We start from the raw sequence: 72089 nt of genomic DNA, 5'->3' as shown, positions 1-72089 counted from the left end.
GTGCGGTGGCAAATGGGGTAATATATGGGGTTAATATCAGATATGTAATGTCACCTGGCATCAAGCCGTGGGGTTCGTGAGGTCAAGCGTCTATCAGATACCGGACATCACCAACCCAGTCAATAATAAACAAAAAATAGTCGACAAACACATTTTTATTTAAAAAAACACTCCCCAACACATTCCCTCTTTCACCAATTTATTAGAAAGAAAAACAAATCTAGGTCTGATGTAATCCAAGGGGTTCCCATGACGATCCATACCATAGTCACTGTCCCAGTCAATGAAGAACAGAATGTTCCCCATTCGCTGGGAGAGCAGTGCAGTGACCTGAGCTAACATCAATAGGTCAGCCCAGGTCACTGCAGGGCATGACAAGTGCTGCTGTCATGAGCGAGGTACATTACCTGCGGTGACGATCTCCTGCACTGCTGATAGCAGAGCTGTCACTGACTTCAATGACCGCCGCCTTCACAGCCAAGTATCGCGGGAGCTTGTGATGTCACCGCTAGTCACAGTCTCGGGTCGGCAGCGAGAGGAGATGTGACAAGCGGCGGCCATGGAGGACAGTGACAGCACTGAGGTCGGGAGGGCGGGACTTCATCACCGCAGGTAAGCCAAGCAGGGTAATGTGTGCGGAGTGCGAGGTGGGTGGAGCCAAGCGGGGTAATGTGTGCGGAGTGTGAGGTGGGTGGAGCCAAGCTGGGTAATGTGTGCGGAGTGCGAGGTGGGTGGAGCCAAGCAGGGTAATGTGGTGCGGAGTGCGAGGTGGGTGGAGCCAAGCAGGGTAATGTGTGCGGAGTGCGAGGTGGGTGAAACCTAGTGGGGTAATGTGTGCGGAGTATGAGGTGTGTAGAGCCAAGCGGGGTAATCTGTGCGGAGTGTGAGGTGGGTGGAGCCAAGCATGGTAATGTGTGCAGAGTGCGAGGTGGGTGGAGCCGAGCGGGACCATGTGTGCAGAGTGCGAGGTGGGTGGAGCCTAGTGGGGCCATGTGTGCAGGTGGCGGAGTGCAAAGTGGGTGGAGCCTAGCGGGGCCATGTGTACAGGTGGCGAAGTGCAAGGTGAGTGGAGCCGGGCCATGTGGCGCTCGGGACGTCAGTGCCGGGGACAGCATGGCTGGGGATAGGTGAGTGTGAGTGTGTGTGTGTGTGTGTACATGCCGAGTGCAGGAGGGGGCAGAGCCAAGCGGGGAAGTGTTGGCTACCTGCACACGTAACGAGGGTAAATATTGGGTTACTAACCAAAGCGCTTTGCTTGGATACCCGATGTTTACATTGGTTACCAGCTTACCGCAGGCTGCCAGTGATGGCTTCCTGCACACTGTAGCTGTAAAAAGCCCTGCTTTTGGTGATCGAACCGCTCTCGAACGTTACTCGAGCTGTCGAGCTTTTAGCAAAAAGCTCGAGTTCGAGTTTGATCTCGAGCACCCCCAAAATCACTCGAACATGAAACTGGCGAACCTCGCTCATCTCTAGTAATAACATGCTAACATGCTATGTGAGCCAACTAGCCAAGCAAAGTAACACCCTTGGGACTAGTCCCCACCCTCATTAGTATAAGATATAAGATCTTTAAAAATACTTTTTCTAATGATCTCTTTATCTATGCTGGTGTATACAGGGACGGTTAGGCAGGGGTTAGCAATATGTACCCAGGATTGCTCCTGGCTCTGAGTGCATATTGCACCTGACAGGTTCACTTTAAAAGGAACCTGTCACCAGATTTGGTGACTATAAGCTGCGGCCACCACCAGTGGGCTCTTATTTACAGGATTCTAACATGCTGTATATAAGAGCCCAGGCCACTGTGTAGAAAGTAAAAATCACTTTATAATACTCACCTAAGGGGCGGTGCGGTGCAGACTGGTCGGATGGGTGTCAGTTTCCCTTTAATCTCTGTTGGACGGGCTGCCCAACTGGTTCGACTCTGCGGGATCCTGGCTGCCCAATCGGTTCTTCTCTGCTGGATCCTGGCTGCCCAACCATTTCGGCTCTGCTGCATCCTGGCTGCCCAATCGCTTTGGCTCTGCTGTGTCCTGGCTGCCCAACCGCCTCGGCTCTGCTGCATCCTGGCTGCCCAACCGCTTTGGCTCTGCTGTGTCCTGACTGCCCAACTGCTTCAGCTCAGTTGCATCCTGGCTGCCCAACTGCTTTGGCTCTGTTGCATCCTGGCTGCCCATCTGCTTCAGCTCTGCTGCGTCCTAGCTGCCCAACCCCTTCAACTCTGCTGCATCCTGGCTGCCCAACCGCTTCGGCTCTGCTGCGTCCTGGCTGCCCAACCGCTTTGGCTCTGCTGCGTCCTGGCTGCCCAACCGGTTGAGCTCTGCTGCGTCCAGGCTGCCCAACCATTTAGCTCTGCTGGATCCTGGCTGCCCAACCAGTTCTGCTCTGCTCCATCCTGGCTGTGCGACCAGTTATGCTCCGCTGGATCCTGGCTGCCCAATCAGTTCCACTCTGCTCCATACTGGCTGCCCAACCAGTTCAGCTCTGCTTCGTCCTGGCTGTCCTACCAGTTCAGCTCTGTTTCGTCCTGGCTCCCCAACCAGTTCAGCTCTGCTCTTTCCTGGCTGCCCAACCAGTTCAGCTCTGCTGGGTCCTGGGTCTGCCTTATTAAAGTCAATAGCCACTACACAGGTCGTGCTAAAATCCTATTTTTTTAAGGCTTCACACAGAAGGCCCCGATGGAGCAATTGGTGTTTGGCGAAAACACAATGTGAACATAGCCTTACAGTGACATGTATTATCTCCTCAATAATAGCACAAATAATAATGTGACGTTGGTTAATTGGGGTTATCTGTCCAGGACTTTTGGATTTTTTTTCTTAAGGGGCTAAGAATTCACAGACAAGTAGTTGTTATCTACCTGCCTGTTCTGCGCAGCGCTGATCTGTGCCGAGCAATTACAGATGGCTACTGCTGGTAATTCTGCAGCTTCATTTGAGCTCACTGTGGAGAGGTGATGGTAACGCTTCCCATGATTACAGCAGAACAATAACAATTCTCTAATTGCTTCTATTAACCCCTTCACCCCGGGAGATTTTTCATTTTTTCCTCTCCTTCTTCCGAGAGCCGTGATATTTCTATTTTTCCATCAATTTTGACATATGGGGGCTTGTTTTTTGCGGAACGAGTTGTTCTTTTGCATGAAACCATTAGTTTTACCATATAGTCTACTGGAAAACAGGAAAAAAAATCCAAGTGCAGTGAAATTGCAAAAAAAAGTGCAATTGCACAATTGGTTTTGGGAATTTTTTATTCACCGTGTTAAATATATGGTGAGGCTGACAGGTCACTAGGACGCCTCAGGTCAGTACAAGTTCATCGATAACAAACATGTATACTTTTACTTTTATCTAAGGGGTTAAAAAAATCAGAAGTTTGTCCCTCAAAAAATTGGGCTTTTTGCGCTATTTTCCGAGACCCATAGCGATCTCATTTTTCAGGATCTGGGCTTCAGTGATGGCTTATTGTTTTGCATCTTAAGCTAGCATTTTTAGGGATACAATTTTTGCGCAGATGCTAAGTTTTGAATGCCTGTTATTGAATTTTAAATAATTTTTGCAGCAACCAAAAACCGTAATTTTGGAGTTTGGAATTTTTTTCTCGACACACTGCGTACCGATCAGATTATTTGATTTTATATTTTGATCGTTATTTCTGAACACGGCGATACCAAATATGTGTATATTTTTTATTTTTTAAATAATTTTATTTTCAGTGGGGCGAATGGGTGTGATTTGAACTTTTAGTTTTTTGTATTCTTTCATATTTTTAAAAACTTCTTTTTACTTTTTTTTATTTATTTTACTAGTCCCCCTAGGGAACTATAAGGATCAGAAATCTAATCACTTGTTCTTTTCTGTTGATCTAGGCTGCACAGCTCTGATCAGCAGAAATGCTTCTTTTCTGTCAGTTCCAGCGCTCTGTCAGGTCTCACAGAAAATACGTTATGGTAGCAACACGAGTCATCACATGACTCCGAGCTACCATGGCAACAATCATCTCCCAGTGATTGTGTCACAGGGCTCCGATGGCAGAGGGGAATGGCATGGCCATTTAAATTACGTTGTCACATTTTGACAGCATTATCTAAGTGAAAAGCAGGCGCGGGTGGATCGTGGATCCACCTGCGCCTGTTAGCCCCACATTTCTGTTGTTCAAATCAGAAGATGTGTGGGGGGGTCACCACCGATTCACCGCAGCAGCCGGTGGTAATTACCCCGACATTACCAAGGACAAACTGGGGTCGTAAAGGGGTTAATCAAAAGCAAAATGTTATTAAAGATAATTTATCTAATAGAGTAGACCTTATATGTAATGTGCAGCTTTTACATAGTGTAGATTAAGGTGTCAGATCTGCTTTAGAATAGAATGTTGTAGTTTTAAAATATTCTAATTTAAAATAAATACTACCAAGTTTGTATTAAGAATATTTTATATTTTTTCTGTTTATAATTATTGTTTATAAAACAATGTTATCGGCAGTGCTGAATGGGTGTAGATGGGGAGTGGTTATGGGTGTGACTAATTGTGAAATGGGTGTGGTTAGGGGCATGGCCTAAAATTGCCGTGGCGTGCTTAGGGCGCCGCACACTTTGTCCCTCTTTCCTTTCTTTGAAAGTTGAGAGGCATGGTACAACAACTGAGCCCCTCCACACTTATAGATCCCAGCATAGATGTACAACATCTGAGCCCCTCTACACTAATAGATCCCAGCATAGATGTACAACATATGAGCCCTTCCACACTTATAGACCCCATCATAGAAGTACATCGTCTGAACCCCTCCACACTTAGAGACTCCAGAGTATATGTACAGGTATTTCTTTTTTTCTAGGGGGGTAAATGCAATGTCCATTGAATGCAGTGCCAAAAAAAATAAGCCCATAGATGTCTGTACATAAAAGCTCCACATACTTATCTACCAAACCTCTGCTGCTCTGTCATCCAGGTGCTGGTGTTCCCCTCCGGTCACCTAGCTTTTCTTCTTACAGTGGCATCAGACGATTTCTGCAGACAATCTTCAGACACTGATTGTTGGCAACAGTTATAAGGGTGCTTTACATGCTGCGACATCGCTAGCGATTGCTAGCGATGTCGAGCGCGATAGCACCCGCCCCCGTCGTTCGTGCGATATGTGGTGATCGCTGCCACAGCAAACATTATCTCTACGGCAGCGTCACACAAACATGCCTTGTCAGCGACGTCACTGCGGCGTCGCTAAGCGGCCGCCCAATAGAAGCGGAGGCTGGGTCAAACTTGCCTAACATTAGGAATCTCTGGCTTAATACTAGCTGGTAAAACAAAGCTAGTATTAACCCATTATTACCCAGCAAGCCAACCGGCTTCAGGGCTGCTGGAACAGTTGGATACAGTGCCAGATGATGGCGCTTCTATGAATGCACCATTTTCTGGGGCGGCTGCAGACTGCAATTCGCAGCAGAGGGGCCCAGAAAGCTCAGGCCAACCTGTGCTGAAGATTCCCATCCCCAGCTGCCTAGTTGTACCTGGCTGGACACAAAAATGGGGCAAAGCCAATGTCGATTTTTTTTTTTTAATTATTTCATGAAATTCATGAAATAATTAAAAAAAGGGCTTCTTTATTTTTTTTAGTTCCCAGCCGGGTACAAATAGACAGCTGGGGGTTGGGGGCAGCCGTACCTGTCTGCTGTACCTAGCTGGCATACAAAAATATGGCAAAGCCCACGTCATTTTTTGGGGGGGCAAAAAACTCCTGTATACAGTCCTGGATGGAGTATTCTGAGCCTTGTAGTTCAGTAGCTGCTGTCTGCTCTCCTGCATACACTAGTAAATGGAGCATGCTGAGCTTTGTAGTTTTGCAGCTGCTGTCTGCTCTCCTGCATACACTATTGAATTGAGCATGCTTAGCCTCATAGTTCTGCAGCTGCTGTCTGCTCTCCTCCCATACAGAACAGACAGCAGACAGCAGCTGCAAGAACTATATGGCTCAGCATACTCCATCCAGGACTAGTAGAGAAAAAAAGGTTTATCCAGCTCACCTGCTTGAATGGAGACCATAGACTGTGGACCGTGCATGAACAAAAAGGTCGGCAGAGTCCTTGTAGCAATGATGAAGTAGGAAAAATTCCGGCAACTGGGTCCAAACAGAAGATTCTTTAAAATGTAGATTCTTTATTATTTACATGTTAAAAAGTCCATGTTAGGGTGAAACAAAGCCCAAGTCAGATGAGGGACGCATTTCGAACACGGGGTTCTTAGTCCAGTCTCTAAATTATGTACTCACAGGGACTGTTTAAAAAAGGGGGTTGGAACCCAAACATGTGATTAATTAAACAGAAAGAGCCTGTCAAACAACCAAGGTATTAACCCTATAAAGGGAAACATTTTTTTTACAAGTATTCCCACAATGTAACATAAATATGTACAAAAATACATTGTATATTGCAATATTAATAAGCAAACAATATTTTGTTTCTTTTGTTTAAAACCAGTGGGAGTTCTGGTACCCATTAGAAAATCCACTTAATTTCCCTCTGAAAAAGAATATCCTTTAAATTCCCACCTCTTTTAGGAAGTTTTATTTTTTCAATGGCATTGACTGTCATGCTGTTAAAACTACCTGCATGTATGTCACGAAGTGCTGGGAGGCACTTGATAATTTCCTAGATGTGATATTATTCACATCGTAGATATGTTCGGATATTCTTTTTCTTAGGGAACATGAAGTGCTGCCAATGTACTGCAGCTGGCAGGTAAACCACATGGTCTGACCCACAATTAATCATGGAAGTTATTTGGTACGATTTTTTATCAACATATGAAGAAAGATTCTTTACATTCAACACATTGCCACAGAGTCCACATTTTTTATGTCCACACTTATATGATCCTATGGTTGGTAACCAATTGTGGGCAGTTTTTTCTTCCTCAATAGAACTGCATCTACTAGTGTGATCACTCGGCGATAGAATGGAGCTTAGAATGGTGTTTCTTTTAGAAACAAACTTCACCCCATCGCTTAATATATGATGTAAGGTGTCATCTGTTGACAATATTGGAAGATATTTCTTAACAATTCGGATCACATCATAGTAGTTGCTGCTGTATTTTGTAGAAAAAAAACTACCAGTAATTTATCCTGAAAAGTATTTGTTTTTTTTATTATTCATTTCAAAATACTGAAATCTATTTTAAACATTTCCTTTCATCTTTGCCTTCTGAAGATTTTTTGATATTATACCCTCTGGCTAAAAACCTTCTATCAATAATGTTACACTCTGCTTCAAAACTTTCTTGGCTGCTGCAGCACCTCTTGGCACGTATATATTCGCCTGTGGGGATGTTCTCTATTACATGCTTGGGATGGCAATGTTTGGCATGCAATAGAGAGTTACCTGATATGGGTTTACAATATAAACTACAGTCAATCCTACCACTATCAATATTTCCATGAAAGGACATATCCAAAAAATTAATTTTGTCGTATCATGAAAAAAGTAACGCTAGGTTATGGGGCGTTATTGCTGATATAAGAAATAAATTCGTCTATCCTCTGTTTTGGATTTTGCCACACAATTAGTATATCATCTATGTACCGTAGGTATATAGCTAAATCCGATAAAAAGGGATTATTTTGACTGAAAATAAACTGTTCCTCCCACCAAAACATGAATACCCCCGCTAATGAAGGGGAGAACGTGCGCCCATAGAACATCCCTGCAGTTGAACATACTTTTTGTCAAGAAAAGTGAAAAAATTATTTTTCAATAGGAAAAAGGTTACTTCCAAAAGAAAATTTTGAGTTCGTTGGATAATTAGAGTATTTTTTGAGTTGGTCTTTTAAAGCCAGAATGGCAAGTGAATAAGGGATGGACATATACAATGTTTGTATGTCACATGTAAGCCAGCTATAGTTACTTTGCCACTGGATCTGTGAGACAATGTTGAGTACATGTTTACTGTCTAAGACATAACCAGGAGAAATCTTAGGGAGAAACTGCAGGTGGATGTCCAACCACTCTGACAAGTGCTCGGTAGCAGAATTCAATACCTGACACAATTGGCCTTAATGTTGGTGGGAAAAGATTTTTATAAGATTTGGGGAGGGCATGCAATAATGGAGTGAGAGAAAAAGGGTGGATTAAGAAATTCTTTTTGTTGTCATTAATTAAACCCAGATGTAATCCTTCCTCCACCAATTTCTCTAATGATTTTGTTATATTCTCAGAAGGATCAAAATCGTTCCTTCTGTAAATATCGCAATCATTTAGCATATTCAAAACCACCTTTTCATAGAGACCCAAGTCCAAAATTACCACCGCCCCCCCCCCCCCCTTATCAGCATTTTGTATGATGATATTGGGGTTATTGCGTAAAGAGATAATGGCATCTTTTTCTTTTTTTGATAAATTTTGAACAATGGGTTCTTGTCGATGAAAAAGATTAGTAAGTTCCTTTTCAACTATATTTTGGAAATGTCCCATCTGCTCACACCTTGAAGGGATTGGATAAAAACATGGATTAGGAATGTTCATGTCAGGAATCGCAAGATCTACATTATTACAATCACCATTATCAACTGAAAGCTCACGTAAGTTCTGAAGTGTCATCTGTTCTTTAAAAGACATAGGAGAAAACAATCCATCAGATTGCATATTGGGTTCTTTGTGTCTATTTTCACTGTGAAAAAAGGGTTTTTTTACCGTTAGTTTACGGTTAAATTTATTTACATCCAGTATAGTTCCAAAAAGATTAAATTTTTTAGTTGGAACGAAATTTAGACCCTTTTTTAAAACACTGATTTTATCATTACCCAAGATGCATGCTGACATGTTTATTACAGAGAAAATTTCATTATTATTTACTTCTTTTTCCCTCTGGTGTAATGTCCATGTTGATACGTGTTGTTTTCTGTGCTTGCGGCCACCCCTCCTTGTTTTTTTCGTTTTTTTTGGAAAAGAATGGAGTAGACTGTATGCAGGAGTTTTTTGCCCCCCCAAAACAATTACGTGGGCTTCGCCATGTTTTTGTATGCTAGCCAGGTACAGCAGGCAGCTACGGGCTGCCCCCAATCCCCAGCTGCCTATTTGTACCCGGCTAGGAACCAAAAATATAGGGAAGCCCTTTTTTTTTAATTACAGTGCCTACAAGTAGTATTCAACCCCCTGCAGATTTAGCAGGTTTACACATTCGGAATTAACTTGGCATTGTGACATTTGGACTGTAGATCAGCCTGGAAGTGTGAAATGCACTGCAGCAAAAAAGAATGTTATTTCTTTTTTTATTTTTTTTTAAAATTGTGAAAAGTTTATTCAGAGGGTCATTTATTATTCAACCCCTCAAACCACCAGAATTCTTTTTGGTTCCCCTAAAGTATTAAGAAGTATTTCAGGCACAAAGAACAATGAGCTTCACATGTTTGGATTAATTATCTCTTTTTCCAGCCTTTTCTGACTACTTAAGACCCTCCCCAAACTTGTGAACAGCACTCATACTTGGTCAACATGGGAAAGACAAAGGAGCATTCCAAGGCCATCAGAGATAAGATCGTGGAGGGTCACAAGGCTGGCAAGGGGTACAAAACCCTTTCCAAGGAGTTGGGCCTACCTGTCTCCACTGTTGGGAGCATCATCCGGAAGTGGAAGGCTTATGGAACTACTGTTAGCCTTCCAAGGCCTGGACAGCCTTTGAAAGTTTCCACCCGTGCCGAGGCCAGGCTTGTCCAAAGAGTCAAGGCTAACCCAAGGACAACAAGGAAGGAGCTCCGGGAAGATCTCAGGGCAGTGGGGACATTAGTGTCAGTCAATACCATAAGTAACGTACTCCACCGCAATGATCTCCATTCCAGACGAGCCCGAAAGGGTCCTTTACTTTCAAAGCATCATGTCAAGGCTCATCTACAGTTTGCTCATGATCACTTGGAGGACTCTGAGACAGACTGATTCAAGGTTCTCTGGTCTGATGAGACCAAGATCGAGATCTTTGGTGCCAACCACACACGTGACGTTTGGAGACTGGATGGCACTGCATACGACCCTAAGAATACTATCTCTACAGTCAAGCTTGGTGGTGGCAGCATCATGCTGTGGGGCTGTTTCTCGGCCAAGGGGCCTGGCCATCTGGTCCGCATCCATGGGAAGATGGATAGCACGGCCTACCTGGAGATTTTGGCCAAGAACCTCCGCTCCTCCATCAAGGATCTTAACATGGGTCGTCATTTCATCTTCCAACAAGACAACGACCCAAAGCACACAGCCAAAAAAAACCAAGGCCTGGTTCAAGAGGGAAAAAATCAAGGTGTTGCAGTGGCCTAGTCAGTCTCCTAACCTTAACCCAATTGAAAACTTGTGGAAGGAGCTCAAGATTAAAGTCCACATGAGACACCCAAAGAACCTAGATAACTTGGAGAAGATCTGCATGGAGGAGTGGGCCAAGATAACTCCAGAGACCTGTGCCGGCCTGATCAGGTCTTATAAAAGACGATTATTAGCTGTAATTGCAAACAAGGGTTATTCCACAAAATATTATACCTAGGGGTTGAATAATTATTGACCCACACTTTTATGTTAAAAATTTATTAAATTTTAACTGAGCAACATAACTTGTTGGTTTGTAAGATTTATGCATCTGTTAATAAATCCTGCTCTTGTTTGAAGTTTGCAGGCTCTAACTTATTTGCATCTTATCAAACCTGCTAAATCTGCAGGGGGTTGAATACTACTTGTAGGCACTGTATGTCATGAATTTCAACCTCCTGCTCTCTGGCCTACCTTCCAACACTCTTGCACCCCTCCAATCTATCCTAAACTCTGCAGCCCGCTTAATCCACCTCTCCCCTCGCTACTCCCCAGCCTTGCCACTCTGCCAATCCCTTCACTGGCTTCCCATCGCCCAACGACTCCAGTTCAAAACATTAACCATAACATACAAAGCCATGCACAACCTGTCTCCTCCCTACATCTGTGACCTAGTCTCCCAGTACCTACCTGCACGCAACCTTAGATCCTCACAAGATCTCCTTTTCTGCTCCTCTCTTATCTCCTCTTCCCACAATCGTGTACAAGATTTCTCCCGCGCATCCCCCATACTCTGGAATGCTCTACCTCAGCACATCAGACTCTCCACTACCATGGAAAGCTTCAAGAGGAACCTCAAGACCCACCTCTTCCAACAAGCCTACAACCTACAATAGCCCTCAGTCCAGTAGACCACTGCACAACCAGCTCTGTCCTCACCTATTGTACCATCACCCATTCCCTGTAGACTGTGAGCCCTCGCGGGCAGGGTCCTCTCTCCTCCTATACCAGTCTGTCTTGTACTGTTAATGATTGTTGTACGTATACCCTCTTTCACTTGTAAAGCGCCATGGAATAAATGGCGCTATAATAATAAATAATAATAATAATAATTTCATGAAATAATTAAAAAAAAAATGACATGGGCTTAGCCCAATTTTTGTGTCCAGAAAGGTACAGCTAGGCAGCTGGGGATTTTATTCCGCAGCGCAGGGTGCCCAAGCTTTCTGGGAACCCCTGCTGCGAATTGCAGTCCGCAGCCACCCCAGAAAATGGCGCTTTCATAGAAGCGCCATCTTCTGGTGCTGCATCCAACTCTTCCAGCTGCCCTAGTGACGGGTGGCTCGCTGGGTAATAATGGGGTTAGGGATAGCTGTATATTATCAACTGGCCCTAAGACCGAAATTCATGGTGTCACACCAACATTAGACATGGCCACCATGAATTTCTAGTACAGATAAAAAAAACACAACACACAGAAAAATATTTTTATTAGAAATAAAACACAACACAATTAGTGACTTCATCTTTATTGAAATAAAGAACCCCCTCCGCAGTAATCTTTGGTCAAGGAAGGGTCCCGCGCCGTCCAATCCGGATCCAATATCATCTGATCGGTTTTGCTGGAAGGCAAAGCGATCAGATGATGTGTCAGGTTCAAGGGCCTGAATCACATGACACAGCAGCTGATTGTATAAACGGCTTTTATACAATCAGCTGATGCATCAGTGCAAAAAAACTACATGCTTCTGTGCAGACTCCTGTTTGACAGGAGTAGCTGATAGTTTAGCCGGCCGGGCGGTAAAAAGCCGGCCTCACCGCTCAACTTTTAGTGTCAGCTGATTCCGTCAGGTGACCGCATCAGCTGATCATCGCCAGGTCTGAGAGAGAGAAAAGAGAGAGAAAAGAGAAGAGAGAGAGAGAGGGAGAGTGAAAAGAGATTTAAAAGAGAGAGAAAAGAGAAGAGAGAAGGAGAGAGAGAGGAGAGAGAGAAGAGGAGAAGAGAGGAGAGAGAGAGAGGGAGGAGAGAGAGAAGAGGTGGAAGAGAGAGAGAAGAGAGAGAGGGGAGGGAGGAGAGAGAGAGAAGAGGAGAGAAGGGTGAGAGAAAGAGAGGGGATAGAGAGGAGAGAGAGAGAAGAGAGAGAAGAGAGAGAGAAGAGAGAGAGAGGAGAGAGAGGGAGAAAGAGAGAGAAAGAGAGAGAAAGAGAGAGAGAGAGAAAGAGAGAGAAAGAGAGAGCATGAGAGAGAGAGAGAGAGAACAAGAGAGAGAGAGAAGAAGAGAGAGAAAGAGAGAGAAGAGAGAGGAGAGAGCAATGCAGCCTCATTCCGTGAACTGCTCCGATTTTAGAGGTGTGGCCCATGGCTCACAGCTGATGTCCAGCTCCTCCCCTCAGTGCATAATTAAATTAAATTATAATTATAAATAAATAATAATTATAATTTAAAATAAAAAATAAATTAAATTCTTTACCAGGGTGCCTGGGACTTGAACTCGTGAACCAATACTTCTTAGGCAGTAGCTCTACCCATTGAGCCACTGCCTCTAATAAGAAACAAAGGAAGATTTGGTTATCTTGACCTCTGCATTGCAGAGTGAAGTCTCTAGTGACTCCACGGCTCACTTCAGGTGCTGCGTGGAGAGGACACAGATCGCTTGTGTTCTACGGGGCTCCCTGTCATCTTCATGTAGCAGAGCTGACAGTGTCGTGTGGATTATTTCGGACCTAGATTGTTGTTTGGGGATTAATAAAGAGGTAAATGAGGTGTTTTTTTGTTTTTTATTCCAAATAAAGTCTTTTTCACTGTGTGTTTCTTTACTTTCACTTACAGGTTAATCATGGAAGGTGTCTCGGGGAGACGTTGTCATGATTAACCCCGTTATTACCTCGATTGCCACTGCACCAGGGCAATTCGGGATGAGCTGGGTAGTGTCCCGGGACTGCCACATCTAATGGATGCGGCAATTCCAGGCGGCTGCTGTGTGATATTGTTAGGGTGGTGGGCCTCCTCCCATAACGTGGCACTTCCCATCCTTACAATACCAGCCTCCAGCCGTGTGGATTTATCCTGGCTGGTATCAAAATTGGGGGAGCCGCATTTTTTTTTTTTAATTATCTATTTATTTATTTTACTGCACGATATAGACCCGCCTACCAGCGGTTGTGATTGGTTGCAGTGAGACAGCTGTCACTTATTGTGGGGGCGTGTCTGACTGCAACCAATCACGGTGGGCGGGGAAGGCACGGAATACCTGATTGAATAATGAAGCGGCAGCCATTTTCAAAAGAGGAAAAGCAGCCGGAGATTTATGACAGCCGTGCAGCAAGGCGCCCGTGATCGGTGAGTAGGAAAGAGAGAGGGATTGTGCTGGGGACGCAGGACGCATGCAGATACGAAACATGCTCACATACTGTGAAAAGCCACGCTTTTGGTGATCGAACCAATCTCGAATGTAATTCGAACTGCCGAACTTTAAGCAAATCGTTAGAGTCCGGCAAACGACTCGAACACCCCCCAAAATCACTTGAACATGAAATTAGCGAACCATTCGACTCGAACATCACTCAACTCTAGTAATAAGATATATACAACCCTAACTGATGGATAAGAGATTAATGGGACTTTTAGATTATTAAGGGCCTATTGGATAAAAATGTTGAATCCCTGTTATACCGCATGAACAACTTCAGGGACAGCTAGGTTTCTGATTCTGGTACTTAATAAATAAATATCAATATTGTGTGGTTTTTAAATCACTAAATTGAAAATTATGGAGTATGGCCAAATAGAGAAATACTAGAGATGAGCAAAGCCGAGTAAGTTCGGCTTGGCTTGTTCAGGTGGACTTTTTATAAAGGTAATTTTGGGATCCAGACTTGACCTGAATTTCAATTTAAAAACAGCAAAAGGTTGCCTCACTGTATTTATGAATGTTCTGCTGAACCCGCTGTGTATATAGCACTGGGTGCCTGTCCCAGGCCGCTGACCTGTGGCCATTACAGAAAAGAAAACTGGATACCTCCAGTATTTAATAAAATCCTCAATTTATTGTAAAAGCACATATTAAAATCCATGTTCAGCAGAAAGTGTCACTGAAACGTGTTTCGGGCACTAGACCCTTGTTCACTTGTTCACATGACCAGAACTTCATTGAAGTCACCGATTGGCAGTTTGGTTTCCTTCCCCATGCAGTCAGCCATAAAGTGAAATCTTCTGGGGGAGGGTGGGCTTTTTACATTTTTTTTGTTTGGTGCATACTACATCCAATCACACTGTTGTTACCCCCAGTGCGAACCAGTCAAACACTGCAAGCGGCTCACAATGGGCTGAGCACCAAGAGTACCCGAGCACCCAAACTCTGAAGCCAAACTGTCACAATTATCTCTCGGCGATGAGAGATTTGAGCCTTTTTTTCCCTACTCTGGAGCCCAACATTAAATGTACTTTGCTTTCTGTTGGTGCAGCAAGGGTTAATGCCAGTTTTTCTCTTGCTGCAAAGTTCCTTAATTGTTCCTATGGCCACTCCCTCCTCCTTAAAAAGCCCCATCAGCCACCTCTTCTTTGCAGTTGATAGAAGCGCTGCCGAGGAGAGAGGGAGTCACTTTACAGCTGCTAGTGCACATTATGCTGTTTGCTTGCTATTGTTGTAGAGATACCCTTTTTTTGTATTTTTTTTTTCCTTCTTTGGTTTTCCCCTTATCATTTGTTGTCTTATTCCTCTGTGTTTGGGTGCGGTGTGACTGAGTTTTATTTTTTTTACCCCGTTTTGTCTATTTATTGGGGTTACCGCTCTTATCCCAGTTCTCCCCTTGGGTGGTGGGAGAGGGGGTACTAGATCAGGGCTGGTTAGGAGCAGAGCCAGAGTGGCAACCCAGGCGTCCTCACCATCAGAGGTAATCCTGGGATCAGGGATCGCTAGGGTCTCCTAGCCGGGGATCAGTCCAGGTACCTTTATCCTCGTTACCTCCATACCTTCCTATGACATGAACTCTATTTTTGTTACGTCTATGTTCGGTACAGACTCCGACCACTGAACCTTGGGTTCGCTCATCCCTAACAACTACCCTTTTTTCCCAAAACTGTACCTACCTGTGATTGAGAAATGTTTTATTAAAGAAATATAGTAAATGAACAACTTTGATAATGTAGTGACAAGCAATTAACAAATTGAATTTCCCAACTGCACCTACATGCCAAAGATTTTAACGAGTAAACCATAGAGATTTGCGGCATTGATGAAGTATAACATTAAGGGGTACTTTGCACACTACGACATCGCAAGCCGTTTGCAGCGATGCCGAGCGCGATAGTCCCCGCCCCCGTCGCACATGCGATATCTTGTGATAGCTGCCGTAGCGATTATTATCGCTACGGCAGCTTCACATGCACTTACCTGCCCTGTGACGTCGCTCTGGCCAGCGAACCGTATCCTTCCTAAGGGGGTGGGTCGTGCGGCGTCACAGCGATGTCACACGGCAGGCGGCCAATAGAAGCAGAGGGGTGCAGATGAGCGGGACATAAACATCCCACCCACCTCCTTCCTTCCTCATTGCAGCCGGGATGCAGGTAAGGAGATGTTCAGGAACGAGGAACAACATCGTACCTGTCGCTGCAGCGACATTATGAAAATGCCCGACACTACACCGATCATACAATTTCGACACTTTTGCGCTCCTTAATCATAGTAAAAACAATTCAAATACTCCGATGTCGACAACGATGCCGGATGTGCGTCACTTTCGATTTGACCCCACCGACATCGCAGCTGCGATGTCGTAGTGTGCAATGTACCCCTAAGTCTCTAATATAGTCTTCATTTCTTACCATTTTTAAATAAAAGAGAGATATATGGAAATAGACACATATTGCATAAACATCTCCTGACAGAGTATCATGAGTAATTGTTTTAATTTGAAGCTCCTTAATTTGTGCCACTTACATATCTCGGAATATGCTAAGAATATAGGCAAAAAAGGACAGATTTCTAATATTCCACCTTACATCTAATTTATTAGGAAAGATGTGATAAATTAATAATGCAATTATTTCATTGAATTAGAAGCTAAGAACTTTGCTTGAGTTTTATACATCACAGTTCCTGTTCTATTTAATACATTATATTCTGTTCCTATTTCAACAGAACTTCATAAATTAATGTGGCAAAATAGTGTAAAAAGGAGTTACAGAAGGAAGAGATAAAAACTTCTACATCACTTGTACAGCCGATATTGTTTGTGAGAAATTGTGGGTCATGGAGAATGACTTTAGATGTATGTAAAGGTCAAAAAGTTCATTGTGTAACCTCATGACTGTCAGGATTATTGATTTAAAAAGTTTTAATGATGTTGAATTGTGCTGCATGATTCTTTTTTTACTTTAAGAGTGCTTGCCCTGACTGTCATGACATGAGAACCGCAACAATTATATTATCTGGTGATTCAATCAAAAAGGGCACTGCTGGTCTTAATGATAATTAATGATAATAAAGGGCCATATTGATCTTGAAGCAGGAACCCATGGAGAATGCGTATACGTGTTAAATTTTAATGCAGATGTAGTGGAGATAAAACGCTAGTCGCATAAATTATTATCAGTTTGTTTTAAACATGAACTGTAATGCCGTATACTAAACTAAACTCTAGGGTGTCATGATTCACCTTGGGCTCTGCTTACTGTAGAGCCATTGGGTTTTTTCTATTGCGCTGTTGTTCGTATTCTCCAGGTCCTTGATGGTGGGCGGGGCTTATTCTCTGCTTCGTTCCGGCAATCGTCTTGCCTTATCTCTGGGCTGTTTCTCCCGGAGCGTCGCCAGAGATAGTTCTTGCTTTGCAGTGTGCACTTCTGGTTCTTGTGAGTTTGTTCTAATGCTCGTCTTGCTTTCCTGACTCCTCTTCTCTGTCCACTGCTCTGTCTGTTTTGTCTGTGCTCCCTGACTCCCTGAACCAGCTCGTATTTTGATCCCTCAGTCCCGCTTCCTCCTTCTATGCTGACGTTCACCTTCGGCTTCTGACCCCGGCTTGCTCTCTGACTCCGGTTTTGCTCCCCTACTGTTCCTGATGTTAACTCCTGGCTACTGACCTTAGGCTTTCACATGACTACGAATCCTCTTTGCCTTTTACACTGATGTTACCTCCCAGCTCTGACTCTCGGCGTGCTGGATCAGACGCCACATTACACCTAGGAGATCCCCATCTCTCCTGTGTACCTGCAACCCCTTGTAGTAGTGTTACATAGGGTTTTCATTCATTACCTCCAGATTTGGCAATGAAGCAGCTGCAAAGCTCCATTGACGGCTACTACTAACTGTTCTTCAGGTCATGGGAAGTCTTAGGATTAGGACTCCCACAATCATACATCAATTATTGCTAAAATGAATTAAACTAAATATTTAAATTGCAAGCAGTTTGGAAACAGTGACCTCTGTTGTCAATTCTGATATAAGCTCAGTACTTTGCAATGCACAGTGACAGTGCGCTCCCTCACTGGCTGTAATGAGAAGTGATGAGCCAGGAAGATAGCACACTGTCAGTGCACATTGTAAAGAGAGAATGCAGCATGCTCAGTAGAGTAGGGAATAGCCCAACCCCTGAAATAGACATCACTGTCTGCAGCCTCTGCTCACTAATGACTTCTCAGTTGAGTATCCAAGCATGCACTGGAGGTTCTCAAGTGAAATTTCAGCAGAATAGAAGTAAGTAGAAAAACTAAAATAGTTAGATAGCTAAGAGACAGAATGGTAGGCATTTTTAATAACAATTATATTAGAAAGGTTACCGCATTATTACATTTAAGCACCACTCCCACTTTTTTTTTAATTCAGTGCTGGAATGGTGCTTTAAATATAAGTCCTCAACCCCAGTGTTATACTCACCTGTCGCCATCTTCATCTGTTTCCAGCATCACTCTGCTCGGTCTCCAATGATTTATGACCTGCCGGCAGATTCTTTGTTTCCTAAAGCGCGCCGGAGGCCACAAATCAGTAGCAGTCTTTGAAAGCCGCATTCTGACCATGTTCTGGCTCTCTTAAGAGTTGCATTGAGAACTTGTGATGTCACTTCTCACTTCCAGCCAGTCAGAAGTTGCAGTCACAAGATAGTACTGTTTGAACGGAGAGGATTCAAAAGAAGGGTGAAGCTGCAGAAGGGTAAAAATATGACCAGGGGCAGGAAACTAACATTTAAAGCACCACTCCAGGGCTGAAACCCACCCTCCACTGTAGTGGTGCTTTAAATTGATACAAATTTTGGATTAAATTAAATGTTAGTTTTGAAAAACACTCCTTTATGAAGGTGCCACAAAGAAACTCAATAGAGATGAGTGAACCTAAAGTTTGGACTTTTATTGAAAAACAGAGTTCGGATTCGGAGTTCGGGTGCTTTACGTAGGAACATGATTTGCGCGAGCATTTCTGTTCTCAAGTACACTTGGTTCTAAATCCAATGTGAGCTACTTGCAGTGTTGGATTGGCTCGCACTGGGGGTAACAACAGCATGATTGGATGTAGTGTTCACCCCCCCCCCAAAAAAAAAATAAAAATACACAGCCACCATTCCCTCAAAAGTGTTCTGTTTATGGCTGGCTGCAAATGGGCGGAGACCCGAACTACTCAATTAGTGGCTTCCATTGGGGTTCACATCAAGTTTGGGTCCCAAACCAAACTCAATTTAAAGTTCAGCCGACCAAGCCGGACAAAATTTCCATGGGTCCATTCATGTCTAACACTGAATACTTACTATGAGGTTTTCTTATAGTTTATAGATGATTAGTCTATTGTCAGGGGACCCTGCTAAAAAATAGTCATTTCTAAAGTGGAGGATCTTTTAACTAAGTAATTGTTTAAAGTATTTGAAAAAAATATAACCTATGCTTTAAACCTATAGCCTAAGTACCTCTAATCATTGTGAATGACTTTCCACCTATCTACTTTATCATTGGTGGCCATGTGTACCTAGACTGTCGGAACCTCACCTACTCTTTCCAGTAATCTATTAACATGATCCTCAATATGTTGAACTTTACTGCCATAAAATGACACAGTTAGAAAATGACATATTTGACACAGTCTGGCCTGTCCTGTATTTCTATACCCCTCTTTATTGGAAAAGACATTCTCGTGTCTTTCAAAGAATATATCTATATGCATATATAGTGCTTCCCCACCCACCGTCTGTGACAGCATCTGTAATTGGCTGCAGTCAGACTACTAATGGAGTGTTAGCACCAATAATTAAAGGATAAAATCCATACCACATTAGATTACTAGTAAATGTTAAATATAAGGTCAATAATATATGATCAATAATAGTATTATCAGAATGTGGGGATATAGGATCAATGGGACCATTCGGAAAGGGGCAGGCGTCGCATACCTGGAGGTGGCTGTGCTCTGTGGCCATAGGTGACTATATCGCTATCTAGTGCTTTACTTTGCCGATTCTGTCATTTTTATTGTGCCGATTCTGACACTCTTCTAAATTAACTTAACCTAAATTACATGTCTTTTCCCTACTGGCCGATGCTATTTAGAGCCGTCTCCCCCCTCCTCCCCTTACATTTACCTGCGTTCTTTAGGCCATCGGTTTAGTGATTTGTGGAATTCAAGTATGACGATTTTGTTGGGTGGCATCAGCTGAATCTTCTGCTGATTATATTCCATTACTGCCGCATAACTGTTGCCACAACCCTTAGCACCTGACACCTTAGCTGTGTTCATAATCATTTATTTATTTATTTATTTACACTATTTATATTTATATTTATTTTTATTCATTGTCTCTGAATTCCCTTACACTATCCTTTGCCCTATTACACTACTGTTATGATTATTATTATTATTATATGATATGCAGGTTTTTGACGCCGTTTTTTCCAGTCAACAGCCCTGTGTTTTTTATGTATACATTTTTTTATACTAATAAAGATATACTATTAAGTGACCTTCTAGTTCGGTTTTCTTTCTTTTTTTGGTTCCGTACTAATGGAGTGTGAAAATAAATAAATTAGTAAATAAAAAAATGACGTAGCGTCCACTGTATTTTGATACCCAACTCAGATAAAGCAAATGGATACAGGCTGCAGCACCAAACTGTGCACGCTATCTTGGCTGTGTATAAAAATACAAGGGACCCCATGCTGCTTTTTGTTTTTAATTATTTAAATGAATAATTAAAAAAGGCATGGAACCCCCCTCGAAATTTTATACTCAGCCAGGATAAAGCCAACACCTAGGGTCTGGTATTCTCAGGTCAGAAAGGCCCATGGTTATTGGGCCCCCCCTGCTTACAAATAGCAGCCTGCAGTCACCCAGATTTGTTGCATCCATTGGATGTGACAGTTCCAGAGCTTTCCGTTCATCCCGATTGATCTCATGTGGTGGCAATTGGGGTAATATAGGGGGTTGATGTCAACTGTATTTTGTCAAAAATTACAGCTGTCACTAAACCCTGGATTAGTAATGAGTAGGGGTCTAACAGACACCCTATTGCTAATCCTGTAAGTAAAAATAAGTAAAAACAAACACAAAAATTCTTTATTTAAAAAAAAAATTGTGTGTCTCAAATGTATTACCCCTCAAAACATCCAGGTCTGACTTATCCATACCATAACATCCCACGACGATACCGGCTCTGCTACATGCTGAAGTTGCAGCACGCTGGCAAATAAGAGAACATGACCACTTGCTGCAGCTTAAAGCCGATACTGACTGAGCTGCAGCTTTGAGAGCTGATGTCACTGAGTTTATCAGCTCAGCGAGCGGTTATATTCTCTAATATGCCTGTATGCTACAAATTCCCTACATCAATCCTGCATCTCCTGGGGAAAAAATAGTGGTTTTCATCCAGGAGATGTAGGTCTTATTGAACTCAATCAGTTCATCTTAGGTAAGGACCCTGAGTTCAATGAGTTCACAGGAGGTGAGTTTACCTGCTCTCACAGGTGGGGGACCTTGAGAACCTCCAGCTGTGTTTGCAGGTAAATTCAGTGAGGTCATCGCTGAAAGCTGTCGCACAGTCAGTGTCTGTCTGAAGCATCAGGAGGCGGTTGCATTTTCTAATGTGCCCGAACTGTGTGAGTTCAGTATGCAGCAGAGCTGGGATTGTAATGGGACTTCTCATGAATTACATCGGATCTGCAAGGGTGTTTTGGGGTTAATAAAGGGGTGAAAAAGGGATTGTGTAATTTATTTAAAATAAAGGATTTTTTCGTGGTTTGTGTTTTATTTCTTTTGACTTACAGTATAAGTAATGGGGGGTCTCATAGACAGTGATTGTTCTACTCACAGGCAGAATTGACAGCAGAAGTTATTTAGAAAAAAGTCTTCTGTCTCAGCCACTTTGCTTTGTAGTGGACCACCTCTTTAAATAAAACTTAAAGGCTGCTTTATTAAGGCTCCATAAAGCAAGCCACAAGCACAGAAAATAAATGGCCCAAAAGTGAAAGCAAAACAGAATTCACAGTTCGAACAATAATCCAGCACTAAAGTTCCAGTTTGGAGACCTCACACAGGTCTTCTTACCACCATACACAAACTACTAATAATGCACATGGACTTCTTTATATCCATCATACCATGCCCTTGGGTGGGGGATATTTCAGCAGCGAGTCCCATCCATCTCCCTGAGTGTTCAAAACCTAGTCCTGCCACGCCCTAATAGCAATCTCAATACTAAACGTGCTGGAGCTTGCTTCTGGGCATACATCACTGAGGATGAAAATCTCTTTGATACATATCTCCGTGAAGTGTCTGACTGCCATCTTACACCTGTTGGTGAGGGGTTTGTTTATCTACTGGGGCATGGACTTTTTCTAGTTACTTTCTATATCATAGGGAGTTAATGACCATCAATAATATCTTTGCCAGTGTTAGCAAATAATAAGTTTAATAATGTCGACTGGTAACATAGGGAACAAATATATATTATCACCTAAGCAGAGATGAGAAAACTGACTGGAATTACATTTAGTAATGAGTAGGGATGATCGAATACCTCAAATATTCAGCTTCGCGAATATTTTCCGAATAGTTCGCCGCTATTCGACTATTCGCGAATATTCGATGCGCAATGTAAGTCTATGGGAAACCCGAATAACAAGTATTTGGAACTATTCGGGCTTCCCATAGACTTACATTGCACATCGAATATTCGCATAGCGGCAAGTTATTTGTCAAATATTGGCAAAACCAAATATTTGAGGTATTCAATCATGCCTAGTAATGAGTTCATTATTAGACTATAATTTTTCTTCTCTTAGTGAACCAGTGAAGTGAACTAATAACCTTGGCTGAATGTACAGTTTTGTAGATAGAATTTGCATCTGTTAATATCATCCTATTTTATATTTTGTATTTTACATTGTGACTTTACTAATTGTCCTTCATATCTTATTAATGTATATAAACTAAACAAAATCAGAAACTGAGATCTCTGGTGCATGTTTGTAATGCAAATATGCTTTACAGGCTCCCTAACAGTGTTTATATACTGCAATGCAGTGATGAGCAGGCGTGTATTGGGGGTGCTCTAATATCATGCTTGAGTTTCCGCCCCACATATTTTGTGGCTGTTTTTCAGCCACTAAACATGATGGGATTACCTGCCTATCATGGTAATGCCGTAACAATATTGGCTACTGACATTACTGTGATTGCCCGGCATTATCACATTACTTGGTCTTATCTGAGATCCGGAGGTGCGATGCCCAGCTCACTGCAGTTTAGGGAGAGTTGATGCAAGCAGTAAACTTATGATTACAGCAGACGTCTATATTGACTTGCGAAAGTATTCACCCCTCTTGACTTTCTACCTATTTTGTTATGTTACAACCTGTGATTAAATATTTTTGTAATCTGATCTTTGTGTGATGCATCAGCAATAAATAGTCTAAGTTGGGGACGTGAAGACAGAAAAATATAGGCAAAATTAAATGTAATGGATACAATAAATAAAAATTGCCATGTGTATATGTATTTACTCCTTTTGCTATGAAGCCATTAAAAATTTCTTGTGCAAGCAATTACCTTCATAAGTCACTTGTTTAATAAAAGGAAGTTCACCTGTGTGCAATTTAAGTGTCACAAGGTCTGTCAGCATATACACACCTTTTCTGAAGGGCCACTGAGGCTGCAGAACCATTAGGCAAAAGGAAACACTAATCAAACAGTGCCATGAAGGTCAAAGAGATGTCCAAACAAGTCAGTGCCAAAGTTGTTTTGAAGTTCCAGTCATGGTTGGGTTCTAAAAAGATATCCTAATCTCTGGTGCTCCACCAGAACACCATCAAATCCATTATCATCTAAAGGAAAGAACATTGTACCACAACAGATAGGCAGCATAGAGACCAAAGGTAACCTTGCAAGACCTGCAGGGTCCTCAGAGATTGTAGTATCTGTCTATACAACAACAATAAGTTGTACACTCCATAGAGCTAGTAGATCCACGTGCGCCTGTAAGCCACACATGTCTGCTGTTCAAATCAGCAGACATGTGTAGGGATCACCACTGGCTCACCACAGCAGCCGGCGGTGATTACCCCGACATGACCAAGGACATATCGGTAAAGGAGTTAAGGTATAAGCAAAACATTAAGATTAAATTTACTCCATATATTTTCTTAAAAAAAAAAAGTAAAATACAACAAAATAGAAATATATATATATCTGAGAGGAGAAAATAAATTGTTAAAATGGGAAATATGCTAAATCTTTTATGCTAACAGCTACTGTTAGGTTTTTATACCAATGCACAGTACATCACAATCATGAGTACACCCCTGACATTTTTGTAAATATTTTATTATATCTTTTCATAGGACAGCACTGACGATCTGTTCACATGATACAATGTACCGTGTAAGTGTGAAGCTTGTGTGGCGCCCTGGACAAGCCAGGTCGTCACAGAACAACACGAACACACCCCACACCCCCGGTTAGGCACACCAAAGCCGAACACAAATCCTTGTTGCCTCCCTCCAGGGGCTGATGTCCACACCAGGGGGCGGGCCAGGCGGTTGGTCCCGCCCACCGAGGAGTTCACAGTCCTGGAGGTGGGAAAAGGAGGGAGTTGAGTAGAGAGTTTAGTTGTGGAGAGAAGTGGAAAAGGAGCAGACTGACAGCGTCCGGGTGTGTGGCCCGGACGGTACAGCAAGGTTGGCAGACGGTGGTGACCGTCTGCAGGAGAGGCCTATTGCAACAAGCATAAGGACCGTGGACGGGCGGTGGCCCGGTGGTACCAGACCGGTGCGCAAAGAGAAGCCAGCACCATCCGGCAGGGTTTACGGGCCCCGACAAGGCTAGGAGTCGCCGTTGAAATTGTCAAATCCGTTAGCAAAGGGAACCTCCGGGGTTTCCCAGAAGCCAAGTCCCGATTTGAAGGCAACAGCTCAAACCATAGAGGGAAACATAGTCACTGCCAAGGCTACAGTTCCCAGGGCCAGAGCCTGCGGGCAAAAGGGGCTCCTTCAGCACCCATCCAAGCTGGGGAGCGGGTTACCGGTGGAAACTCATTGGAACCGTACACAAAACACAGGTGCAGGGAAAGGCAGTCACCATCAACCTGCTGGGAGGAGAAACACCGCAGCCGTCTGTGGGACCCGTCCATCCAGCCGTTTGTTTTACCGGAGACTTTGTGTTCATCATTGGCTGAGTGAGTACCACCGTGCCATGCGGCACAGCGCTGCCCCAGCGACCCTGCACCTCGCTAGGCCCCGTAACCCGCCTGCCATCCATCCCTACCCCATCACCGGGCCCCGGGACAACCAACCCCCCTACCCACGGAGGGGAGAACCAACATCCAAGCTGCTCCCTGTCACCGCTCCCGGGATCCGCGTCCAGAGCAGCGGTGGTGTCACCAATCTCACCACAGCCGTGGGTGGCGTCACGGACAATATCCCTAAACCACAAACATTCCCCCTTTTCACTCACGGGCGAGGAACGCCGCTCGAGTACCCGGGATCCGGCCCACCGCTCGAGCCACCACTGAGCAGCTTCAGGAGCAGCGTCCCCTCCTCCGCCCGTGACACTTGTATAACTGTGTAAATTTGGTGGCCTCTAAATAACTCAACACACAGCCATTAATGTCTAAACAACTGGTTACAAAAGTAAGTACACCCCTACAAGAAAATGGCTAAAAAGTGCCCAATTAGCTATTTTCCCTTCCACTGTAATAAAACTCACTAGTGTTACATGATTTCAGGCATGAATTGAGAATTGTGATTGGATGTTATCTCATACTGGTCCCTGGAAGTTCAACAAGGCACCTCATGGCAAAAAATAATTTGAGGCTCTGAAAAAATGAATTGTTGCTCCACATAAAGATGGCCTAGGCCATAAGAAGAGGCCAACTCCCTGAATCTAAGTCGCAGCATGGTGGCCAAGACAATACAGTGGTTCAACAAGACAGGTTCCACTCAGAACAGGCCTCGTCATGGACAACCAAAGAATTTGAGTGCACATGCTCAAAGTCATATCCAGAGGTTGTCATTTCAAAATAAATGTATGAATGCTGCAATTGCTTTAGAGGATACAGGGGTGGGGGCAGTGGCGTAACTAGAGTTTGATGGGCCCCGGTGCAAAGTTTGGACCTGGGCCCCCCACCCAACTGTACACCGACACTCGGTGTTAGGAATAATGACACACAGCCCCATAGTCCTCCGTATTGTATTATGCAGTATACTTGCCGTTTTATGCACACCCATAGTCCTCTATATATTATAATGCAGCTCTATAGTCCTGAATGTTTTATAATACACCGATAGTCCTTCATATTGTATTATAGAGCCACAATACCATTTAATGCACCACATATACCTACAGGTACATATACTATGTAAACATACACACACACACACAAACACAGGTACATATACTATGTAAACACATACACAGGTACATATACTATGTAAACACACACACCGGTACATATACTGTAAACACACACACAGGTACATATACTATGTAAACACACACACACGTATATATACTATGTAAACACACACACAGGTACAGATACTATGTAAACACATACACAGGTACATATACTATGTAAACACACACACCGGTACATATACTGTAAACACACACAGGTACATATACTATGTAAACACACACACACGTATATATACTATGTAAACACACACACAGGTACATATACTATGTAAACACACACAGGTACATATACTATGTAAACACACACACACACACACACTATGTAAACACACACACACACACACACAGGTACATATACTATGTAAACACCCGCACACGTACATATACAGTGCCTACAAGTAGTATTCAACCCCCTGCAGATTTAGCAGTTTTACACATTTGGAATTAAGTTGGCATTGTGACATTTGGACTGTAGATCAGCCTGGAAGTGTGAAATGCACTGCAGCAAAAAAGAATGTTATTTCTTCTTTTATTTTTTTTTTAAATTGTGAAAAGTTTATTCAGAGGGTCATTTATTATTCAACCCCTCAAACCATAAGAATTCTGTTTGGTTCTCCTAAAGTATTAAAAAGTATTTCAGGCACAAAGAACAATGAGCTTCACATGTTTGGATTAATTATCTCTTTTTCCAGCCTTTTCTGACTAATTAAAACCCTCCCCAAACTTGTGAACGGCACTCATACTTGGTCAACATGGGAAAGACAAAGGAGCATTCCAAGGCCATCAGAGACAAGATCGTGGAGGGTCACAAGGCTGGCAAGGGGTACAAAACCCTTTCCAAGGAGTTGGGCCTACCTGTCTCCACTGTTGGGAGCATCATCCGGAAGTGCAAGGCTTATGGAACTACTGTTAGCCTTCCACGGCCTGGACAGCCTTTGTAAGTTTCCACCCGTGCCGAGGCCAGGCTTGTCCGAAGAGTCAAAGCTAACCCAAGGACAACAAGGAAGGAGCTCCGGGAAGATCTCATGGCAGTGGGGACATTGGTTTCAGTCAATACCATAAGTAACGTACTCCACCGCAATGGTCTCCGTTCCAGACGAGCCCGTAAGGTACCTTTACTTTCAAAGCGTCATGTCAAGGCTCGTCTACAGTTTGCTCATGATCACTTGGAGGACTCTGAGACAGACTGGTTCAAGGTTCTCTGGTCTGATGAGACCAAGATCGAGATCTTTGGTGCCAACCACACACGTGACGTTTGGAGACTGGATGGCACTGCATACGACCCCAAGAATACCATCCCTACAGTCAAGCATGGTGGTGGCAGCATCATGCTGTGGGACTGTTTCTCAGCCAAGGGGCCTGGCCATCTGGTCCGCATCCATGGGAAGATGGATAGCACGGCCTACCTGGAGATTTTGGCCAAGAACCTCTGCTCCTCCATCAAGGATCTTAAGATGGGTCATCATTTCATCTTCCAACAAGACAACGACCCAAAGCACACAGCCAAGAAAACCAAGGCCTGGTTCAAGAGGGAAAAAATCAAGGTGTTGCAGTGGCCTACTCAGTCTCCTGACCTTAACCCAATTGAAAATTTCTGGAAGGAGCTTAAGATTAAAGTCCACATGAGACACCCAAAGAACCTAGATAACTTGGAGAAGATCTGCATGGAGGAGTGGGCCAAGATAACTCCAGAGACCTGTGCCGGCCTGATCAGGTCTTATAAAAGACGATTATTAGCTGTAATTGCAAACAAGGGTTATTCCACAAAATATTAAACCTAGGGGTTGAATAATAATTGACCCACACTTTTATGTTGAAAATTTATTAAAATTTAACTGAACAACATAACTTGTTGGTTTGTAAGATTTATGCATCTGTTAATAAATCCTGCTCTTGTTTGAAGTTTGCAGGCTCTAACTTATTTGCATCTTATCAAACCTGCTAAATCTGCAGGGGGTTGAATACTACGTGTAGGCACTGTACTATGTAAACACACACAGGTACATATACTATGTAAACGCACACATATATATATATATATATATATATATATATATATATATATATATATTATACACACACACACGTCTACACATACTATTTATGCACAAAGATACATATACTATATGCACACAGTCACATACACACGTGTGTATGTATCTATATAAATATATATATATATATATATCTAAAAAATATATACACACACACACATATATATATATGTATATATATATATATATATATATATATATATATATATATATATATATATATATATATACACAGACACATCATACTTATATACAGTACAAGCAACATAGGTGTATGTGTAAAAGCAAACAGACAGATCCAATAAGTATATACTCACCACTCTGATGACCTGTGGAGTTTTTCTTGCTCTTCCTCTCCTGCTGTGGATGTGAAGCAGCCTCCTTCTTCCTGCTGCCCCTCAGCTGTGCCCTGCACTCCTGCAGAACTCAGCTGCTGCTCTTTGGCTGTGGCATCCATCTTCTCCCCTGGCTCTTAGCAGGAGGAGGGGCAGAGTATCCTGCAGATCTGCACGGGAACATAGGAGGGTCTCTTACTGGTTCCGGAGCTGATCGGCACTCAGCAGTTTCCTGGTGAGTGTGAGACCCCAGACATATATAATACTTTATTTCATGGCCCTCCACCTTAGTTGTGAGGCCCCTTCTCTTCCTCTCCTCCCTCTCCTCCTCTCCTCCACCTCCTCTCCTCCTCCCCTCTCCTCTACTCCCCTCTCCTCTCCTCTGTGCCCCGCTACAATAATTGCACAAGCTGTCAGCCACTGCACTGTCCTCTCACCATTCCTCGTTCCCCCATTGCTCCGGTCAGCATCCTCCCGTCCTGCGCTCTGTTGTTTCATCTCAGCAGCCCGCAGTGATGACGTCACCACGCTCTGCGACCGCAGGCACAGGGGGAGAATGAAGAAAAATGGAACAGACTGAGCACTCCTCTCCTTTTTTCTTCATTGCTGTGTGCGATGACAGGTGAGGGGGGCCCGGTTCTCTTTGCGGCCGCTGACACCGGGCCTCCATGACTCACGGGTGCACACCAACAGCATGGTCTGCCACTGATCAGCGCAGCTCCTCTCTTACAGAGAGGAGCCGACTGCTGATCTGCAAGGCGGGCCCCATAACCCCACGGGCCTGGTCGCTGTTGCGACTTCTGTGACCGCGGTAGTTATGCCCCTGGGTGGGGGTTCAGCTGGTCAGTGCTCATACCATATGCCGCACAATGCATCAAATTGGTCTGCATGGTCATCATCACAGAAGGAGGCCTGTTCTAAAGATGATGCACAAGAAAGCCCACAAACAGGGCTGAAGACAAGCAGACTAAGAAATGGTTTACTGGAACCATGTCCTGTGGTCTAATGAGACAAAGATAAACTTATTTTATTCAGATGGTTTCAAGCATGTATCACGGAAACCAGGTGAGGAGTACAAATACAAGCCAATAGTCAAGAATGGTGGTGTGAGCATCATGGATTAAAGCTGTATGATTTATGCCGACTGTGGCGAGCTACAGTTCATTGAGGAAACCATGAATGCCAACATGTACTGTGACATACTGAACAAGAGCATAATCCCTCGCTTTAGAAACTGGACAACAGGGCAGTATTCCAACATGATGATGACTCCAAAAATACCTTCAAGATGACAACTGCCTTGCTGACGAAATTGAGGGTAAAGGCACTGGACAGACCAAGCATGTCTCCAGACCTAAACCCCATTGAGCATCTATAGGGCATGCTTAAACAGAAAAACAGAAAGGAGAGCAAAGTCTCTAACATCCACCAATTACGTGATGTCATAATGGAGTTTTGGAAAAGGAATGCAGTGGCTGCTGTGATACACTAGTGAACCTCATGTTCAAAATAGTGAAGGTAGAGCTTGAAAATAATGATAGCCACACAAAATATAAACAGTTTGGGAACATTTTGGCCATTTTCACTTAGAAGTGTACTCAAATTTGTTGCTAGCGGTTTAGACTTTAATAGCTGTGTGTTGAGTTATTTAGAGGACACACCAAATTTACACTCTTATCTAAGCTGTACACGGACTACTTTACATTGTATCAACTAGTCATATCTTCAGTGCTGTCCCGCGAAAGATATAATAAAATATTTACAAAAGTGTTAGAAGGTGTTGTTACATTGGTGATATACTGAGTATGACAGTGTACTGCTTGGACAGAGAGAAAAATTGGGACCTGCAGTACTAGCCACTGGCCACAAGAGATCACTTCTTCCCTTTTGACTCTTTTTGGAGGTTTTGGACAGTAGAGATTTAAAAATACTCAAGTGTGTTAGGAGAGAGAAAAATGCATCCTTTGTTGGCGTAAACTTGAGTTCTGCTGATCTTGACTGCATTTTCACAGCATCATATGTATTTTAAAGAGACTACAGGTATAGAAAAATGAATACAAAGCCATATTAAACCTTTTTATGTGAATTTAGGTGGGAGGAAATGGAAATTTAGAGTTTTTGTTAACTTTGTGAGCTGCTGTGCTGCACCATCAGTAGGTCGTCCTTAACATCCATTTGATTAATCTTTTATTCTAATTAACTTCTCAGATACCATACTATTAGGCAAATTATAGCATTATAGTGACTTCATCTGAGTCTAAAGGCTGCTTTACACGCAACCACTTCGATAGCGATGTCACTGGTGAAAGCACCCGCCCCGTCGGTTGTGCATCGCGGGCAAATCGCTTCCCGTGGCGCACATCATCGCTAGGACCCGTCACACGTACTTACCTGCCTAGCAACGTCACTGTGTTCGGCGAACCGCCTCCTTTCTAAGGGGGCAGTTTGTGCGGCGTCACAGCGACGTCACACGGCAGCCATCCAATAGAAGCGGAGGGGTGGAGAGCAGCCGTGTCAACGATCAACGATTAGGTGAGTAATTTTGATCGTTAGCGGTCGTTCGTATGTCTCACATGCAACAACGTCGCTAACGAGGCCGGATGTGCGTCACCAATTTCGTGACCCCAACGACAACTCGTTAGCGATGTCGTTGCGTGTAAAGCCCCCTTTATGAGTTGTGCAGGACATGGTCTTGGTCAGCAATGACTGGGTGTTTGTGAATCTATTTAGGATCTTTCCAAAAGCGTTTTATACAAGTTATTTAGTAAAGAGTTCCTTAAGCAAGATTAGGGTTTGGCCATTTTCCTTCCTCACGATTTTGCTGTATCCTGGGGAGGCCAGCCCGGTACATGGTCTACAGATAGATTACCTGTTAGGAAAAATAAATGCATAAACATTCAATCAAAAACAAGTATGATTGTGTTCTCCTTTCAAAAATAGGAACCTAAATGTCATTAAATGTATTCATCATGTATATTATATAGGGTTAGTAAAGCATAGCAGTAGAACTGTGTTTTTAATGGCCGGCTACGATAGCTAACAACAGAGTGACTGAGATAAATGAGACTGTATTGTAGCACTGATAGGTGACACCGCTCAAACTCCTTCTCCTTCAGTAAGAAACGTTGACCCTGTGAAGGTCACCAGGCAGCCCCGATCAAGCCACATAAAAATTCATGTCACATGCTCCCTGAGATATCAAGAATGTTACATAGAAATGATTAACATATATAAGTATATATAAAAAAAATAAACTAATGTATTTAGATTAAAATGCAAACAATAAAAATGTAGGAGAAAGTTCTGTAATACATGCACTGTTTTTTGCGCACATCGAGTTCCTTGGTTTCTGAGATTTGATGCCTTGAAAGTCACATGGTAGTCAGTAAAGTGATTCTTCAAATGCTTTTACTGTGGGTATAAAAAAAATAGAGGAGTAGATGGAAGATAGTAATGTGACGCCCTGGCCTATCAGGTTGTCTCAGGGTATTGTGCAATCTGCCCTTTTGTGCAATATCCACCTCCTCCTTGGTTACGGGTCCCTAACTCCTATTGTTGCCAAAAGCAACTAATCAAAATCCTAGGAACACTCTGCACCACACCCACCAGACACACCAGTGGACGGCCTGAGTGGAATAGGGTTGCCCACTTGGGGGTTAGTAAAGGGGAGGTCAGGAGTGTCAGGAGTAGGCCAGTGTTGTGTTGGAATTGAAGGAGAGAGGAGGTCAGGAGCTGGGCTCCTTGGAAGTAACTAGGTGGCAGACGGTGGTCTAGGCCTAGTAGGAGCTGGACCCCCGGTCGCAGGTGATCGTGACAAGGGGCCCGGTATTATCGTGGAGGACAGCCAGCAGCCTTGTACCATCACCGGGCTGGGAGCAGGGCACGACGGGGTACATGGACCCGAGGTCAGGGAGTAGTTTCAGGCAACCTGACAATTGACCCGACGAGAACGGAGCCTTCAAGATCCGCTCTCCACCTGCTCCAAAATCGGGGTACTAGCGCAACGAGGAGGATAGGACTTTCCACTTATTGGTACAGGAAATTCCAAGTGTGAACCCTGAGAGCAAGTTCCCTCAGTTAGCCAAACTGTGGAGCGGAACCTGACTAGTTTCAAGCTACTGGGGCCAACTAAGAAGCAGTCTAAGTGCCAGGGAAAAGGTCACAGATCATCAGGCAACACCACTGGGGACGGAACCCAAACATGCACCCCTAAGCGACAGCGGTGTCCAGAATTTTGGTTTACCAAGTTGTTGGTGTCAGCTTTATAGACTGAGTGAGTACGCAACTGACCCTTTCACACCCAACGGCACTTCCCAACTCCACCACCGAGTCCCGAGGCATCCCCCTAACCCATGGAGGGTTCTAACATCTGGCTGCCCCACTCCATCGCACCCGGGTACTCCCAACTGCACCGGTGGTACTCCACATTACCACATACCATGGGTGCCATCACGAACTTTAACACATTCCCCTGTAAATACCCCCTTAATTTGAGTGGCCGCACGACCCCCGGGTCCGGACGCCCCTCAAGCCACCGCGGATCCGGATCCGAGCAGCTCGGCTGCTGACGGGGGGGGCGGCACAGTAACAAGGATAAATAAATTCATACAGTTAAAAAAATGGCAGTAACAAATTCAAGTAAGAGATGTTGCCAATGTCTATGTAAGGGGATGGGATAGTCTCTTGAATGGATTTTGACTCGCCTGGCTCCTCCAGCTCCATCTTAGCACTGTCCTAGGTCTCTTTAAAAATGATAAATTGATAAAGCTGATGACTGCATGTATATTTGATGTCAAAGGCCAGAAAAAAATGAGATTTTAAAGCAGAAATGGAGCTTTAGTTAGGGGTACTTTGCACACTACGATATTGCAGGTGCAATGTCGGTGGGGTCAAATTGAAAGTGACGCACATCCGGCGTCGCTGTCGATATCGTAGTGTGCAAATCCTTTATGATACGATTAACGAGCGCAAAAGCGTCGTTATCGTATCATCGGTGTAGTGTTCAACATTTTCATAATGCCGCTGCAGCGACGGTACGATGTTGTTCCTCGTTCCCCTGCGACAGCACACATCGCTGTGTGTGAAGCCGCAGGAGCGAGGAACATCACCTTACCTGCGTCACCGCGGCGCACGCCGGCTATGTGGTAGGAAGGAGGTGGGCGGGATGTTTACGTCCCGCTCATCTCCGTCCCCTCCGCTTCTATTGGCCGCCTGCCATGTGACATCGCTGTGACGCCGCACGACCCGCCCCCTTAGTAAGGAGGTGGTTCGCTGGCCAGAGCGACGTCACAGGGCAAGTAAGTGCATGTGAAGCTGCCGTAGTGCTAATGTTCACTACGGCAGCGATCACAAGACATCGCAGCTGCGACGGAGGCGGGGACTATCGCACTCGGCATCGCAAGCATCGGCTTGCGATGTGGTAGTGTGCAAAGTACCCCTTAGGGTCTCCAGCATATGACAAGACAGATGGAGCTGAATTGAAGTAGCAGGGGGGCTACTACAGTGGGTACGGAAAGTATTCAGACCCCTTAAATATTTTCACTCTATATTTAATTGCAGCCATTTGGTTAATTCAAAACATTTCATTTTTTTTCTCGTTAATATACACTTTGCACCCCATCTTGACAGAAAAAAACCTGAAATGTAGAAATTTTTTCAAATGTTTTAAACAAGAAAAACTGAAATATGACATGGTCATAAGTATTCAGACCGTTTGCTCAGACATTCATATTTAAGTCACATGCTGTCCATTTCTTTGTGATCCTCCTTGAGATGGTTCTACTCCTTCATTGAAGTCCAGCTGTATTTACAGTAATTAAACTAATAGGACTTGATTTGGAAAGGCACACACCTGTCTATATAAGACCTCACAGTGCAAGTCAGACCAAATGAGAATCATGAGGTCAAAGGAACTGCCCAAGGAGCGCCGAGACAGAATTGTGGCAAGGCACAGATCTGGCCAAGATTAGAAAAGAATTTCTGCAGAACTCAAGTTTCCTAAGAGCACAGTGGCCTCTATAATCCTTAAATGGAGGAAGTTTGAGACCACCAGAACTCTTTCTAGACCTGGCCGTCCATCCAAACCCAGCAATCATGGGAGAAGAGCCTTGGTGAGAAAGGTAAAGAAAAACCCCATGATCACTGTGGCTGAGCTCCAGAGATGCAGTAAAGGATGGAAGAAAGTTGCACAAAGTCAACTATCACAGAAGCCCTCTACCAGTCGGGCCTTTATGGCAGAGTGGCCCGACGGAAGTTTCTCCTCAGTAGAAGAGATATGAAAGCCCTCATAGAGTTTGCAAAATAATACATGAAGGACTCCCAGACTATGAGAAATAAGATTCTCTGGTCTGATCAGACGAAGATAGAACATTTTTGTGATAATTCTAAGTGGTATGTGTGGAGAAAGCCAGGCACTGCTCATCACCTGCCCAATACAATCCCAACAGTGGAACATGGTGGTGGCAGCGTCATGCTATAGGGGTGTTTTTCAGCTGCAGGGACAGGATGACTGGTTGCAGTTGAAGGAAAAATGAATGCGGCCAAGTACAGAGATATCCTGGAAAAAACCTCTTCCAGAGTGCTCTGGACGTCAGACTTGGCCGAAGGTTCACCTTCAAGCAAGATAATGACCCTAAGCACACAGCTAAAATAACAAAGGAGTGGCTTCAGAACAACTCTGTGACCATTCTTGACTGGCCCAGCCAGAGCCCTGACCTAAACCCAATTGAACATATCTGGAGAGACCTGAAAATGGCTATCCACCAATGTTCACCATCTAACCTGACGGAACTGGAGAGCATCTGCAAGGAAGAATAGCAGAGAATCCCCAAATCCAGGTGTTAAAAACTTGTTGCATCATTCCCAAGAAGACTCATGGCTGTAGTAGCTCAGAAGGGCAATACTGAGCAAAGGGACTGAATACTTATGACCATGTGATATTTCAGTTTTTCTTGTTTAAAACATTTGCAAAAATGTCTACATTTCTGTTTTTTTTCTGTCAAGATGAGGTGCAGAGTGTACATTAATGAGAAATAAATTAACTTTTTTGAATTTTACAAAAGGCTGCAATGAAACAAAAAGTGAAAAATTTAAAGGGGTCTGAATATTTTCCGTACCCACTGTATATGAATATATGGGAACACTGGACAGGAGAAGAATAGTAGCAGTCTGCAATAACTTAACAACAGATAAGAGGAGGTTGGTGGGAGAGGGAGTCTCTTCACCTCATGATGGTGGCAGTAGAAGCAGTGTAGGCAAGATGGACTTCTGGAGACAGAGAACATTTCACAGGTGTGGACAAAACCAGACCCTAAAGTGGCCAAGTCAAGTCACTACTAAGCTGCAGATAAGATTTGTACATATGCTTGAGATAGAAATTCCTGCAGAGGTTGAAGAACGCATTGCTCTGAAAAAAACAGGATTGAGGGGGATCTCAGGCAAGTGATGTTTCCAGAGGAATGTTACAGACTTCCACTTGGAAAGTTGAAAAGATGTCTGGATTATCATAGCTACTGGAGGTGACTTAAAGAAGACCTCATATATGAAAATCCTGCTGGTTGGTTCTCTTTAAGACAGGAGAAGGACAAGCTGCAGAAGTAGGGCCTCAATAGTAATGTAAGCCAGGAGATTGCCCGGCCAAAGAGAAAGTGCGAAAGAAGATGGTGAGAATCCTTCCTTTATCAGAGATATCTACTCTGCATGTGTGATGGTTGTGGAAGTGACTGGCAGGGTTACTAGGGTTCTCATAAGAAAAAGAAATGTTACCTTCCTTCACTGCCTTAAGTACTAGGTGGGGACTGTATCAAACATAGAAGCAGCAAGGGGTAGTATTACTTGGTCATTAAAAGGGGACTAGTCATTAAAAAGAGGAATTTTTATCTCCGTTAGAGTAGAGCAATAGTGTTCATGTTCAACCATTGCTCCATTCATTTTGTAGAGGGCTGCATTCAGCTTTGTCAGCCCTATAAAGAATCAATTGAACGTCAACTACATGTGCACACTGCTGTTCCATTATAAGTCTTGAATCACACTTGCGAGTGACTTGTGCTAGTCTCGCATCGCATCATCATACATGGCAGCAAACTCTTTGGACATGAGCGTCTCAGCTGCATAGAAATACATGCAGCCGACTAGCTCCTGTCAGGAGAGTGTATGGCCGTGCCGGGTGATGCCAATGCACAAGTCACTTACAAGTGGGACTCCGGCCTAACAAGGATTAAAGCACCCCATTCTGCCATTTGATTCAGGTCCCTAACGTTTGACTCCCATAGACTATGCAGTATTATTCAGTGTGTACATCCATATCCTGTCTACCGCCATTAACTTGAGAATGGCAACAGCTATAGGCATAGAAGTGGTGTCTAGGTATAGTAAAGTAGCCATGCGCTACGCAATGAAACCACCTATAGCGCCACCTGGTTGAAAACAACATAGTTAGCATTTTTATTTAAAAAACGGAACGAGATAGAAAAAAAAAGTGAATTAAAAAGTTGTAGGGCATCATCAATTCAATACGAATCGACACCTTGAATACATAATTGCTGTGATTAGAATGTGTAAAACTCACAAGGTTGCGGACGTGAAGCGATACCTCATGGAGATCTTCCTACAAGTCATTGGGTATGGTGGCTGTGTGGAGTGGCCTCCACGCTCACCTGACCTGACCCCATTGGACTTCTTTCTGTGAGGTCACATCAAACAGCCGGTGTATGCGACCCCCTCCACCAACATTAACCATACAATTTTAAGAAAAAACATGAAACCCATGTTAAAACATGCTGCCACTCAAAAATAGTTTGTAATCAAGCGGAAGTGAGTTTTTATATGCAGCTACCAAAGAATGTAAGCATTTAACAAAATTCAGAAAAAGACCTATTGTATAATACAAAATAGTCATTTTTATTACAGTCAGAAAAAGGTCTCAAACAGGTTGCCTTACAAAACGGCACACATAGTTACATAGTAGAAAAGGTCAATGGGATAAAAGAGGTAGTGGAATGAATCAATAGTGGACAAGTAAATAGCTAGGATAGGGGTATAATGGAGTGGAAATGGAATAAACTACAGTGCATCAAGAGCAAAAAAACACCTCTAAGCATAATCATGCATGAAAGTACAATTGCAAGAAACACTGCAGTAGTTAAATAGGTGAAGGATATGCCCAAAGTAAACATGCACTGTGGAAAATCATGAAACCTTACCCATAATAATGCTCCAAAACCTATACGTCCACCAGGGATAGCAGGACCACCCCTACATGTTTCATGCCATTGCTGGCACTTCCTCAGGGGGCGTGGCCTCCACGCTCACCTGACCTGGCCCCATTGGACTTCTTTCTGTGAGGTCACATCAAACAGCAGGTGTATGTAACCCCTCCACCAACATTGCAGGACCTACGACGACGTATTACAGATGCTTGTGCAAACGTGTCACCTACCATATTGCACAACGTGCAGCAAGATACAGTATACTGTCCAGAGTCCAGATGTGCATTGCAGCTGATGGTGGCCACTTTTAGCATCAAAGTTAAATGAGCGCCATATGCGTGACCAGCATTCAATGTTTTGGGGGGTCATGGGTTTCATATTATAGCATTTCTATATGCAAGGTGTAGATTCGTATTGAATTGATGATGCCCTACAATTTTTTAATTCACTTTTTTTTCTCTATCTCATTCTGTTATCGAGATAAAAATGCTAACTCCGTTGTTTTCCACCAGGTGGCGCTATAGGTGGTTTCATTGCATAGCGCATGGCTACTTTACTATACCTAGACACCACTCCTATTCCTATAGCTGCCGCTGTTCTCAAGTTAATGGCTGTGGACAGGATATGGGTGGACACACTGTATAAGTAATAATCTCTACTGGAGAACTTTGTCAACTATGGTAAGGACTCCTCTGTGTTCTTCAGCTCTTACTATGAACACAATCTAATCCAGGCAATGACAGAAGCTTAATTACCTGTCACAAACCTTTTAAAAGTTTTCCAATTAAGACACTGTTACAATTATCTTCATATAACCAAATCTTTTACCGCATTTCTTTCTCCATTGTTCATTATCTTCATACAAGTTATCAGTACAAGAAAGAAAAAAAAAACATAAATATTTAAAAGACTGTGACAAAACGAAATGCCCAGAAAAGGTTAATAACGACTTTCACCTCAATTTACTTCCCTCATGGTAAAAAAAAGCTGACCTCCCTTATCTTGACATAGGAAGGCTGAGATCAATGTCTATCACCGCTTGTAAACTGATAAGACGCCTTGCTTATACTTTGTGGCTAGTGAAGAAGAATTCAAAGAGAACTGGGACCAGTTTGTCTTGTAGGGGATTTCACATAAGACACGGTCTCTTTGTTACATCTGTAAAGGGTTACTTGACTTTCTAAATACAAGTCTAAAAAAAAAAATAAAAAAATAAAACAGAAAACAAACAATATAAAAAAAAAAACTTTTTTGTTCCCCAGCGTTTTTCCCCGTCTGACAAAATGTTATGTTGCTATGTCAACTGCTCGTAATTTATACCTTTCTTATTTCTACCGACTTTCTATTTGTGCGAGAAGTAAAATTCACTCTCCTCGGTAGCGTAGAGCAAATAAAACAGTAGCTTAGTCTTGCATGGAAAGTAAATTAGGTTTTTTTGAGGGGTGGACAGTGACTTCGAGATGAAGGGTTTGTTTTATGTTGTCTTAAAAAAATAATGTTGAATCTTCTTCCGCTGTGTGCCTCCTAAATGCGGAAATATAAAATCTCTGTGTTCTGGCGATGAATTCTTTGATCCAGAAAGATTTCGCACACAACATTTCCTCCATTGTTCTTGGCCGTCTTCTGTAAATGTAATTTTGCAGTGACAACCGCAAAAAAAAAAAGGATATGAAGAAAAAAGGCTGTGAAAATAAAATACCTTATTAATATTTACAGGGACCTCGGCGCAGCGACTGTCGGGGCTTTTCTCTGCCTGCAATTAGCAGAATTTAGATGTGAAGCAATATCTACGATGACCCCAGATCAGAGGTTTCAATTGTGACATCTGAATATATAAAAAAATGTATTCGGTAATAATAAGAAGTCCTGTTCCTGTATGGATGTGCCGCACACATATAAAGGAATCAGGGCGATTTAATCCTTTGTATTGCTGCTTACAAAGTAACATAAAAACCAATTCCCCGTCAGCAGTTGTATTCTTTAATATTGATAGCTTTTCTTCATACATTAAGTGTTTTTTTTTCTTATTCAAGTTATATCTGTAAAATATTAATAGGGATCCTTTGGGGAAAAACTAGTTTTGCCAGAATAATGTATTAGTAACGAGGAAATCTCATTTAGGATACGTTCCCACAATGAGTATTTGGTGACTTTTTGATGTAGATTTCCGGCAGTATTTTTACACTTATTAGGTAAATTAGGTTACTTGCATTTTTTTATTCTTTTTGTGTTCTTTTTTTTTTTTACATGCATTTTTTGTCCCATCGTGGTATGTCATGTTTCAACCCCTTAGGCCCCTTTCAGGGATCCGTCGTAGATTGTGACTAAACTGATGCGACAAATCTGTTTTTCTTACTAGCTGGGGGCTAAATAATAAATTGGAGCATGCCCAGTTAAAAAAATGGAATTCATCACCGTATTCTGTCATTTGACTGATTACAATGGATCCTTCGCCCATAGGCTTCCAGTCAACGAAATGACGGACGGCGACGGATCCGTCGCTGTCCGTTTTTTTGACATCCACAAAAAACGTTAGTGTGGACGTCGCCTCCGTCCGATCGACAAACATTTTTCGATGGATCCATCCAATGATAGATGAAACATGAGGAAATTCGTCGCTAATACAAGTCAATGAGAAAAAAATGGATCCAGCGGCATCAGTTGCCGGATCTGTTTTTTTACAAAATTCGATGGATTGTGATTGATGGCAAAAAACTGATGTGTGAAAGGGGTCTTACCGACATTACACATACTGGGTATATGCGGACTGTCTGTGCCTCAACGACCAAAAACATACCCAGTACGTCCTGGTGATTTTGCGGGCACAGCAGCAGCTGTACCCGAGCGATCAACACCGGATGTCTGGCTTATGTTACAGCTTAGACCCTGCTCTCACCTCAAGGAGCAGAGCCCACACCGCTTCTGGCAGTTTAACCCCCTAAATACTGCGATCAATAGAGATTGCAGCATTTTAGTGGCAGGGAGAGTATTGCGCTTCTCTTTCAAGTGTTTTGCGACCCCCATAATGCGATAACGTGGACTTAATCACCGCTGTGGTAATGTGGGATCGTTGTCATGATGATCCCAGAGTCATCCAACTATAGAAAGCCTCACACACCATGCAGGATGCATGGTATGCAAGGTGAACTGTCAGTGCTGAGAGTAGAGCACTGGTATATAATCTACTATAGTGATTGAGCATTGCAATGGACTATATTAGGGATCAGAGTACTAATGGCATTAGGCTATAAAGGACTAAGTAAAATAGTAAAAATATAAAAAAAATTGAAAATAACCAACATTAAAAATAGAAAAAAAAAAATTCTAATACATATGTGTAGTTGAAACCAGACATTTACATACACTATCTAAAATGACATCTGCATGTTTTTCCTCACTATCTGTCATGAAATCAGAATAAACCTTTCCCGTTTTAGGTCAATTAGGAACCAGAATTATTTATATTTATCAATTGCCAGAATAATATGAGAGAGAGAGAGAGAGAGAGAGAGAGAATGTTTTAAGGCATTGTTTTTATTTTCTGCAAAGTCAAAAGTTTACATACATTAAGAGTACTATGCCTTTAAACAAAATGAGACAGTCTATATGATGTTCTCACGCTTCCTGGTCCCCGGTCCCCACTCTCCGGTCCCCCTGGCCCGCTCCCCGGTTCCCGCCGGCGTTCCCTGCTCACCACCCCGGTCCCGGTCCCGTCCTTGTCACCTGCACCTTCCTTGTGTCCTGCTCCCCGCTCCCGGCACTCCTCTGCGACATGGGACACACAGCCGGGCGCTCCTGCTTCCTCCTCACCGCTTCCTGGACTGGCTTCTGGCACACGGGCCTCGCGCATGCGCATTAGGGCGCGCGCGCGGTCATTGACCCTCTCTTAAAGGGCCAGCACCCAGAAACAGGATATTGCATAGACAGGTACAGGGTATATTAGGTTTCTCTTTCCTGGTGGGTGGGGCCTGTTCTATGTGTTTAGCAAGCTAGTGTTCAGGTCCCCGTATTGCTTTACCCTGTGCCTTGCCCTGTATTAACCCTGTCTGTCTCGCAGAGCCTGTCCTGCCACGCCAGCCGCTCCGAACCAAGTCCATCCCTGGACCCTGACGGTGACTTCGGCGGATGTTTCACCACCTCTGCAGCTCCGCCAGTCTCCAGTCCCTGGCTCCGTTCGGTGACCCGCCCCATCGCTCAGCAGGTTCCGGATTCCGCCTGACCCTACAACCCGGCCTCGGACCCTGAGCCTCGTCACCCGGACTACCGTCCAGAACTCCGTGGGTTCAGCAACATCCACCTTTCCTGCTCCTCTACGGACTGTCTGGCTACCAATAGTGCTTCGGCTGCCGTGCATGAGGACCCTCTGGCGGGGTGACCGGCCTGGCTGCCTCCTCAGGGGAAATCGGTGTATGGTCCAGTGCTTCCACCATCCGGACGTAACAGCTAGAACAGGCCATGGATCCCGCCGAAGCACTAGCGGCCTTGCAGCAGGAACTCGTACGACAGCGCGAGACCCAGACCCGCATGCTGTCCTTCATGTCTTCTGTGGATACCCACCTGAACACGCTACAAGCAACGGCCACGTCCTTGGCATCTCAGGTTTCCACTGTGCAATCCACGGCCGCAGCTCCCATGGCAGCCTCCTCGGATACTTCCAAACTTCGTTTGGCCTCACCACCCCGGTACGCCGGAGATCCCAAGACCTGCAGGGGATTCATAAATCAATGCTCCCTCCATTTCAAGCTGCTGCCGCACCTTTTTGCCTCTGACCAAGCCAAGGTCGCGTTCATGATGTCCCATCTAGAGGGAGAGGCACTGGCCTGGATGAACCCCTTGTGGGAGAAGGAGGATCCGGTAACCACCAACATCCAGGAGTTCCTGCAGGCTTTTCGTGGCACCTTTGATGAGCCCGGACGCACCTCCGCGTCTGCCTCATCCCTCCTCCGGCTACGTCAGGGGACTCTGACGGTGGGCCAATATGCTATACGTTTTCGCACCTTGGCTTCGGAATTAGGGTGGAACAATGAGGCTCTAACCGCCGCATTCTGGGAAGGACTCTCGGGTCGTATTAAAGATGAGCTGGCTGGTCGTGACGTGCCTTCCACCCTGGATGCCCTGATTGCTCTAGCGACTCGAGTGGATCTTCACTTTCAGGAACGAGCCAAAGAGGTGTCCCGCGAGAAGCGTCCGATAAGGCACTCCTCCCCACCACAGAAGTCCATCGCTCCCCAGTCGGCGTCACCTGGCGCGTCTACCATTGAGCCCATGCAGATTGACCGCCTGAGGCAGTCTGAGCAACGCAGAGCAGAACGACTAGCAAAGGGTCTCTGCTTCTACTGCGGTGATGGCACACACCTGCTACGCTCTTGTCCCGAGAAGCCGGGAAACTCCAAAGCCTAGGCTTGGTAGGAGAGGCCACCCTAGGGGCTGGGACTCTCTCAGACTCCGTTACATGTACTGTTCAAGTCACTACAGAAGAGACCCGGTTCACGGCAGAGGCGTATCTCGATTCCGGAGCAGCAGGCAACTTCATCCATCAGGCCACAGTGGATAAGTACCAGGTGCCTGTTCTCCAACTAGAAAAACCGCTGGTGATTGCCTCTGTAGATGGGAGACCCCTCTCTGACACCGTCTCACTGATCACCAAGCCTGTGGACTTACGGATCGGTGCCCTGCACACCGAGAAGATCACCTTCTACGTCCTCCCGCGCATGTCTCATCAGATCCTGCTGGGACTCCCATGGTTACGGGCACACGAACCGTCGGTCAGCTGGAGTACAGGTGAAATTACCCGATGGGGCTCCTCGTGTCACGAGAGATGCCTGAAATCCATCCAGCCCATCCGACGACCTCCGGTTCCAGAGTCTCTACCAGGACTGCCTTCTGCCTACTGGTCCTTCTCGGACGTTTTTGATAAAAAGGAGTCGGAGGTACTACTGCCTCATCGTCCCTACGACTGTGCCATCGATCACTTGCCAGGAACTACGCCTCCTAGAGGAAGAATATACTAGAGATGAGCGAACCGGTCGCGGTTCGGCTCGAGGTTGGTTCGCCGAACGGACCTCCCGTTCGAGTTCGGTTCGTCGAACGTTCGACGAACCGAACTCGAACTGCATAGGAAACAATGGCAGGCAATCACAAACACAGAAAAACACCTAGAAAACACCCTCAAAGGTGTCCAAAAGGTCACAAACAACTCACAACACATGGGAAAGTGACAAGGACATATACTCATGCGAAAACAAAAGAGCTGGACAAGGAAAAAGAGGAGGACACACAGATATATGAGTATATGCAAGGAAACATCGATTCCATTAATGTGCAACTTGAGCCCTGCTCATTCTTGGCTTCCAATATTGATAAATTGCCTGAGCTCGCCACGTACGTCTTGGGGATCTTGTCGTGTCCTGCAGCCAGCGTTCTCTCGGAACCTGTCTTCAGTGCTGCTGGGGGTCTGCTGGCAGATAAGCACACGTGTCTGTCCACTGACAATGTGGACATGGCTCTCAGAGGACTTTTCTTCCCCTGGGTCAGCCAGGGGACGGGAAAGGCACGCGTATTTTTGAGAGTGCTTCATGCAAAGCATCTTTTTCTTTTTCAAAAGGGAGCTCAACCGATGCCAGTCAAGTGGGGTGTGTGTGGCCCAGTGAGTGGCAACCAGGGAGACTGTGGTTGGAGTCCCCTCGCTGTGTCTCTAAAAGAACCAAGATGAACAAGTCATGGCTCTCAGAGGACTTTTCTTCCCCTGGGTCAGCCAGGGGACGGGAAAGGCACGCGTATTTTTGAGAGTGCTTCATGCAAAGCATCTTTTTCTTTTTCAAAAGGGAGCTCAACCGATGCCAGTCAAGTGGGGTGTGTGTGGCCCAGTGAGTGGAAACGAGGGAGACTGTGGTTGGAGTCCCCTCGCTGTGTCTCTAAAAGAACCAAGATGAACAAGTCATGGCTCTCAGAGGACTTTTCTTCCCCTGGGTCAGCCAGGGGACGGGAAAGGCATGCGTATTTTTGAGAGTGCTTCATGCAAAGCATCTTTTTCTTTTTCAAAAGGGAGCTCAACCGATGCCAGTCAAGTGGGGTGTGTGTGGCCCAGTGAGTGGAAACGAGGGAGACTGTGGTTGGAGTCCCCTCGCTGTGTCTCTAAAAGAACCAAGATGAACAAGTCATGGCTCTCAGAGGACTTTTCTTCCCCTGGGTCAGCCAGGGGACGGGAAAGGCACGCGTATTTTTGAGAGTGCTTCATGCAAAGCATCTTTTTCTTTTTCAAAAGGGAGCTCAACCGATGCCAGTCAAGTGGGGTGTGTGTGGCCCAGTGAGTGGAAACGAGGGAGACTGTGGTTGGAGTCCCCTCGCTGTGTCTCTAAAAGAACCAAGATGAACAAGTCATGGCTCTCAGAGGACTTTTCTTCCCCTGGGTCAGCTAGGGGACGGGAAAGGCACGCGTATTTTTGAGAGTGCTTCATGCAAAGCATCTTTTTCTTTTTCAAAAGGGGGCTCAACCGATGCCAGTCAAGTGGGGTGTGTGTGGCCCAGTTAGTGGAAACGAGGGAGACTGTGGTTGGAGTCCCCTCGCTGTGTCTCTAAAAGAACCAAGATGAACAAGTCATGGCTCTCAGAGGACTTTTCTTCCCCTGGGTCAGCCAGGGGACGGGAAAGGCACGCGTATTTTTGAGAGTGCTTCATGCAAAGCATCTTTTTCTTTTTCAAAAGGGAGCTCAACCGATGCCAGTCAAGTGGGGTGTATGTGGCCCAGTTAGTGGAAACGAGGGAGACTGTGGTTGGAGTCCCCTCGCTGTGTCTCTAAAAGAACCAAGATGAACAAGTCATGGCTCTCAGAGGACTTTTCTTCCCCTGGGTCAGCCAGGGGACGGGAAAGGCACGCGTATTTTTGAGAGTGCTTCATGCAAAGCATCTTTTTCTTTTTCAAAAGGGGGCTCAACCGATGCCAGTCAAGTGGGGTGTGTGTGGCCCAGTGAGTGGCAACGAGGGAGACTGTGGTTAGAGTCCCCTCGCTGTGTCTCTAAAAGAACCAAGATGAACAAGTCATGGCTCTCAGAGGACTTTTCTTCCCCTGGGTCAGCCAGGGGACGGGAAAGGCACGCGTATTTTTGAGAGTGCTTCATGCAAAGCATCTTTTTCTTTTTCAAAAGGGAGCTCAACCGATGCCAGTCAAGTGGGGTGTGTGTGGCCCAGTGAGTGGCAACGAGGGAGACTGTGGTTGGAGTCCCCTCGCTGTGTCTCTAAAAGAACCAAGATGAACAAGTCATGGCTCTCAGAGGACTTTTCTTCCCCTGGGTCAGCCAGGGGACGGGAAAGGCACGCGTATTTTTGAGAGTGCTTCATGCAAAGCATCTTTTTCTTTTTCAAAAGGGAGCTCAACCGATGCCAGTCAAGTGGGGTGTGTGTGGCCCAGTGAGTGGCAACGAGGGAGACTGTGGTTGGAGTCCCCTCGCTGTGTCTCTAAAAGAACCAAGATGAACAAGTCATGGCTCTCAGAGGACTTTTCTTCCCCTGGGTCAGCCAGGGGACGGGAAAGGCACGCGTATTTTTGAGAGTGCTTCATGCAAAGCATCTTTTTCTTTTTCAAAAGGGAGCTCAACCGATGCCAGTCAAGTGGGGTGTGTGTGGCCCAGTGAGTGGCAACGAGGGAGACTGTGGTTGGAGTCCCCTCGCTGTGTCTCTAAAAGAACCAAGATGAACAAGTCATGGCTCTCAGAGGACTTTTCTTCCCCTGGGTCAGCCAGGGGACGGGAAAGGCACGCGTATTTTTGAGAGTGCTTCATGCAAAGCATCTTTTTCTTTTTCAAAAGGGAGCTCAACCGATGCCAGTCAAGTGGGGTGTGTGTGGCCCAGTGAGTGGAAACGAGGGAGACTGTGGTTGGAGTCCCCTCGCTGTGTTATACATGCTTTTAGAAGGGCATGACATGGCTTGGAGGTTGACTTTCATAAAATGCAAACTGTTGGCTACCAAAATGCTGCCTTTCCAACAACTGTGGTTATAGGCAATGAGGAACATACTGATGAAGATGAGACGCAGATACCCGATTGGGATGACAACTTAAATATTCGGTCAGGGCAAGAAGAGGCTCGGTCTGAGGGGGAGGGGAGTGCAAACACAACAATTGATGATGAAGTTCTAGATCCCACCTACTGTCAACCCCCAGTCAGGCACTCGAGGAGGTCAACAGAGGCGGTGGAGGAGGATGCAACCGACGACGAAATTACCTTGCGCCTTCCTGGACAGAGTCGGAGCACTGGTAGCACGTCTACAACTGCATCCTCAGCCACCACTCTGCCTATGAGCATTATTCGGGGTGCATCAACAGGTCGCATGGCCTCTAAGCCTTGCCTAGCCTGTTCCTTTTTTGACATAGAAAAAGATCGCCCAAATCATGTGATATGTAAAATTTGTCATGATTCTCTTAGTAGAGGTCAAAACCTCAGCAGTTTGACAACTTCTTCCATGAATCGTCACATGAATAAATATCATAGGTCCCGGTGGGAAGCTCACTGTGCTGCAATGCGGCCTAGCGGAGCGAACCATCCACCGCCCGCCCCTTCCAGTGCATCCGCGCGCTCTTCATCTTCTAGGACTGTGGGGACAGCTGTCACACCTGTTTTTCCACGCAAAACTTCCACCACTGTAACCGCAACAGGCAGTTTGCTTGGTAGGTCGTCAGTTGGTTTGGAAGGGGAAACAAGTGAGTGTGTACAGCTCTCTCAGACATCAATAGCACCTACGTTGGATGAAGGCAACATCATGTCTCCGCCTGCACTTTCCTCACAAACCTGCATTTTTCCAGGGACACCCTACTCAACACCGTCTACACACAGCAGCCAGATCTCTGTCCCTCAGATGTGGTCAAATAAAAGGCCACTTCCTCCGACCCATGACAAAGCTAAGAGGTTGACTCTATCCCTCTGTAAGCTGTTGGCTACCGAAATGCTGCCTTTCTGCCTAGTGGACACACAGGATTTTAGAGACCTTATGTCTGTCGCTGTGCCCCAGTACCAGATGCCTAGTCGCCACTACTTCTCTAAGAAAGGTGTGCCCGCGCTACACCAGCATGTCGCACACAACATCACCGCTTCCTTGAGAAACTCTGTGTGTGAACGGGTGCATTTCACCACCGATACTTGGACCAGTAAGCATGGACAGGGACGTTACATGTCGCTGACTGGGCACTGGGTAACTATGTTGATAGATGGTGAAGGGTCTGCTGCACAAGTCTTGCCGTCCCCACGACTTGTGTGTCAATCCTCTGTCTGTCCAAGTTCCGCCACTGCTTCTGCATCCTCCACCTCATCTGGGTCCTCCACCTCCGCCCCAAGCCTGCCTGGTCAGGCCACCAGCGTTCTCACTGCGCAGAAGGAATCACGCACCCCTCATTACTATGCTGGCAGCAGAGCGCAACGGCATCAGGCGGTCTTTAGCTTGACATGTCTTGGGAATAAGAGTCACACAGCTGAGGAGTTGTGGTCAGCTCTGCGGTCCGAGTTTAATAAATGGTTGTCTCCACTCAACCTGCAGCCTGGTAAGGCCGTGTGCGACAATGCTGCAAACCTGGGTGCGGCCCTTCGCCTGGGCAAGGTGACACACGTGCCTTCTATGGCTCACGTGTTGAACCTTGTTGTCCAGCAATTTTTAACACACTATCCCGGCCTAGATGGCCTTCTGACCAGGGCACGTAAACTGTCTGCAGTGCTCACTTCCGCCGTTCAACCGCCGCAGCTGAGCGACTTGCATCGCTCCAGAAGTCTTTCGGCCTGCCGGTTCATCGCCTGAAATGCGATGTGGCGACACGCTGGAATTCAACTCTCCACATGTTACAGCGACTGTGGCAGCACCGGCGAGCCCTGGTGCAATACGTCATGATGTATAGCCTGGGCCAACGAGATGCAGAAGTGGGGCAGATCACCCTGATGGAGTGATCTCAGATCAAGGACCTATGCACCGTTCTGCACAGTTTCGACATGGCGACGAATATGTTTAGCGCTGACAATGCCATTATCAGCATGACGATTACAGTCATTTACATGCTGGAGCACACGCTAAACACTATTCGGAGTCAGGGGGTGGGACAACAGGAAGGGGAGGAACTACAGGAGGATTCATATGCGCAAGACACAACAACATCACCAAGGTCCATACGTTCATCATCACCAACGCGGCAGGCATGGGACCATGGGGGACAGGGATCAACAAGGGCGCATGGTAGCAGGCGAGATGTTGAGGAAGGTGCAGGAGGACATGAAGATATGGAGGACGAACTGTCCATGGACATGGAAGACTCAGCGGATGAGGGAGACCTTGGTCAAAATTCAGTTGAAAGAGGTTGGGGGGAGATGTCAGAGGAAGAAAGAACGGTTAGCACCTCTATGCCACAAACACAGCGTGGACTTGGTCCGCATGGCTGCGCAAGACACATGAGTGCCTTCTTGTTGCACTACCTCCAACATGACCCTCGGATTGTCAAAATTAGAAGTGATGATGACTACTGGCTTGCCACACTATTAGATCCCCGGGACAAGTCCAAATTTTGTGACATAATTCCACCCATAGAAAGGGACGCACGTATGCTGGAGTATCAGCATAAGCTGTTACTCGATCTTAGCTCGGCTTTTACACCAAACAACCGTGCAGGTGAAGGGAGTGATTCTCCCAGTTGTAACTTGACAAACATGGGACGGCATCGTCATCTTCAACAGTCTACCCGTACCAGTAGGACCGTATCTGGTGCTGGTAACAGCAATTTTATGGAATATTTTCATAATTTTTTTAGACCCTCCTTTGCAAGGCCACCAGAGACAACAAGTCTGACACATAGTCAACGGATGGAGAGGATGATACAGGAGTATCTCCAAATGAACATCGATGCAATGACTTTGCAAATGGAGCCTTGCTCCTTTTGGGCTTCAAATCTAGAAAAATTGACAGAGCTCTCCAGTTACGCCTTGGAGATTTTGTCGTGTGCAGCTGCCAGCGTTGTCTCTGAACGTGTCTTCTTCAGTGCTGCTGGGTGTGTGCTGACAGATAAGCGCACGCGTCTGTCCAGTGACAATGTGGACACACTGACGTTCATCAAAATGAACAAGTCATGGATCCAGAAGGAATTTACTACCCCTGTGTCATCCTGGGGAGAGTAAATGCTTGTGGATTTGGAATGTGCTTGATGCAAATCAAAACATCCTGTTTGCAACTAGGGCACAAGTGCTGCCACTGATGGGGTGTCTGTGTGCCCAATGTTGGGAAAAAAGGTAGACTCCGCTTGGAGTAACCCTTGCTTGATGTGTTTTTTAAAAATGATACAAGATGAACAGATCTGAAGGCAAGATGAAGGCAACATCATGTCTCCGCCTGCACTTTTCTCACAAACCTGCATTTTTCCAGGGACACCCTACTAAACACCGTCTACAGACAGCAGCCAGATCTCTTTCCCTCAGATGTGGTCAAATAAAAGGCCACTTACTGCGACCCATGACAAAGCTAAGTGGTTGACTCTATCCCTCTGTAAGCTGTTGGCTACCGAAATGCTGCCTTTACGCGTAGTGGACACACAGGATTTTACAGACCTTATGTCTGTCGCTGTGCCCCAGTACCACATGCCCAATCACCACTGCTTCTCCAAGAAAAGCATGCCCGCGCTACACCAGCATGTCGCACACAACATCACCACTTCCTTGAGAAAATCTGTGTGCGACAGGGTGCATTTCAACACAGATACTTGGACCAGTAAGCATAGACAGGGTCATTACATGTCACTGACTGGGCACTGGCAAACTATGGTGAGAGATGGAGAAGGGTCTGCTGTACAAGTCTTGCCGTCCCCACGAGTTGTTTCAATCCTTGTTCTGTATGTAGAAGTTAATACACTGCTTCTGCCTCTTCAACCTCGTGTGGGTCCTCTACCTTGGCGCAAACCCTGTGTGGTCAGGCCACCCTTCCTTGCAACTGCGCACAAGGACTACCACACACCTCCTTACTATGCTGGCAGCAGAGCTCAATGCCATCAGGCGGTCAAAGCTTTACTTTGAAATGTATGGGAAATGTGAGTCACACCGCTATTACAGAGAATAGTAGTCAGGCAGGGTCAAAACATTAATTGAGGAACAGGAACAGAATGGGACGGCCAGGAAAGAATCAGAAAACAAGCAGAGTTGAAATGCGTATCGGCCAACAAGGTACATAAACAGCAAGCAGGAAAAGTAGTCAGGTAACAAGCACACAAAATCATAAAACTGAACTGGGGGTAAAATTAACCAGAGGTTCATAGCTATGTCTGGCAGTGGTCTGCAGACAGGATGGGCATAAAAAAGGGTGTGGTGTCTTCCCATTGGTTGTAGCTGAATGATGGTATTTCATCTGTGAGATACCCACCAGCTACATTCAGCCAGAGATTCTGCATCTGTCAAGGTAATGCAGCCCAGTGGGTGAGCATAACCTGCATCCACCTGCGCCGCTGGCATCGACTACTCTCACATCATCAGCACTATTCATGAAAGGAACACGTTGTCACCTGGCAACCAGAGTACAAATTGACGGAGCGGACTACGTTGGTGACTTAACAGCCGTGTGCGGCAATGATGCAAACCTGGCTGCGGGCCATCCTCAGGGCAATGTGACACACGTGCCTTTTAGGGCTCACGTCTTGAACCGAATTCGCCAGCAATTTTTAAAACACCATCACGGCCTACATGGCCTTGTGCAGTGGGCACGCTCGCTATGTGCTCACTTCCATCGTGCGCACACAGCAGCTCAACAACTTTCATCACTCCGGAAGTCTTAGGGTCTGGCAGTTAAACGCCGTAAATGCGATGTTTCGACACGCAGGAATTGGAATCTGCACATGTTGCAGCGTGTGTGGCAGCACCGCAGAGCCCTGCTGAAATACGGTAAGACATATAGCCTGGGATAACTTGATCCAGAGGTGGTGCAGATCACGCTGCTGGAGTGGTGTCAGATCAAGGACCTATGCACCCTGCTACACAGTTTTGAAATGTCGACGAAGATGTTTAGCACTGGCAATGTCATTCTCAGCGTGACAATTCTGGTCATCTACATGATGGAGCACACTGTAATTATTATTCTGAGTCACGTGTTGGGACAAGAGGAAGGGGAGGAAGTACAGGAGGAGTCATATGCGGAAGGGATAACAAGATCTACGAGGTCCAGATGGTCAGCGGCACCTATGCGGCATTCATGGTGAGGGAGAGGGATTAACAAGGGCGCATAGTATCAGCAAAAAGTGTTGATGAAAGTGCAGGAGCCCATGAAGAAATGGAGGACGAACTGGCGATGGGCATGGAAGACTCAGCAGATGAGTGAGAGCTTGCTCACATTTCGGTTGTGCGAGGTTGTGGGTAGAGGGCAGAGGAAGGATGCACGATTCTCACCTCTCTGCCACCAACACACCAAGGACTTGGTCCTCCTGGATGCACAAGACACATGAGCGCCTTCTTGCTGCACTACCTACATGACCCTCGGATTGTATGAATTTGAACTAATCCTGAATACTGGGTTGCCACACTGTTAGATCCCCGGTACAAGACAAAATTTGGCGAACTAATTCCTGCCATAGAAATAGACGCACGTATACAGGAGTATCTGCAGAATGTGGTACGCAATCTTAGATCTACTTGTCCACTAAACACCAGTGCTGCACAGAGTGAATCTCAACGCTTTGTCATGGATAGGAGGAAATGGTCTTTTACTTGTCCACATCGGAGGGACCGAGGGATGGCTGCTGTGCTGAGATGGCGTTGAGTACGGTGTCCCTGCACAGTTGCACTTTTGGTCATATCCCAAAATGAGTTGAAAAAGGACAGATGCTGTTGGAAAGGGGAACAGGTGTGTTGGAAAGGGGAAAAAAGTTTTGGTCCGTGGATTTGGTGGTTAAGCAACTGTAACATTTGCTGAAGAAACAACATCTGTTACAGTGGGACTGGCAGATTTGGATAAAGTGGTATATAATCTGTGACCGCTATATAACGAAAATTAATAAGAAAAGAAAGAGAAAGGTATATATCCCCATCAGCAGTCAGTGTCCACCGTGCTCCCAGTTGGAAAAGGAGAGGTTGGCAACTTGAAGGTTTGGTGGAGGATACAGAGCTGTGTGGCTATGAAACTAATAGTAGCCTGAACCGAGTTAGACGCCATTCGGATCTGGAGACTGTGAGCCCTGTTAGCGTCACAGGGTCCACATGCCCACCCAGCCCAGGAACTCCCTGTTAACAACACAGGGGCCATTGAGTACGCTGACCGTGTGCGTAGGGGCCACACCTGTGGACAGCAGGCGCATCAGCAGCAGCAGGCCTGTTAATGCCACTGGGCTGCACAAGCAGGACTGTTAGGACAGGAGCTGGTCTTAACCGTTCTGCGTTACCAACTGTGGTGGTGGCCTGCATCCACCACCCGATCCCTGCCTACCTCTGGCCTAAAGCCGCAATGGGTTCAACACATGGAGGTGTGCTCTTTCGGAGCATAATAGAAGACTGCGCACCTCCTTGTTGGCTCCAGCCCCTTTTATAACCTGGGTCCGCCCCAAACCAGGGTGAACCACAATGCACCTCCTGGAGACAAAAGTAGAGTGACACGTCATGAGTGGCATAACTAGCGTCCTATTTGGAAACGCAACTTCAATGATGACCTCATGGCTGCCATGACCCAAACACCTCACCAGTCATCGTCTGAGCATCAATAATGCGGTGACAAGTCATAGGTGTGGGCCTCTGCAAGCCATTTGGGAGGACACCTGATGCCCTGTGGTCTATATGGGACCCCCACATCAGGGCCAGGGCCAAAGAGTTCATTACCGGACCTAGTCTCTGATGCAGGAAGTGCCTGAGCATGCTCAGTAGCATGAAATACAGTCTCTGAAAAAAGACTATCAGCTTTAGCATGGTGTCTATGCCCAAAACAGGACTTAGACCCGGCACGGAATGCAAGCACCTGTGCAAAGAGGCTTTTCACACTTAGTGTGGGAGCATGCGCTGTATCCCGAAATGAAAACTTAGCGTCAGGAATGGCACAGTCAGGCTGAGCATACTCACTAGGCGAAACACTGTAATTATGCTGCAGCTGGGGTACATCGGCACACGCATGCGCACTAGCTGCCTCTCCACACTTAGACGTGGAGGGGAAATTTGTCTTGGAGATGCTGTCTATGAACAGAAGGAAAAGCTAAAGGAAGCCTGACTTTCTATCCCTCCGAATTATGAAATGCAGCAATGAATTCCATGAGTTTGCTATAACATTAGCGTAGCAAAATGTGCATGAGGGTGTGATGTAGAGGTGCTAGAAATAGCTTGTCACCAGTGGGGCACTAATGGAATACAACAGCCAGTTCTATGATGCCACAAAATGGCAGTATTTTGTGCTATCATTATAGCTTATTAAAAACAGAGCACGAGGTTGTCATGCAGAGGTGCTGCACATAGATTTGCAGTAGTGTGAATTGACAAAAGTACAATAGCCACGTTTAGGATACAACTAGGTACAGTGAGTGTTTGCTAGTAAAATTGCTTAGTTTAAAAAAGTTGTAGTGTGCAATGCAGGCAGACGTGCTATGCAAATGTCTTTGCACTAGTGGGACTATAGCAAAGTCCAATAGCCACGTATAGGATGCCACTAGGTACACTGAGTGTGTGCTAGTATAATGGCTTCGTTATAATTAGTTGGAGTGTGCAACGCAGGCAGATGCGCTCTGCAAATGTCTTGGCACTAGTGGGACTATAGCAAAGTCCAATAGCCACGTATAGGATGCCACTAGGTACACTGTGTGTTTGCTAGTATAATGGATGAGTTTAAAAAAGATAGAGTGTGCAATGCAGGCAGACGTGCTGCAAATAACGTTCCAATACTGTGAATTGACAAAAGTACAATAGCCACGTTTAGGATACAACTAGGTACAGTGAGTGTTTGCTAGTATAATGGCTTCGTTATAATTAGTTGGAGTGTGCAACGCAGGCAGATGCGCTCTGCAAATGTCTTGGCACTAGTGGGACTATAGCAAAGTCCAATAGCCACGTATAGGATGCCACTAGGTACACTGACTGTTTGGTAGTATAATGGCTGAGTTTAAAAAAGTTAGAGTGTGCAATGCAGGCAGACGTGCTGCAAATAACGTTCCAATACTGTGAATTGACAAAAGTACAATAGCCACGTTTAGGATGCCACTAGGTACACTGACTGTTTGCTAGTATAATGGCTGAGTTTAAAAAAGTTAGAGTGTGCAATGCAGGCAGACGTGCTGCAAATAACGTTCCAATACTGTGAATTGACAAAAGTACAATAGCCACGTTTAGGATGCCACTAGGTACACTGACTGTTTGCTAGTATAATGGCTGAGTTTAAAAAAGTTAGAGTGTGCAATGCAGGCAGACGTGCTGCAAATAACGTTCCAATACTGTGAATTGACAAAAGTACAATAGCCACGTTTAGGATGCCACTAGGTACACTGACTGTTTGCTAGTATAATGGCTGAGTTTAAAAAAGTTAGAGTGTGCAATGCAGGCAGACGTGCTGCAAATAACGTTCCAATACTGTGAATTGACAAAAGTACAATAGCCACGTTTAGGATGCCACTAGGTACACTGACTGTTTGGTAGTATAATGGCTGAGTTTAAAAAAGTTAGAGTGTGCAATGCAGGCAGACGTGCTGCAAATAACGTTCCAAATACTGTGAATTGACAAAAGTACAATAGCCACGTTTAGGATGCCACTAGGTACACTGACTGTTTGGTAGTATAATGGCTGAGTTTAAAAAAGTTAGAGTGTGCAATGCAGGCAGACGTGCTGCAAATAACGTTCCAATACTGTGAATTGACAAAAGTACAATAGCCACGTTTAGGATACAACTAGGTACAGTGAGTGTTTGCTAGTATAATGGCTGAGTTTAAAAAAGTTAGAGTGTGCAATGCAGGCAGACGTGCTGCAAATAACGTTCCAATACTGTGAATTGACAAAAGTACAATAGCCACGTTTAGGATGCCACTAGGTACACTGACTGTTTGCTAGTATAATGGCTGAGTTTAAAAAAGTTAGAGTGTGCAATGCAGGCAGACGTGCTGCAAATAACGTTCCAATACTGTGAATTGACAAAAGTACAATAGCCACGTTTAGGATGCCACTAGGTACACTGACTGTTTGCTAGTATAATGGCTGAGTTTAAAAAACTTGGAGTGTGCAATGCAGGCAGATGTGCTCTGCAAATGTCTTGGCACTAGTGGGACTATAGCAAAGTCCAATAGCCACGTATAGGATGCCACTAGGTACACTGAGTGTGTGCTAGTATAATGGCTTCGTTATAATTAGTTGGAGTGTGCAACGCAGGCAGATGCGCTCTGCAAATGTCTTGGCACTAGTGGGACTATAGCAAAGTCCAATAGCCACGTATAGGATGCCACTAGGTACACTGAGTGTTTGCTAGTATAATGGCTTCGTTATAATTAGTTGGAGTGTGCAACGCAGGCAGATGCGCTCTGCAAATGTCTTGGCCCTAGTGGGACTATAGCAAAGTCCAATAGCCACGTATAGGATGCCACTAGGTACACTGAGTGTTTGCTAGTATAATGGCTTAGTTATAATGAGTTGGAGTGTGCAACGCAGGCAGATGCGCTCTGCAAATGTCTTGGCACTAGTGGGACTATAGCAAAGTCCAATAGCCACGTATAGGATGCCACTAGGTACACTGAGTGTTTGCTAGTATAATGGCTTCATTATAATTTGTTGGAGTGTGCAACGCAGGCAGATGCGCTCTGCAAATGTCTTGGCACAAGTGGGACTATAGCAAAGTCCAATAGCCACGTATAGGATGCCACTAGGTACACTGAGTGTTTGCTAGTATAATGGCTTCGTTATAATTAGTTGGAGTGTGCAACGCAGGCAGATGCGCTCTGCAAATGTCTTGGCCCTAGTGGGACTATAGCAAAGTCCAATAGCCACGTATAGGATGCCACTAGGTACACTGTGTATTTGCTAGTATAATGGCTGAGTTTAAAAAACTTGGAGTGTGCAATGCAGGCAGATGTGCTCTGCTAATGTCTTTGCACTAGTGGGACTATAGCAAAGTCCAATAGCCACGTATAGGATGCCACTAGGTACACTGAGTGTGTGCTAGTATAATGGCTTAGTTATAATTCGTTGGAGTGTGCAACGCAGGCAGACGTGCTGCAAATGTCTTGGCACTAGTGGGACTATAGCAAAGTCCAATAGCCACGTATAGGATGCCACTAGGTACACTGAGTGTTTGCTAGTATAATGGCTTCGTTATAATTTGTTGGAGTGTGCAACGCAGGCAGATGCGCTCTGCAAATGTCTTGGCCCTAGTGGGACTATAGCAAAGTCCAATAGCCACGTATAGGATGCCACTAGGTACACTGAGTGTTTGCTAGTATAATGGCTGAGTTTAAAAAACTTGGAGTGTGCAATGCAGGCAGATGTGCTCTGCTAATGTCTTTGCACTAGTGGGACTATAGCAAAGTCCAATAGCCACGTATAGGATGCCACTAGGTACACTGAGTGTTTGCTAGTAAAATTGCTTAGTTTAAAAAACTTGGAGTGTGCAATGCAGGCAGATGTGCTCTGCAAATGTCTTTGCACTAGTGGGACTATAGCAAAGTCCAATAGCCACAGATAGGATGCCACTAGGTACACTGAGTGTTTGCTAGTATAATGGCTTACTTAGAATGAGTTGGAGTGTGCAGAGGACAAGAGGGTACAGTGGCAGGATTGTGGTGCTCTGGGTAGAGGAATGGAAGCCTGCCTTTCTATTCCCTCCTAATGGTGAAATGCAGGGAGGAAATCCCTGACCTGGGCTACACAGACGCTGTTGCTGTTTGCAGGACCTGTCACCTATGGCTCTCTGACCCTGCCGGTACGAGCCCTTAAAAGGACTGCTAGAATGTGCTCTCCCTAAGCTGTCTAACGCTGTGTATGCAGCGCATACAGCTGTATCGGCGATAGGACAAAGGACGGAACTGCGACAGTGATGTCTGACACCAAAGACGCAGAAGGCAGATAATGGCGATCGTGAAGAAAATGTCCGGTTTTATAATGCAGGGACATGTGACATGCAGATCCTATCACACATGCCGTTGCTTCTCTGCCTCAAAGTCCACTTAGGTGTGTGTGTGTCTGTGATTGGCTGACATGCTGGCCAGCCCCACAAGACGCGCGCGCTTAGGGAAGGAAGACAAGAAAAAAAAAAAAAAAAAATGGCGATCGCCATTATAGAAACAGCAGTGATCTGAAGGCGCTGTTCACGCACACTATACACTGAAATGTGATAATAGTTTGATTCACAGAGTGACTTACACTATTACAGCAGAAACCAAGCTAAGATTTAGCTGTTTTTTGGCTGCTAGAACCGTTCTCGAACGTTTCTAGAACTATCGAGCTTTTGCAAAAAGCTCGAGTTCTAGTTCGATCTAGAACATGCCCCAAAATCACTCGAGCCTAGAACTGGAGAACCACGAACCACGAACCGCGCTCAACTCTAGAATATACCCCTTGTCCCCTGCTGAAACACGGGCCATGTCTGCCTATATCACCGAGAGCCTGGCTAAGGGCTTCATTCGGAGATCCTCGTCCCCTGCCGGAGCAGGGTTTTTCTTTGTCAAGAAGAAGGAGGGTGATCTGCGCCCTTGCATTGACTACCGGGGATTAAACCAGATCACCGTAAAAAACAAATACCCTCTGCCTCTCATCCCCGAACTATTCGATCGGCTCCGAGGAGCTCGTGTATTTACCAAGTTGGACCTCCGTGGGGCCTATAACCTGGTTCGCATTCGCTCTGGAGACGAATGGAAGACCGCATTCAACACTCGGGATGGGCACTACGAGTATTGTGTCATGCCCTTTGGTCTGTGTAATGCTCCGGCAGTCTTCCAAGAATTGGTAAACGACGTGTTCAGAGATCTCCTCTATGTCTGTGTCGTGGTGTATCTGGACGACATCCTGGTCTTCTCTCCGGACCTACAGACCCACAGAGAGAACGTGCAGCTAGTACTCCAAAGGCTTAGAGAGAACCGTCTGTACGCCAAATACGAGAAGTGCGTCTTTGAAAAGTCGTCCCTTCCCTTTCTGGGTTATGTAATCTCGGACACCGGCCTGCAGATGGACCCCGAGAAAGTGTCTTCCATCCTCAACTGGCCTCCTCCATCCGGACTGAAGGCTATCCAACGCTTTCTCGGCTTTGCGAACTATTATCGGCAATTCATCCCGCACTTCTCTGCCCTGACTGCGCCTCTCTCTGCCTTGACCAAGAAGGGAGCTAACCCTAAGGACTGGCCACCGGCGGCCGATGCCGTGTTCTGCTCATTGAAACAGGCGTTTGCTTCCTCCCAAGTTCTTCATCGCCCTGAATTGAACCGACAGTTCACCTTAGAGGTGGATGCCTCCTCCTCAGGGGCCGGGGCAGTGTTGATGCAGAAATCCTGCTCCGGGAAGATGGTTACATGCGGATTCTTCTCCAAGAGCTTCTCGGCACCCGAACGCAACTACACCATCGGTGATCGGGAGCTACTGGCCGTCAAGCTGGCCTTGGAGGAATGGCGCTACCTCCTGGAGGGAGCTGTATATCCTGTGATTATCTACACGGACCACAAGAATCTGGAGTATCTGCGGTCAGCCCAAAGACTGAACCCACGACAAGCCCGCTGGTCCTTGTTTTTCGCTCGTTTTGATTTCCAACTCCATTTTCGGCCCGCGGACAAGAACGTGCGGGCAGGCGCCTTGTCTAGGTCCTTCGTGCCCATAGAGCTGGAGGAGGAGACGTTCCAGCCCATCATCAGCCCCAGTAAAGTCATTCCGGTGGCTCCTGTCGCTCTGACTCAGATACCCCCTGGGAAAACCTATGTCTCTGATACTGACAGACACAGAGTCCTGCAATGGGGCCATGCCTCAAAGATCGCCGGCCACGCTGGTCAGAAGAAGACGTGGAGTACGATTGTCCGTCACTATTGGTGGCCGTCTCTCCGTAAAGACGTCACAACCTTCGTCTCAGCCTGTTCGTCCTGTGCCCGGAACAAGACACCCAAGCACCTACCATATGGACGTCTTCTGCCTCTGCCCATTCCTTCCGTTCCGTGGCAACATATTGCAATGGACTTCATTACGGACTTACCCTTATCCTCCGGACACACAGTCATATGGGTTGTGATGGACCGTTTCTCAAAAATGGCTCACTTCATTCCCTTGGCCGGGCTGCCCTCTGCCCAGGAACTCGCTGACTCCTTCATACAACATATATTCCGATTGCATGGATTTCCCGCACACATTGTGTCCGACAGAGGAACTCAGTTTACCTCGCGCTTCTGGAGGGCCCTCTGCAAACATCTGGGAGTATCTCTGGACTTCTCTTCAGCCTACCATCCTCAGTCGAATGGGCAAGTGGAATGGGTCAATCAGATCCTGACCTCCTTCCTGCGCCACTACGTTAATGCCCATTACGATGACTGGTCCGCGCTTCTTCCTTGGGCTGAGTTCTCCCACAACCACCACATCAGCGAGTCCACTTCCTGCTCTCCCTTCCGAGTCGTTTACGGACTTCAGCCTTCTGTCCCATTGCCGGTATCCTCGGCTTCCGACGTCCCCGCAGCAGATGCTCTGGTCCAAGACTTCTCAGCCATATGGAGCTCTGTCAAGGCTTCCCTAGAGCGTGCTTCTTTGCGGATGAAAAGACATGCGGACAAACGGCGCCTGGATCCCCCGTTTCTCCCCTGGTGATTTGGTCTGGCTTGCATCCAAATATGTCCGATTGAAGTTGCCATCGTACAAGTTGGGTCCTCGTTACGTCGGGCCGTTTAAAGTCATCAGCAAGATTAATGCAGTCTCCTACAAGCTGCAGCTCCCGGCTACGATGCGGATACCCAACTCCTTCCATGTCTCCCTGCTCAAGCCTGTTGTCCTTGGTCCCTTCTCCGCTGATGCCGGTGCTGCTCCTCCTCCCATCGCTGACGATGACATCTATGCGGTAAGGGATATCGTGGCCATGAAGACCGTGCGAGGTCGGCAATACTTCCTGGTGGACTGGGCGGGGTATGGTCCCGAGGATAGGTCCTGGGAGCCCCGGGAGAATGTTGGCACTCCTCTGATACGTGCCTTCCTGTCCCGGTTGCGGGGAGGGGGGCGTGCGGGAGGGGTACTGTCACGCTTCCCGGTCCCCGGTCCCCGCTCTCCAGTCCCTGTGGCCCGCTCCCCGGTTCCCGCCGGCGTTCCCTGCTCACCACCCCGGTCCCGGTCCCGTCCTCGTCGCCTGCACCTTCCTTGTGTCCTGCTCCCCGCTCCCGGCGCTCCTCTGCGACATGGGACACACAGCCGGGCGCTCCTGCTTCCTCCTCACCGCTTCCTGGACTGGCTTCTGGCACACGGGCCTCGCGCATGCGGTCATTGACCCTCTCTTAAAGGGCCAGCACCCAGAAACAGGATATTGCATAGACAGGTACAGGGTATATTAGGTTTCTCTTTCCTGGTGGGAGGGGCCTGTTCTACGTGTTTAGCAAGCTAGTGTTCAGGTCCCCGTATTGCTTTACCCTGTGCCTTGCCCTGTATTAACCCTGTCTGTCTCGCAGAGCCTGTCCTGCCACGCCAGCCGCTCCGAACCAAGTCCATCCCTGGACCCTGACGGTGACTTCAGCTGATGTTCCACCACCTCTGCAGCTCCGCCAGTTTCCAGTCCCTGGCTCCGTTTGGTGACCCGCCCCATCGCTCAGCAGGTTCCGGATTCCGCCTGACCCTACAACTCGGCCTCGGACCCTGAGCCTCGTCACCCGGACTACCGTCCAGAACTCCGTGGGTTCAGCAACATCCACCTTTCCTGCTCCTCTACGGACTGTCTGGCTACCAATAGTGCTTTGGCTGCCGTGCATGAGGACCCTCTGGCGGGGTGACCGGCCTGGCTGCCTCCTCAGGGGAAATCGGTGTACGGTCCAGTGCTTCCACCATCCGGACGTAACAGATGTCATGTCTTTGGAAGCTTCTGAGAGGTTTTTTGCCAAGATCTGAGTTAATTAGAGATACACCTGTGGATGTATTTTAATGCACACCTGCATCACACTGCTTCTTTGTGTAGCATCATGGGAAAGTCAAAAGAAATCAGCCAGATCTCAGGAAGGGAATTGTGGACCTGTGAAAATCTGGTTCATCTTTGGGTGTAATTTCCATATACCTGAAGGTGTCTCATTCATCTGTACAAACAATTATATGCAAGTACAAACAAAAGGGGATTGTCCAGCTATCATACCTCTCAGGAAGGCGACAGGTTCTGTGCACCAAAGATGAATGTGCTTTGGTGAGGCATATGCATTTCATGAACAAAAGCAAAAACCTAGTGAAGATTAATGTTTACAAAGGTACACTGTAACAAAGACCTTAATTTTTGGAGACATGTCCTGTGGTCTGACAAAACTAAAATTGAACTGTTTGGCCATAATAACCATCATTACATTTGGAGGAAAAAGAGAGAAGCCTTGAAGCCTAAGGGGCACTTTGCACACTGCGACATCGCAGGTGCGATGTCGGTGGGGTCAAATTGAAAATGACGCACTTCCGGCATCGCATGCGACATCGCAGTGTGTAAAGGCTGGATGATACGATTAACGAGTGCAAAAGCGTCGTAATCGTATCATCGGTATAGCGTTGGCGTAATTCATAATTACGCTGACGCAATGGTCCGATGTTGTTCCTCGCTCCTGCGGCAGCACACATCGCTGTGTGTGAAGTCGCAGGAGCGAGGAACGTCTCCTACCGGCCTCACTGTGGCTTCCGTAGGATATGCGGAAGGAAGGAGGTGGGCAGGATGTTTACATCCTGCTCATCTCCGCACCTCCGCTCTGATTGGCCGCCTGCCGTGTGACGTCGCAGTGACGCCGCACGACCCGCCCCCTTAACAAGGAGGCGGGTCGCCGGCCACAGGGACGTCGCACGGCAGGTGAGTGTGTGTGTGAAGCTGGCGAAGCGATAACTTTCGCTACGCCAGCTATCACCACATATCGCTGCTGCGACGGGGGCGGGCACTATCGCACTCGGCATCGCAGCATCGGCCTGCGATGTCGTAGTGTGCAAAGCCCGCCTAAGAACACCAACCAACTGTGAAGCTTAAAGGTGGCAACATCATGTTGAGGGGTTGTTTTGCAGCAGGGGACTGGTGCACTTCACAAAAATAGATGGCATCATGAGGAAAGAAGATTATGTGTCAATACTGAAGCAACATCTCAAGACATCAGCCAGGAACTTAAAGCTTGGGCCAAAATAGGTCTTCCAAATGGACAATGACCCAAAACATACTGCCTAAGTGGTTACAAAGTGCCTCAAAGATAACAAATTCAAAATTTTGAAGTGGCCATCATAAAGTCCTGATCTCATTCCTATTGAAAATTTATGGGCAAAGCTGAAAAGTCCTGTGTGAGCCAAATGACCTACAAATATGGCTTATCTACACCAGTTCTGTCTGGATCAATGGGCCCAAATTCCACCAACTATTGTAAGAAGCTTGTGGAAGGATATCCAAAATATTTGACCCAAGTCATACAGTTTAAAGGCAAAAGTACCAAATACTAATAAAATGTATGTAAACTTTAGGCTTAAAGCCTGAAAACATTCTCTCTCTTATTTTTCTGGCATATAACAAATATAATTAATTTTGGTTGCTAACTGACCTAAAACGGGAAAGGTTTATTCAGATTTCATGTTGCATAGTAAGAAAAACATGCAGATTTGTCTTTTTAGATAGTGTATGTAAACTTCTGGTTTCAACTGTATATTGAGATATACAAGGTTCTCCTAAAACTTTTTGAGTTTCCCATTGACTTGTATCGGGTTAATAATTCGTGAACACATGAAAAATAGAAGTTATTCATCTCGAATAATTTGAACCCAAATATTTCACGATTTGCCCATTTCTAGTCACTATGAAAATTCTAAACTCAGTGGTTAAATCCGTATTCAGTGAAAACTTTTTATTACTGAGAAATGAGATGGCAGCTGTTACTAAGATGATATTATGAAGACAGAAGAAGGAGAAAGGGACAGGGAGCCGGAGGGAGCACATGCGCAGATCGAGATCTAGGCTCAATGAAGATCCTATTTTATTGAAAACCAGAAGACCAGCCAGGGAACCAAACTGCGGACGCAATGCCCACACTAATGGCGATAGCTTGAAATTTAAAAAAGGAAGCAGGTCAGAAATATGTCATAGAAACAAAAGTTGCAGGCAGAGGGGATGGCACAGAAGGAGAAGACCATACCCCCAATGCTGCCCTTGTACACTGAACTATCATTAGACAAAAATTTCAAATCCTGATATAAGTCCCCGCACCGGACATAACTGATTTAACACAAGAAGTATGCATGCATCTGAGTAAATTAAACATTGACAAATCACCCTGGCCAGAGGTCATTCATCCACGGATATTGAGGGAATTGAGCTCAGTAATTGACAGACTGCTGTATCTTATCTTTTTAGACTTTTTTTGTAACAGAGAAGGGTTGGTACTTCAGGATTGGAGAATGGCTGACATGGTACAGATATTTAAGAAAGGTAAGAGGGTGGATCCAGGCAACTACTGTCCTGTAAGCCTGACATCAGTGATGTGCAAGGTTTTTGAGGGCATTTTAAGAGATGACATGCAATGATATAGTAGAGAAAATAATATAATAACTGACAGACAGCATGGATTCATGAAAGATAAGCGATGTCTAACCAACCTGTTGGGTTTCTATGAGGAGGTAAGTGCAAATCTGGATATTGGTAATGCAGCTGATGTGATTTATTCAGACTTTGCAAAGCCATTTTATGCTGTACCAAATAACAGTCTTGTAATGAAGCTACAGAAGTAAGGACAAAGGGAAACTTTAAGCAGATGGGTAAGGAATTGGCTAAAAAATAGGAAACAAAGAGGAGTTATAAATGGTATATTCTCTAATTGGGCTATAGTCAACAATGGGGTGCCGCAGGGATCTGTGCTAGGACCGATTCTTTCTAATTTCTTTATTAATGACCTTGTGGATGGTATTGAGAGTAAAGTGTCATAACGTGTCATAGTTTGCTGACAACACCAAACTATGTACGATATTAAAAACTGACCTTGCTAGTACCATATTACAAAATAATCTGGATAAGATATCTGAATGGACAGACCCTTGGCAAATGTTGATAAATGTAAAGTAATTCACCTAGGATGGAGTAATCCTATAGCTGCATATACATTAAATGGAAGTAAACTCGGGACTACAGAACAGGAGAAAGACTTCGGGAATCTTGTTACAAGTTAGCACTCAATGTCAAGCAGCAGCTGCAAAAGCAAACAGGATTTTAGGGTGTATAAAAAGAGAGAATAGATCCCGTGATCCCAACGTATTGTTACCCCTCTATATATCACTTGTAAGGTCACATCTGGAATATGGGATTTAGTTTTAGTAGCCACATTTTAAAAATGACATTCAGAAGTTAGAGTCAGTTCAAAGGTGAGCAACTAGACTATTGCAAGGAATGGAAGGCGTCCCATATGGTGAGAGGTTGGAAAAGTCGGATTTGTTTAGCTTAGAAAAAAGATATCTCAGAGGAGATCTCATTTATATGGGTAAATACAAGTATGGTCAATACAAAGGACTGAAAAATAACTTTTTCCTTCTAAAGAGAATACTAAGGACCATGGGGCACACACTGCGAGTGGAAGAAAAGCGATTCCAGCAGCTAAATATGAAAGGGTTCTTTACAGTTAGAGCAGACTCTGGAATACCCTACAGCAAGACATAGAAATGGCAGATACTATAACAACTTTTAAAAAAGGGCTGGATGCTTTCCTCAGTACACATAACATTGTCAGTTATAAGTGATTTTGTGACAAAATGTATAATTGGTGAAGGAAGGTTGAAGTAGATGGATCTAGGTCTTTTTTCAATCTTTGTAACTACTGTATGTAACTTTGATTAAACAATAAAAACAGATTAGATTGATTCATCAAAGCTATCAATATAATCAGTATGACAGCATCATTATGGGCATGCCTTTACTTTATGTTGCTAAATCTTGCTTCTTGGTTGTCTTTTAATTCTTCTAAAGATGTTGTATATAGTACTGTAGATGTAATCTAATGTTTTCCATGAACTGAATATTCTCAATGTGCACAACCAAGCTTATCAGAAGGCCAGAGAGATCTAATTTCAAGTCTTGTTACCCTCTATTGCTATGTAAACATCATACGATAAACAAGTCGTCTATAAAGCTGGTGTAACGTGTTTAGATTCACTTGTGTTTATCTGTTAGAGAAGGACATAGACTGTATCTTCTTTGATTTATGAGTCAAAATCAACTGTCAATCATATGTCACAAAGGCAGAATGTAAGTAGTCATGCAGTTCATTATGATATATGGTTTATTCCAGCATGAGGGACTACGGATGACACTTTAGTTTTATTTGACGATGACATGCTTCATGGAAAGTTGATATAAAAGTAAAATCCATTTTCTTACTTGTTAGAATGGTTCTTATTAAGCGGCATTGTCTTAAGTGTGTTGTATTTGCCAATTTTCTCATACATATATTCCAAAAGTCGTATAACTGATGCTTTAATTGAATAAAATGTGTCAGTGGAGAAAATGTGCAGTAGCTTTCATTACTGTGTCTAAAACAAAGTGTTAAAATAGAATGTTCTCGTTGCTATACACTACAGTGTGTATATATATATATATATATATATATATACATATATATAATTATATGTATATTTATAATCATATATGTATATATACTAGGAATTTCAGGGCCCCATACTGGCAAAATTGTGGGGTCTCCATGGGACTCCGCCAAGGTTCCACCCCAGTTCCCCCTCCTCCCCTCATACCTTCCACACTCACCACCAGTCTTGACGAAACTTGTGTTTGTGTATACACACACACACACACACACACACACACACACACAGTCATGGCCAAAAGTGTTGACATTCTTTAATTTGTTCCACAGAATTAATTATTTCCCTCAGAAAATTAATAATACATCCCCTACACCGCCCCTCTCCATAATATGCCCTCTACACCACCCCTCTCCATAATATATCTCCCACACTGTCCCATGTATAATATACCCCCACACACACTGCCTCTCTGTATAATATACACACAATGACCCTGTGTATAATATCCTCACACACATATATACACACTGCTCCTCTGTATAATATCCACCCACACACTGTTCCTCTGTATAATATCCGCACACACACACTGCTCCTCTGTATAAGATCCCCACACACACACTGCTCCTCTGTATAATATCCCCACACACACTGCTCCTCTGTATAATATTCCCCCACACACACTGCTCCTCTGTATAATAACCCCACACATACACTGCTCCTCTGTATAATATCCCCACACACACACTGCTCCTCTGTATAATATCCCCACACACACAGCTCCTCTCTATAATAACCCCACATAACCCCACACACACTGCTCCTCTGTATAATAACCCCACACATGCACTACTAGTCTGTATAATATCCCCACACACACCGCTCCTCTATATTATATCCCCACACACATACCTCTCCTCTGCATAATATCCCCACACACACCGCTCCTTTGTATAATGTCCCCACACACATACCTCTCCTCTGCATAATATCCCCACACACACCGCTCCTCTGTATAATATCCCCCCACACACACACCGCTCCTCTGTATAATATACCCCCCACACACACTGCTCCTCTGTATAATATACCCCCCCACACACTGTTCCTCTGTATAATACCCCCCCCACACACACTCTGCTCCTCTGTATAATATTCCTACATGCACACTGTTCCTAAGAATAATAACCCCCAAACACTCTGCTATTCTGTAATAATAATAAATCTGCTTTTCTATAGCGCTAACATATTCTACAGTGCTTTACTATTCAGGAGGTTCATATACAAACAAGTAACAGTTATAGAGAATACAATATTTAGAGAAAAAAAAGAAGACAACCCTGCTTGTGAGATCTTACAATCGCTTATTTGCAATGACAATCCAGCCATCTCAAAGAAATGGGGGATAGATAAAGGCTGCCTGAACCAGACAGCCAAAACTTTGGGATGCTTTTGGGTGAGGAGGAGTTTTATGAGGAGTTATGTTCTGAGAAGTTGTGGAGGGACCATGTGAATTTAACTTGGCTAGGGAGTGTGATAGCCGCCCTAAAAAAATGTGTTTTTAGGGAACATCTGAAGCTAAGTTCTGATTCGTCCCAGAGGATTGGTGCAGCTCGGGAGAAGTCTTGGATCCGGGGGTGGGAGCTTCGGATTAGTGTGGATGTTAATCGAATGTCATTTGCAGAGTGTAGAGAATGGGTAGGGTGATAGACCGAGATGACGGTGGAGATGTAGGGGGTGCCGCACTGTGGAGAGCTTTGTGGGTCAGAAAAAGCAATTTGAATTGGATCCTGTGATATATGCACAGCCAGTGCAATGACTGGCATGGAATGGAAACATCCGGGTAATGGTTAGCCAGATTGGTGACCCTGGCTGTGGCATTAAGGTTGGACTGTAAAGGAGAGAGTCTAGTTAAGGGGAGGCCAATTAATAGAGAGTTACAGAAGTCAAGGCGCGAGTGGATAAGGGCCAGGTGAGGGTTATTGTAGTTTCTATGGTGAGATCGGGGCGGATGCTAGTGATGTTCTTGAGGTGCAGGTGACAAGAGCGGGCATGAGATTGTAGATAGGACGTGAAGGAGAGATTGGTGTTAAGTATAACACCCAGACAGTGAGCCTGCTGCCTAGAAGTTATTGTGGTGCCGCACACAGAGAGGGATATGTCAGGTTTAAGAAGTTTAGAGGACGGAGGGAATAGAAGAAGTTCAATTTTAGAAAGGTTAAAGCTTCAGATAGAGAGTAGACATGATGCTCCAAAATGCATTTACACAATCACTGGTGTTCTGTAGTACTGCAGGGGTGAGGTCAGGGGTTGAGGTGTATAGTTGTATATCATCAGCATAAAGATGGTACTGAAAGCCAAATCTACTTATGGTCTGTCAAATTGGGGCAGTGTAGAGGGAGAAATCAAGAGGCCCAAGAACTGAAACTTGAGGGACCCCAACAGTAAGAGGAGAAGATGTGGAACCAGCAAATAATACGCTAAATGAGCGGCTAGAAAGATAGGAAGAGAACCATGACAGCACAGTGTCCTTTAGACCGATTGACTGGAGCATAGAGAGAAGGAGATGGTGGTCAACAGTGTTGAAGGCTGCAGAGAGGTCAAGAAGAATAAGCAGAGAGCAGTCACCATTACGTTTTGCTGTCAGAAAGTCATTAGTCACTTTGATGAGGGAAGTTTCTGTTGAGTGTAGGAAGCAAAAGCCAGACCGTAAACGATCTAGAAGAGAATGAGTGGAGAGATAGCGGATGAGGCGGGAATAGACCAGACATTCCAAGAGTTTGGAGATGAAGGGGAGATTGGAGACTGGTTTGTAATTTGTGCAAGATGGGTCAAGAGAAGTTTTAAAGTCACATGCTTTCCATTTCCTTCCTCCTTGAGATGGTTCTACTTTTTCATTGGAGTCCAGCTTTTTTTAATTAAACTGATATGACTTGATTTGGAAAGGCACACACCTGTCTATATAAGTCCTCACAGCTCACAGTGCATGTCAGACCAAAATGAGAATCATGAGGTCAAAGGAGCTGCCCAAGGACCTCAGAGACAGAAGTGTGGCAAGGAACAGATCTGAGCAAGGTTACAAAAGAATTTCTGCAGTACTTAAGGTTCCTAAGAGCACAGTGGCTTCCATAATCCTTAAATGGAAGAAGTTTGGGACCACCAGAACTCTTCCTAGACCTTGCCATCCAGCCAAACTGAGCAATCGTGGGAGAACAGACATGACGAGAGAGCTTTAGAAGAACCACAAGATCACTGTCGATGAGCTCCAGAGATGCAGTAGGGAGATGGGAGAAAATTCAAAATCCACTATCACTGCAGCCCTCCACCAGTCGGGCCTTTCTGGCAGAGTGGCCAGACGGAAGCCTCTCCTCAGTGCAAGACATTTGAAAGCCCACATAGAGTTTGCCAAAAAAAAAAAAAACAACTACAAATTAAGGACTCCCAGACTATGTGAAATAATATTCTCTGATCTGATGAGACAAAGATAGAACTCTTTGGTGATAATTCTAAGTGGTATGTGTGGAGAAAACCAGGCACTGCTCATCACCTCCCCAATACAATCCCAACAGTGAAACATGGTGGTGGCAACAGCATGCTATGGGGGTGTTTTCATCTGCAGGGACAGGATGACTTGTTGCAATTTATGGCAAGATGAATGTGGCAAAGTACAGAGATATCCTGGAAGAAGACCTCTTCTAAAGGGCTCTGGACCTCAGACTTGGCTGAAGGTTCACCTTCCAACAAGACAATGAACCTAAGCACACAGCTAAAATAATAAAGAAGTAACTTCAGAACAACCCTGTGATCATACTTGACTAGCCCAGCAGTGCCGTGACCAAATCCCAATTCAGCATCTCAGGAGAGACCACCTTAAAATGGCTGTCCACCAATGTTCACCACACCCAACCTGACGAAAATGGAGAGGAACTGCAAGGAAGAATGGCAGAGGATCCCCAAATCCAGGTGTGAAAAACTTGTTGCATCATTCCTAAGAAGACTCATGGCTGTACTAGCTCAAAAGGGTTTGTCAAATCAATACTAAGCAAAAGGTCTGAATACTTATGACCATGTGATATTAAACAAAAAAAAACTGAAATAAATTTTCAAAAATGTCTAAATTTCTGTTTTTTTTCTGTCAAGATGGGGAGCAGAGTGTACAGTTTTGAGGAAAAAAAAGAACTTTTTTGAATTTACCAAACGACTCCAATGAAACAAAGAATGACAAATTTAAAGGGGTCTGAACACTTTCTGTACCCACTGTATCTTCATATTCTTGACATCCATGATTAATGGGTAATAGTTAATAATCTATTGTTGTTCTATTTTGTTAAATAGCCTTTCAATAATTTTGTACATCTAGTAAAATGTCTTACAGGCTGTTCTTGTGGTGGTTATAAATTTAGCCACCTGACAAGACAAATGCAATGACATACAGTATTTAATATATCTTGTATTTGTTGGAGAGCTAACCAAATACATTTGAAGGACCCCATGTCAGTAGTCCATGAGTCAGGCACGGACTAATAGAGGTCCGGTGTGAGGCCAAATACCCAACAAAACATGGGTAACACAATGACAAACATGGGGTACACCAGGGACACTTTAACAACGGTGGGCCCTAGCACTAGTGAGAGAGACACTGTACCCTGTACTCCTAGCCAGTCCCTATACAGCTGCTCACCTGCCACTGAACCAGAACCTGAAGCCCTGAGATGACCTTACAATAGTCCCTGGCTAGGGTCTGGGCAGGTGATGTACGCTAACCTCACTGCTGCACTGAAACAACAGGAAGACTGATGGGGAAAAATAACACAACAGAATGCTTCAGTCAGAACCAATATTGCAGCCACCACAGCAACTCCAAGAAAGGATTTCAGCTCATTCTTCCTCCAAGATAAGAATCCAAATGAATCAAGAATAACCGGCACCCTCTGCTGGTAGCAGAATGCATATAAAGGAACTGGGAGTGGTCCCAAACCGGAAACACCTGATCAGGAGTCTGAGGCTGCTGCAAAGCAACCTGACATTAACCCAATCCATGCCAAAGGAAAGAAAACCCCATTGAGGCCTGCAACACACATCCGTGACGCCGGCACGTGTTTGTCATTTTTGGCACGTACCGGCGGCACGGAGACACGTTCAGCAATGCTACCCTATTGTAGCAAGCACACACACGTAAAACCACACGGAACGTGTGTCCGTTTGCGTTTGTACGTGTGTGCGTTTTTCTAAACGCTGACATGTCAGAGTTTTCTCCGGCAGCACGGGTGTCACACGGCCCGTACCACACGAGTGTAGTGTGAATGCGGTCCCGTGTGACACGTGCTGGAGAAAACACACGTGTCAGTGAAAAAAAAACCAAAACATTTACTCACCTTCTCCAGCCCTCCTATCTCTGCCGCTGCTGCCTCTTGCTGCCGACCGCCACTCATTATTCTCATTTAATATTCACTTCACTGCCTGGCAGTAGCAGCGGGGAGACGAGAGGGCTGGAGACCGAGGATGAGCACCACGGACAGCAGCGCGGACAGCAGGAAGGACCACGTGAGTATGTAAATTAACGGTTCTACGTGTGCTATCGCGGATAGCATACGTAGAACACACGTGGCCCGCACGTACCAGAGACATGTACTTACCTGCACGCAACACGCAGGGGAAATACGTGTCTCTAGGCACGTGCGTAATTTTCACGTGAGTGTGGCAG

This window comes from Anomaloglossus baeobatrachus, chromosome 2 (genome assembly GCF_048569485.1).
Source record: "Anomaloglossus baeobatrachus isolate aAnoBae1 chromosome 2, aAnoBae1.hap1, whole genome shotgun sequence".
Lineage (NCBI taxonomy): Eukaryota > Metazoa > Chordata > Amphibia > Anura > Aromobatidae > Anomaloglossus > Anomaloglossus baeobatrachus.
Note: the sequence above shows the minus strand (reverse complement) of the source record.